At 42.3% G+C, this 70422-nt stretch overlaps 3 protein-coding genes across 9 annotated transcripts in view; 2 read left to right on the top strand and 1 right to left on the bottom strand.

Moving 5' to 3' along the window:
• DNAJC8 (DnaJ heat shock protein family (Hsp40) member C8) overlaps positions 1–11978 on the bottom strand; it is a 13022-nt gene extending 1044 nt beyond the window's left edge. Inside the window, exons 1-8 of the mRNA XM_074162046.1 lie at positions 11894–11978; positions 10663–10764; positions 9194–9250; positions 7362–7428; positions 6621–6715; positions 5688–5759; positions 4474–4565; positions 3422–3497 (exon numbers count right to left, since the gene is read on the bottom strand). Of these exons, the coding sequence (XP_074018147.1) occupies positions 3422–3497; positions 4474–4565; positions 5688–5759; positions 6621–6715; positions 7362–7428; positions 9194–9250; positions 10663–10764; positions 11894–11962 (630 nt within the window). The 5' untranslated portion in view covers positions 11963–11978. The remainder of the gene's footprint in view (positions 1–3421; positions 3498–4473; positions 4566–5687; positions 5760–6620; positions 6716–7361; positions 7429–9193; positions 9251–10662; positions 10765–11893) is intronic.
• Positions 11979–12298: 320 nt separating this feature from the next.
• On the top strand, positions 12299–14278 carry ATP5IF1 (ATP synthase inhibitory factor subunit 1). Its single transcript, XM_074162105.1, has 3 exons — positions 12299–12427; positions 12549–12661; positions 12863–14278. Exons 1-3 carry the CDS (start codon positions 12335–12337, stop codon positions 13002–13004), a joined length of 348 nt encoding a protein of 115 aa, XP_074018206.1. The 5' UTR covers positions 12299–12334; the 3' UTR covers positions 13005–14278.
• An 11932-nt stretch (positions 14279–26210) lies between these two features.
• Positions 26211–53062, top strand: HNRNPR (heterogeneous nuclear ribonucleoprotein R). Of its 7 annotated transcripts, none has more exons than XM_074162134.1 (11): positions 26253–26352; positions 32640–32808; positions 35104–35222; positions 35663–35770; positions 36475–36588; positions 41781–41957; positions 44593–44728; positions 45857–46062; positions 47023–47172; positions 49249–49370; positions 49563–53062. In XM_074162134.1, exons 1-11 carry the CDS (start codon positions 26278–26280, stop codon positions 50173–50175), a joined length of 1989 nt encoding a protein of 662 aa, XP_074018235.1. In that variant the 5' UTR covers positions 26253–26277; the 3' UTR covers positions 50176–53062. The 7 variants fall into 7 exon arrangements, with proteins under 7 accessions (XP_074018240.1, XP_074018235.1, XP_074018236.1 ...); XM_074162135.1 differs by having other exon boundaries at positions 26268–26352; positions 32643–32808; XM_074162133.1 differs by having other exon boundaries at positions 26278–26352; positions 32622–32808.
• Positions 53063–70422: the final 17360 nt, after the last annotated feature.

Below are 70422 nucleotides of genomic sequence, written 5' to 3'. Positions count from 1 at the left end.
TCTTAGTCTACTACTGAATCCCTGATGTGCAAAGGAAACAAGAAACCTCATCTCCAATGGATGTTCTTAATCTGTCAGCTCAGAATGTGCCATTTCCTTACTCCGTCTCACATCCTGGAGACAGCTCTCCTTGTGCTGCAGCCTGGAGGCAGGGAGAAGCAGAAGAGAAACATACGGTTGTCTTCTCTCATGCTTTTTGCCCCAAGCTTCATCACAGAGACAATGAGAAAAGACCTCTAAGTGCACTCTTGTCTCCTCTCCCTGGCCTATCTGGAGAGCAGCAGAAATCCCTCCTATGAGAAAAAGAAAACAAAAAACCCAACAACGAAAAAAAAAACCTCCCCACAAAGTCAGCCTATGATCTCTCCAGGCTGAAGGTTTCACACTAGGACAAAACAAGTCCAGGGATGATTCACTTTACAGTGTGGGATCCATCCGCTCCAGGCCCATCTGACCATCGCTGTGCCTGTACTCCTGGTGCTGCTCACAGGCTCCGGCTACAACTGCTGTCTGCTTTGCTCCCCTCCCTCCCCACGGCAGGCTGGGGGGAGGCCAGACACTAGCTGTGATCTGGATGATGGGGCAGAGCGCATCCTCAGCAAGTCTGCAGATGACACAAAACTGGGAGGAGAGGCTGATAGGCCAGAGGGTTGTGCTCAGCCAGAGGGACCTCGACAGGCTGGAGGAACAGGCTGACAAGAACCTCATGCAGTTCAACAAGGAGAAGGGCAAAGTCCTGCCCCTGGGAAGAAACAACCCCCGGCACCAGCACATGCTGGGGGCCACCCGGCTAGAAAGTAGCTTGGGAGAAAAGAACCTGGGGTCCTGGTGGACACCGGGTTGAACATGAGCCGGCAACATGCCCTTGCTGCAAAGAAGGCAAATGGTGTCCTGGGCTGCATTAGGCAAAGTATGGCCAGCAGGGCGAGGGTTGGAACATCCTTCCCCTCTGCTCAGCACTGGTGAGGCCACCCCCGGAGTGCTGTGTCCGGTGCTGGGCTCCCCAGTACAAGGGAGACATGGACAGACTGGAGAGAGTCCAACAAAGGGCCACAAGGGTGATGGAGCATCTCTCCTGTGAGGAAAGGCCGAGAGAGCTGGGACTGTTCAGCCTGGAGAAGACAAGGCTCAGGGGGAATCTCTTCAACGTATATAAATATCTGAAGGGAGGACGCAAAGCCAGGCTCTTCTCAGTGGTGCCCAGTGGCAGGACCAGAGGCAATGGGCACAAACTGGAACATGTGAAACTTCCTCTGAATGCAAGAAACATTTTTTTACTGTGATGGTGGTCAAGCACTAGGACAGGTTGCCCAGAGAGGCTGTGGAGTCTCCATTGATGAGGATATTCAAAAGCCATCTGTACATGGTCCTAGGCAGTCGGCTCTAGGTGGCCCTGCTTGATCAAGGGGGTTGGACCAGATGGACCTCAGACGTCCCTTCCAACCTCAACCATTCTGTGATCACACTTTTGCTAGGGATAAGGCTGTATGGCAACTCCTGTTCTAACCTTCTTGTTTCTTACAGTTTGTTGGCGGAAGCTATTCTTGAAATTATTAAGAAAGTTAATTTTGTGGGCAGGGTGGGAGAAAGTACATGTTCCAACCTGCCCCTTCTAAAATACATCAAGATATAACTGAGCTCTGAAAGCAGCCTATGAATAGCTTCTAGAAACAGCAGGCAACCCTTGGATGACACAGATACTCCTATGAGGATTCAGAAATACTGCAGAACATGCACAAGGGACAAAACCTACAGGTTTTAGGGTACAGAGACAGGATCAGAACTAGGATGCTGTATGCAGACAAGGATTGGAATCACCAGGAGTAGGAAAGCCCAGAAGAGCAACACAGAGGTACAATACAAGCATCTTTAAAAGTTGGGATTTTTGTGTTGGGTTTGTTTGAGGTTTTTTTTGAAACTGAGACAGAACCACAAGTGCAGAATATCAACTTAGGGGTTTTTTCCCTTATGTTTAAGTATCATTAGAAACAGCAACACACATGGTCCTTTTGGATATATTTTAAAGGCAGCCACTGAATTAGTACATACAGAAGCAGCCCAGAATTCATATGTTATTTTGTCCCCAGTCACCCTCTCTCAGTGGTGATCACTAGCCGAAATAAGCTTCTTGTGTAGTGCAGCGATCCATTTCAGACATTAACACCTAGCTTTGATACTGTCTTTTTACATGGATTAAATGGCCACCAGCAGGGCTGGAGAAGAAACCTGCAAGAGGGTTCAGCTGCCTAGGAATGGTTAAGTACATGCACGTACTCAGAGCTGCAATATCAACAGTTCTGCAGCTCCCCTGTTTGGTCCATCATTATTTGCTTGTAATACTTGCTCACATTTCCTCAGCTGCTATCCTTCACATCCTCAGCTGCTTCACTGCATCCCTACAGCAGTGACACCCAACTTCTGTGGCCATTCTGGAGGGAGAACATAGAACTTCTGCCAGCAGCAAGGCCAGTGACATACTCATTTATCTCTCTGGCATTACCTGACAAAACCCATACTGCACTCAACACAGCAGCATTACAAGTTTTCCAGAATGCGCAGCTTTTAATATCCATGTTATATAGCACATGAACACGAACTCTTCCCAGCTGAGTCTCCAGAAACAGCCTAGTTGTCCACTTTCCACAGGATACCAGTCCAGCTCATACACTTCTCTCCCAGAAATCCCCTTTTTTAAGGTCCTCTTGAACATAGACTGGGATCCAGCTTTAGATTAAATGAACAGTCTAGCTCATCTTTTCATGAGGTCCCGTACACCATTCCTGACTTCTTTCCCCCCCGCCCCCATATATCACAAGACTTCACCTCTGGTGTGTAATGAGGGAAGAGTTACAGGCTTGATCAAGTATTTTGGCAGGCTGTATGTTTGACCCCTAGAACAGCAGCACAACCACCACAAAACTACTTTTGATACACCTAAACCCAGAATACAGGGTGGATGGGTCGAAGGGAACTGACCGTCATTCAGGTGTCTAACATTCACAGGAGATATGGACTCCATATATGTTAGCAACCAGGCTGAAAAGTACCAATAGCAGTCCGCACTAGGGGTTGAACAGTGGCCAGATTAAGTTTTACTGGTCACCAGTGACCCGGGCTAAGCAGCAATTCAAATTTCTGACTAAGGACAAGAATGAACTGCTAACACAGCTGAAAAATACTACACCTTAATTTACTTAATTTACCAGACCTGTTTCTGGAAAGTGATACCAAAGCCCCATTGGTGGGCTCTTCTCCCCCCACAAGGACAAAACCCAGGCTTATGCAGGATCTTTTACAAAGTGTCTACTTAAATTATTTTATAGCAACTGCAGACAAGAAGTCTCTCTTCTCTCTACGGGCATTCCGCACAGCATGGCCAAGAACTGCTGAGGGCCTTCCTGTACGTTAAGCTGCTGATTACCTCAAAGTTCTTCTGCCATTCTCGCTCTCGTTTAGCTTTCTCTTGTGCCTCAATTTCCTCTTCCCTCTGTCGCTTCCTGGAAGGGAAGCCACAAAAAAATGATGAGCCCACAAGCATCTACTTTAAAGAAACACAGTAATACTTTCAAAACATCTCGTAAAGCTCTTCTGATTTCTTGGAATATTAAAGTGCTTGTCATAAGAGATACATATGCACACCTAAGATCGCACAGCAAACAGAACTTTATTTCAAATCTGGAAGAGCAGCGAGCAGAGAAGATGGTTTGGCACCACCGACAGCATGCACGTACTTAATTAGTGAGTTGGCTTCTCTTGCTCAGCAAAACAAGTTGGACTCCTTCATAACTCTAGTGGTAAGTCTCTAAAACTGTTAAGAGTATATATTTTGTGAAGTTAATGCACACTTGAGGATGCAAGGTAAGAATGAATTTTTTTTTCACCCTAGCTTTCATCTGTAATCAAAAGTAATGCCCTGCAAACATCTCCCAGACTGCCTTCACCAACCAGTACAGAAGCGCCGCTCTACGAAGTGCATCGTTAGTGAGCGCTCAGGCAACATGTCATCAAAACACCTAAAACAGTTCACAATCACACGTGCCACAGAGTACTTCTGGCACTTAATTAAATTTCAAAATAAATTCTTTGCATGCTAACAACATGCAGAAATGTGTTGCCATTTCACTGTTTTGGCTGGCCTCCATGTATACACATAAGAGTATATAAGCATACCAAATATATCAATGCCTTAAATCCAGGAGGGCAAGTTTCCCATTTACATTTCTCAATCACAGAGCTGTACAACCCATGGGCTGCCCAAAGAAGTGGTGGAATCTACATCACTGGAAGTCAGCTCGACAGGATGCTTATTAATATAATCCAAGACGCTGCTTTCAGCACGAGATTGGACCAGGTGATCTCCAAAGGTCCGTTCCAACTTAGACTCTTCTAAGATTCTATGATTCCTTATCTTCTCCAAGGCAGCGTAAGGGGGGAAGAAGAGCGTGAACTACACAAGCAGCATGCTGCTCATACCTTTCATGCATTTCTTTCGCTTCTCTTTCTTTCCTCTTAATTTCCAGTTCAGCAAAGAGCTTCATCGTCTGTTTGTATACAGCTTGTTTGAACTGTAAAACACAAGTCCAGTCTTAAAACAGTGCCCATGAATACAGTTTGAGAAGTTTATTTTAAGAAGCATAAAAAGAATGCAAACCATATGGCCCAAATAACTCTGTATCCTGCCTCAACAGTGGTCAGTAGCAGCAGCATAAGAAAGCAGCACTGCTGATTACATTCTGGACCTGACCAGGAAACAACTACTTATTAGCCTCATATTAGTTTCATTTTTATTTGTATTCACGAAGCTGCGCCTAAACAGAACTGTTCACTTATTCTTCTGTTAAGTCTTGCAATGTTATATTTGACAAAAAAGGCAAAATGGTCACTGTTTAGATAGTAATGTTCCAGCAGATCATCTTGATGTGTTTTAAAAGCCTAGCATTGGCTTTCCACTAGGAAATTATCGGTATACTTAAAACAAACTTCATTATTAAAGAACAGCAAGAGACTTCTGAAAATCAATGGAAAATAAGATAGTTATGGTGTTACTGCGGTGATATCAAGAGGAAAAAGTCACGTTGTAGGGGAAAAAAAAAAAGGTGACGACAGTAAGACTAATGATGTCAGTGTTTGATAATCATCTATCATTCTGTTAAAGACTCTAATATCACTTGACTTTTGCAGACTAGAAACCAGGTAAGAAGAACTAAGTTATGTCATGCCTTTTTTAATAGAAGTGGTTTGTTGCACAGCAGCATATCTGTCCTCAAGCGCTATATGGAAGAAACAGTTGAAACAGCTCTTACTACAAAACACCACTAAGAGCACATTTTAGATGTGCTGCAGTGGATTCTGTGCAAACCTCTGCTGGCACCAGGAATGCCACAGTTCCAGTATTCATGATACAAGAAATTCAGTTCAAAAAAGACTACACGATGCGCAAGCATGAAGACTTGCTCCAAGCAAAGAATTGGGTACTTTGATCTATATCATCTCATGATATATTCACAGGTATTACCCAACACATGGTACTGTACAGTGGCTTATCAGAATTTGTTCTTCTTTAAGTGCAAGGATTTACACCACTCTAACAAGTCTAATAAATACTTTCGTACTGGTTCTGACTCTTAATTCCTCAAAACACATTTTGTACTCCCCAGTTTCTCTGGACAGTACATGGTATGACTTACAACTTCAGGATCATCCTCTTCCACAGTGGGCGGTTTTCCATCCTTCTTCAACTGTTTCTTTTTTTCTTTTACCTAAAGATTAAGAACAAAAATAAGAGCCTAAAGAGTTCTATTTGGCTTACGTAATTGTATCCAAGCAGTTCTGCATTCCTACTCCGCTGTGTGGGAAGAACTTTGGATGACAGCAAGTTCTTGGTTTGGAATGATGTTTTATTTTAGACCAAAACCTCCTGGTCCTAGGTCCAGATAAACACATACAAGATCACTATTACATGACCTGTAGTAATTAAAAATACTATGTTAGACACTATTCATTCAACACAATCCCTTTGTTGGGCCTTTTGTGTTTGTTTTTAAGATATATTCATATCCAATACACACCATCCAAACAAGCAGGAAGTTTATTTTGTTTTGTAATATTCAAAAGACTAACAACAACAAGCAGAACATAAAGTGTTCCTTCATTTAGAGTATCTGAGTTCTCCCATATCATCTGCTTTCTCAAGCTTGTTGTGTTTTAGTCCACCCACATCACTCAACTAACTTCTTGGCCAATGCAATCCAATCTCCTTTACTTATCTTATAGGTCATTTTCCCCCAAACTTCCCAGTCTCCTGCTGTCACCACCTATTTTCTTCCACCTACACACATCTGAACTGCATCATTCATTCACAGACTTGAAAAAAAATATTTAGGTCAGATCATGTGGTCTGACCTAATTATTTCAAGTACTGAATTTCACTGAATTATCTTTCACCGAGCTCAGCAGCAGTCTTGGACAAAGCACATTTGTTCACCTGCACAGCTTCATTATGAGGTTTGCTCAGCTCACCTTTTAACAACCTAAACATGCAGCAGATGTACCAAAAAGCAAATTACAAACAACTGTTTACCACTCACCCACAGGCCTGGACGTTCCTATGGAATACTTACAGTGTGTTCCACATATTCTTTTCCTGCCTGTATCACATCCAAGGCCCTCTTCTTTTGCTCCTGATCTAGCAGCAACTTGTACGCTTTATCGACAGCTAACAAAAAGCATCAACATTAATAGCACCAGTAGTCACATTCACAAGGCATCACAAGATTGCTACTTGTTCACCATACAAATTTTGCTTTCTAGAATTTGGGGGGAGTCGGTTTGTTTGGGTTTTGGTTTTTTGTTGGTTTTAACACATGTAGGTAAGTGATATGATGATTAGTGAAATGAGATTTGGGCTACAGTGATGGCAGAGACTGTCAAACACCTTTTGGAGTTAGCAGGGTGAAAGTATCAGTCCTACCAAGTGATTCAGTTATAGGGCATGAGTTTAAGGTGCATAACGCCTCGCCGTAATGCAAAGCATACAACAGAAGCAATGTGATGGTTTTAGGTGTATGGTCTTTGAATAAAATCTAATGCGTAGATTAAGTAGTTTTTCTTGAACAATCTCGAAACACCATGGAAGTGTTTGTCACCCACTGCAAACTGACAATGCAATTACTGCCACCTAGCGAAATCCTCTGCTGAAATGCCACCCCACACATCTGCTTCTCCCTCATTTAAAGCATCTCTACAGCAATTCTTGTTTATCAGTGGGGCCTCCACCCCTAATAAGCATTTAAACAAGCTACAGAAAAATAGCAGCCCAACTACTACCGTACACCAGCCCAGAAAAAGGCTGAGAGCATTACCTTCAAACGCCTTCTGGGCTCTATCTGCGTCATCTTGATTTTTGTCTGGATGCACCAATATTGACAACTGCAAGAGAAAGGATCTTGCTATTAAGATCACTGTAAAACATGAAAAATATTTCAGAGATTTTTTTGAGGGGATGAAAATAGTCTCAGAAAGAAGGAATCACACGGGATCACATTCCTCTGTATAGTGACAAATCAGCTGACAATATGTAGAAGTATGCATCGGTAAAAGCTTTTAAATCAAATACAACCCCTGTAAGAAACAGGCTGACTGAAAAAAAGCTGCATCCTGGGATGTGCAGAACAACATAAACACCCTTCAGCTGCAGTGCCTGGGGCTCATACGAACCCAAGTTTTGTATCCTTGGTCTTAAGAAGAAACAAACGGACAAAGATGATCCTCCACCAAAGTTTACCTTTTACTCAACTATGTCTCCCAAGAAGTTCTCCAGTATCCCTAAGGCTGTTCAAATATCAAACTATTTAAAAGAGTGGCTAAGTTTTTCCTTAGGCTCCTTTACTTAAAGTTAAGAAAACTCCTTCCTGTACTCTCTATCCAGCAGAGACAGGATATTGATCACTAATGGGCTAATGGGCAACCTTAAGTGGGCTGAATGCACGTTCTCCACCTTTCTCTTCCAGAGAAAGTTCTTTCAAATTTTCCCCACATGGCATTTTTTTCAGGCCTCTTATTTTTGCTGTTGCTGTATGGGCTCTCTAGTTTATCTGCATCTTTCCTAGTATAACATTCAAAACTGGTCACAGTGCAGCAACTGAAATTGCATCAGTGCCGAAGAATGCAAAGTAATTACTTCCTGAATGCTGCTGATGGCACTTTCTAGTTCACAGGAAAAAGGTTTGCCCCTAGTCCTAAACTGCAGTATGCTGCCGATTCACTCCAGGATTTGCTAGAACCAATGTCTTTTTCCTTCTGTTGGCTGTTCCACATTCTGTATTTAGGTGTTTGATTTTTTCAACACACAATTCCATGCGCTTTTTTCGTTTCATCACATTGAATTCAAAACCCTTCCCCGTAGCATTCTACCAGCCTAAAGCTAAGACAGACCCAGTTTTGCAGAGCTGAGAAGTCAGCAACAGACTAAAAGGTTACCCTCCCACTTTCTACATACAGAAGCAGCCCATATCCCATCACGAACTTGGCCGGCATGTTCCTCTCTCAGCCAGCACAGCTTCCTTTCTAAAGACGGTTCTTGACATTTACACCACTAATTCTGGTGGGAGGCTATAGCCCTCCAAATATTGTGTTTCTTTGCTGCACACACTGATTAAAACTCAACCTTCTCCTGCAGATTTGTCAGCAGAGTAAGCCTGGGGTAATGCTTCCTGTGTTGCATGGGGCAATGCAGAGGGGTCAGTGAGCAGGGCTGCTGCTGTCCCCAGTAACCCAGTCACCAAAAATGACTGCTGAAATTCTTAAAGAAACATCACAGAAAATACATATATTTGAGAAAAATACCTTTTCTCAAAAGTTCCTAGTTCCTAAAATTTAGTTCCTAATTTCTGACAAATTTTGACCTTCTCTTTGAAGTAATGTTCAATAAGCTGATTATGCACCAGCATGAGTTTGCAATAGCCCCGTCAACACACTTTAGAGGCAAAGCAGCATTCCATGCATGGACCAGGGACACTTCTGCAGCTCTCTTCTTGTTGATACAAAGATTGGTCTATGCATTTCTTCCCAAAATGGCTACTCCTCTACCCAGATACAGCTTTGCCACCATTTTTCTTGTTCCCAAGCACAGTTCCACAATCTCTACAGAGCTTCTAGTTTCCTTCCAGAGGCTTTAAATGCAAAAGGCAAATACCTGCCGGAATCTTTTCTTTATCTCTTCATCTGTGGCTTCAGGATCCATCTGCAGTACCTACAAGAGACCATGACAGCAGAGCAAGTTTGATGACACTCCCCACATTTCAGGATCCTGGCAGCAAGCTCTCAACACATGGTTCATGGGCTTACAGACACAACACCAGAAAACTCCCCCCATTGGGGACCTGCTTCAGGACATGAATTTTCATCTAGTAAAACAGAAACATTTTCAGAGACACTGCGTTTGGGACATTCTACTTTTAGCAACGCTAGATTTCTCTGACTATGCCAGTGTCCTTTCCACACTCAATGCTCATGTAGACAGCTGCGACCCCTAACAGCCACAATTGGTGCCAAGCCACCTTCAGCCAGCCCTGTACCAATGCTTAGTTTGGTAGAAACGGAAGCATATGGTGGCTTTGGGACACTATCAGATCATTCATAACTAAGAACTTTGAGCAGGAAACATACTACTTTGTAAGAATTTATTCATTTTATCCTTTTGAAAGAAGACAGGAGAGTTTTACTGTTTGGTTTCCATGAACAAGTCCACTTGTCTACTGATCTTTAGGGATGTGGCAGAGTTCAGGAGCCCTCCTGTGAATTAATTTACTGAACAGAAGACCTAAGCAACAAGTGAGTCCACTCAATGCAGGTGCACACTGGTCTGACACTAAAAATTGTAAATAAAACTCTCACAGGAAAAATATAGTCTACTTCTAAATGGCTTGCTTAATTTACTCTCAAACTCAAGTACTGAGATCTACACAGAAATGAATGTTGTAAAGGTGAATCTACTGAATGATCTGGTTGACCAGCCCTAAACTGGGACTACAAAAAGCACCCAAGGCTTTAAAAAGGCAGATGAAGATGATATCACAAAGGAATACACAAGGGGAAAGCCAGCTCCAGATGAACACCAGATTGTTTTATTTACTGTCGTCCTCAGGCTTTCACACTTGTTAAGACATTATAACTGACTGCAACTGAAATCAAACTATGTAATGTACACGGGAACTACCTGTTTTCCAGTGACTCCTTAAAGATACTGTGAACAGTGAGAGTCCTTCTCTCATGCTACGCACTACCCAAGTTCAGTGGGATAAACATCCAAAATAAGACACAAGTAGAAATGCCGAGTCAAGTGCTCAGATCACAACCTGACAAGCATCCACCTGTAGTTGTTACACTCTCGTTCAGAATTGGCATTAATCAGCCAAACGTTCCAGTGCTGTTGCACGAGGGAAATGTGTCAAACAAATAGTTTTCACCTGCCATAAAACAGTGAAAAAGACAGCAAGCACACATACACCATCCTTCTGTATTCTGTAAACCTTCTGCACAGTAACCTGTATCTAGAGAATTTTTTTCTTTCTTTGTGTTCGGTCTTTTCACTGAAATAAATACCCAGTAAATCTAAAGGTTGGTATAACAATTCAGAAGGGAGAATAAAATGTTCAAACTAACCTCAAAAGGGTTCAAGTTGAAATAGGAAGATCCAGGTCTGGTCAGCCTGTCAATTTGGTTTTTTGATGTTAAAACAGAGTCTCGTTTTTCAATTTGCTTTACCTGAAGAACAAGAGAGACCTACATTAACTGACCATCACAACGTGCTTACCTGTTTTCCCGTGTAATTACTACACCGGTCATCATTGTTCTGTGCTACAATTCACAATGCCTCTTGCTCATCCCAGGCCTGTAGTTATTTTAATCAAGCACTAGCACAGCACATTTTTTAGCCTTTAGCACAGGATGACAGTATCTTTAATATTATGTTTTAACTGTAAAAAACCCTAGGAAGCACTTCCAGACATCTCTCCTACAGCTTGCTCAACACCTGTGGCTTTTCCCCTCACTTTGCTCCTGTACCAGCATCATGACTCCTCAGAAACCTTCTGCACTATTGCCTTTAACCCACAGTTGGCGGGATAGCCCATTGAACACATGAAGTCCCACTGGTGCAAGTATACAAGTTCATTTCATTCTGACCACAGGTTATTTAGTTCAGTTTACTTTTTGTTCTTTACAGTATCAAGCCAAGCCAAACCAAACCATACATTGCCATTCAACGTTCACCTTTATTTAAAGAAATAAGCATCCACGAAACCGGCACCACCCTTCTGCGGGCAGGCCCAGGTAAACATACCCGAGCCGCACACAGGATAAGGGGGACAGCACGGGCCGAGGGAAGGGGTCCCACGCGCCCCCCCGAGTGCCAGTTTGCGCACAAAAGGCCAAGCAGCGGAGCAGAGCGCAGAGCGACGTCCGGGGACCGTGGAGCGCATGGCTCCCGCCAGCGGGGGCTGAACGCCCGGCTCTTACTCCCAGAAACAACAGGGGCGGGAGACAGCGGCGCCGGCGGCAGCGAGCCCGGGGAACGCCTGCTCTCCCCGGCCCGAGCAGGAACCGCCGGCAACTGCCGCTCGCCCACCCCGGCCATTCGCTCGCCCCCTGCCCAGCACCGCCAGCGGTTTCGCCCGCCTCGTTCTCCCTCCCTCCCTCCCGCGGCCCAGGGCAGCCCCATCCCCTCCACAGCCGGGCTCGAGGCCCGGCGGGCTCCCCTCCGGGCGGCCGGGCCAGGCCCCGCGCGGCCCGCCAGGCCCCGGCACCGGGAAGGGCGGCCGCCGGCCGGCAGCGGCGGGCCGGCAGGGCCCGGGGGGCGGGGCAGGGCGGCCCGCCGCCGCGGCGGGGCCGGTACCTCGTTGTAGAAGGTGAGGAACGCCTCCTCGGCGGCGCCCCCCGCCCCAGGCTCCCCCGCTGCCGCCATCGCCAGCACCACGTGATGCCGTGCGCGCGCACGTGAGTAGGGCGCTGAGGCCGGCGGGGCGGGCGGCACCTTCGGCACGTGACCGCCGCGCGCGTCATAGCAACAGGTCCCGCCCCCCCCCCGCCGTCGTCGTCCTCGTCTTCCCCTTCCCCAGCCGCCGGGGCCCGGGCCCGGTCCTGAGGGAACAGGACGGGGAGGGACGGGCAGAACTGGGCAGGGACGGCTCGGCCCGGCCCGGCCCCGCCCCGGGAGCTCCCGCCGAGAGGGAAGCGCAGCTCTGGCGCGGGGGGCGGAAGCTGCGCATGCGCGGGCCGTGAGGCGAGGCGAGGCGGGGCGGGGGCGGGTCCCGTCCGCTCCAAGGGCAGGCGGGCGATGGCGGCGGTGGTGGCGGTGGCGCGGGGTGGCCTGCGCGGGGCCCTGCTGGTGCAGCAGCAGCGCTGGAGCTCGGGGTCGGGCGCCGACCAGGTGGGTGCGGGGACAGCCGGGGTGTGGGTGTGGGTGTGTGTGTGTGGGGGGGGGGGGGGTGGTGGTGGTGTCTGTCTGTCTGTCTGTCCTTTCCCCCCCTCACTGCTGTTTCTCCCTGCAGCTGGGCGAGCTGGGCAAAGGCGCCGGGAAGGGCGGTGGCGGCGGCGGTACCATCCGCGAGGCTGGGGGTGCCTTCGGGAAGAAGCAGGCGGCTGAGGAGGAGCGGTACTTCAGGTGAGCGCCCTGCGGCGGCCTCCGCCCGGGGGGCCCGCCCGGTTCGGCGGCCTAGTGCTGGGCCTCTGCCAGGCGCCCGGCCCAGGCCTAGGCCAGGCCCCTGCCCAGCCCTCCCCCCGACGCTGCCCCGGCTCCCGGGCCCCGCGCGGGAGGGCTGCGGCGACCCCCCGGTGCTGCACCTCGCGCCGTCCTTTCTTGCAGGGAGAAAGAGAGGGAGCAGCTCTCTGCCTTACGGAAACACCATGAGGAGGAGATCGATCACCACAAGAAAGAGATAGAGCGTCTGCAGAAAGAAATTGAGCGCCATAAGCATAAGATCAAGAAACTTAAAGATGATGACTAAGCTGGTGCTGTTGTTGAATGTGTACTGGCAGTATTGATTGTGGTGTAAAACAGCATTGAAGACTGTACACTTTGGCCAACATAATTCAAAAATCGTCCAATTATGCTGTGGTCTGCAACAATGACAAATAAACTACTCACTCTCTCTTTTTCTGCTCAGTAACTGTTTAATGAAAAAAAAAAATCCACTGTCTGTTTTTAAACATCATTGTTCTTCCCAAATAAGGATATACTGTTGAGGAGGCAGTCCTGTACAGAGCTTTACTATTTTCTTTAGATTCATTTGAAAGAAATCACCATTTGTACTTAGTGTGCTAACTTTAAGCTAAAGCTGCAAGAAAGGTTGGGTAAAAAATAGTGCCTATGTAGGGACCTACTCATACAGAAATAACCATCTCAAGAAAACTGTCACTGTGGTGTAGAGGAAAGATGGCTCTCCGCTGAACTAGCAGAGTATTTATAAAAACTAAGGTTCTTTTGTTGCACCAAGTGTTTAGTGCCATAAACGGAGAGAGAAAAATACTATTCTAAGTCATGGTGATTTCACTTGTGGCAGTGCGAGTTCCTGAAACAAGGAGGCTGAGATCCTGACTTCTACATGAACGTTCTTTTCTGCAAAGACTTTAATGAGGGCTGTGTCCAGTTTTGGGCCCCTCACTACCAGAAAGACATTGAGCTGCTGGAGCGGGTCCAGAGAAGGGCAACAGAGATGGTGAAGGGTCTGGAGCACAAGTCTTATGAGGAGAGGCTGAGGGAGCTGGGGGTGTTCAGCCTGGAGAAAAGGAGGCTGAGGGGAGACCTTCTCGCTCTCTACAACTCCCTGAAAGGAGGGTGTACCCAGGGGGGGTCAGTGTCCTCTCCCAAGAAACAGGCAACAGCATGAGAGGAAACAGCCTCAAGTTGCGCTAGGGGAGGTTTAAGATGGATATTGGGAAAAATTTCTTCACCAAAAGGGTTGTCAAGCCTTGGAATGGGCTGCCTAGGGCAGTAGTGGAGTCACCATCCCTGGAGGTGTTTAAAAGCCGGGCAGACGTGGTGCTGAGGGACATGAGTGAGTGGTAACTTGGCAGGGCTGGGTTAATGGTTGGAGTCTATGATCTTAAGGGTTTCTTCCAACCAAAATGATTCTATGGTTCTATAATTGTCCATTGGTGTTTTTTTTCTATCTGTAGTTATTGATGTTCCTTATTATGTCTCTTTCCAAAGAAGGATTAATTAAGATTATTTTTATGCAGGTTCAGTCACTTTTGCGATTTTAATAAAAGAAATTCATCCAAGAGCATATGGCAAGTGACCTATTGAAGTAGTGCAGCCTTACTAACCCTGACAAGAAGGGGATTTTATTTAATAAGAATGGGCAGGTAAGAAACCAGCCTTTCCTTCCATAGCCGCACTGCTGTGTCCCTAAATCTGCCTGAACAGACGTAGTTTCTACCACTGGTAAAAGCCCCCCTCCATTATGGTACCTTATGACACACTGCCAAGTGTTGCAAAGAAGTTGGTCTGGGGGGAGAAGTGGCTGGAACTGCCCTGTCTGAAGCAGGGGGAGGCAAAACGGAGCTTTTGAAGTAGAAAGTGCTTTGAGGGTGTGACTGGAGGTTTCTCCTGTGTTAACTGGTACATCCCCAGTCAGCTGTTCTCCCCTCGGGCCACTCTCTTTCACCTGAGGAATGTTGCAGGTGGTGGTACACCTTGTCTGCAGAGTAAACAGCAGCACTGTCACTCTGATGAACAGCCCATGCCCTTAAAAACACCGGGAACGTCGCCCGCACGGGCAGCCGTGGAGGGGAGCAGCTGTGCTGTGAGTGTGGCGGTGCCTGGCTTTGCTGTGTGCGGGAGATGGTGTTGCAGTGAGTTGTGCAGAGGTTATGTGTAGAGTTCTCTATGGGGTTTTTTCTTTCCAGTTGGGGCCAATTAACCTGAGACACCCCCCCCCCGGGAATATGAAACCCAGTGGGAAGAACTGCCTCATGAAAAGCAATACACTATTGACCTGTTCAGTTTTTTTACACATTTAAAATTCCACATTTTTGCTCATTTAAAAATCTTCTTGCTATTGTATCTGTCAGCTGGTTGGCTTCCCCCAAGAGCTGTGGAGTCACTCGTGAGATGTCCCCATTGAAGACCAATTTCTTGGCATTGCAGCTACCATGGACTATGCAATAGCTGAAATAAATATTAGAACAACTTTGTATTCTGAAGGGAACAGATTAGGGTTTAAACTCATGCTTTTGTGATTTACTTCATTTTTATGCGCCACTGAAACCTTAACTATGCCATGTAAGCTCAGCTGCAGAGCCTCTGCTGAGAGCCTGGAAGGGAGTGGGGATTTGCTGTGAGACTCTGGGAGAGAGTTGGATTTGAACCACCGTCAATGTGCCGCCAGGAGAGTGTTACAAACGCTGAAGGCCCCGGCGTTCAGGTGTGCGGTACAGTTTTGCCACACAGCAGAGAGCTTTCTTGCGCACCAGCGCTCTCTGAAATACCGTCTCTCCTCATGTTTCAACTTTGCACAAGTTTTGGGGGGGGCTTCTCCTCTGGTAGATGTGCCAGGTCCCTTACCACGTGTTCATAAACCCATCACATTTTCGGTAGAGGAACATCCAGTTAATTCACTACTATGCAATCACCCTAAACTTCTATCAGGTTATGGCAGTGGAAGCACATACAATGAGGTCAGGCAGTGGGCTGGGGAGGAGTCCCTTTCAGCAACGGTTTGACTGGCCGGCAATGATTACAAAGCCATGCCCACCGACTGGGGCTGCTGGGGAAGCTGGATTAACAATGCTGCCGTGTAAAGCAGATGGTCTCCTTCCTGCTTCCATCACTTCTCCCTTTCAACTGTCCCGGGTGTGTTGGGCTCGTGGGGGAGTCATTCAGCCTATCATCTCACCAGCCCGTGTTTTTGCTCTCAGCTCAATTAATCTTTCACTAGGTTAGCAAGTCAAGCGGAGTCCTAAAGTGCCAAAATCACAACCAACCAAATGCGAGAAGTACTGAGGAAGGACGGGTGTGTGTGGTGGGAGCAGTCTTCTCCCATCTCTTGAAATTACCCTTGCTAAATTAGAAAGGCCTCTATTTTTATCCAGCTGGCATGATAATTGATTTTGCAGCCCCCCTCCTACCAGGAATTCCATGTGGCTGTGAACCTTAATGCCTTGGGTAGCATCTGTTCAATTTGTCCTCGTGAGGAGGTTTCCCTGCTGCGTTCTACTCAATGACTTCTTCTTCCAGGGGGCCCCAATAACCTAGATCTCCCTGAAACCAGTTTGCTTTAGTTCAATGCCAGTGACATTCCTATTTAACAGGCAACCGTTTCATTTCCTTGGAGGTGCAAATATCTCTGCCTAGCACAAGATCCCTCTCCTGAACTTGCCTCTGGAAATCCCAAGCACCTCACCTACCCTACCTCCTGCACTCAGTCTTTACCGGGACAATTGTGTGAGCAGCTGAGCTCCTACAAGAGCTCCCAGCACCCCAGTCCTGGCCGCAGCACCCCACTTATGCTGGTTCTGGTGCTCATTAAAACGTTTTATACGCAGATTCAGTTGCAGAAATGCCTGTCCCTCTTCCCTGGGGTTAGCAAGAAGAATGAGTTTGTGTAGCGTCTGATCAGTAGCAAAGGTGGTTTGAGGTAAATGTTCAAGGGGGACCTCTGCCTTTTGGCAAGGGACATGTTAAATCATCTCATTTTGTGTAGTTTCATCATCAGTGCATCTCATCAGAAGTGGTTTTTAGTTCTATTGAAGTTTTAACCGTCAGTCTCTGCAATAAGCTACCAAATGACATTGATGGATGCTGCTTGTTACTGATTCTTATGATACAGCAATAACCCATCAAAGGTGAGTGTATGGCACCTGGGGTGCTTTAATAAGGTTTTCCTTCCAAGTGGAGTGCAATATGGCAAAAGCACCAGCTTGAAGGCTTGTAACATATTTTTTCTGCACTCTTTTCACAGCACTTGCAATGAAAAACATGAGAAAGGTAAATGTGAAAGATGTCCATGTCTGAGTTACAGACAGACTTCTTAACCAGTATTTCTGCTACAAGAAGGTGGAGATGATTTAAGATGATTGCATTTGGTCTGACGGATGTTTCACCAACAGGGTTTGGTACCCTGGAGTGCACTGTGCTACTGTAGGGCTTCTGACAAATTATGTGAGCATTTGTGTGACTAGGAGCAAGCAGTGTATCTGGGGTTCAATCATCCACCTCCAGGGCCAGTAGATGGAGAGATGCCAGCTACAGACTATGGCCACTCCAGTGCCTGCAGGTTGCTGTTGAACTCCAGTTCAGAGCAAGAGTGCTGAGGAGTAAAACAGGATTACACCTCACACCTGATGTGATAGCTCATACCTTCTTAACCCCCAGCGATCTAGAGACCTTCCCAGAGCTCCTCCTCAACCCAGTGTGACCTGGAGGACAGGGCTCAGTTGTCTTGGAAATCAGTAGCCACCAACTGCCAGCGGTTTTTGGTGCAGAGCAACCAAAACCCAAAGCTGATGTTTGAGGCTGGTAAGGCTGCAAGGGCTGGCGCTTACCTCGGAGAACAGGCCGGAGAGGGGCTTCTTGTTCTGGGTTTCCTCCATTGCTCTGGAATGGCTGACGGCATGAATAGACCTCCCGGTCCCGCAGGCACAGGGGTACACAAAGGCAGGAATTCTTCTCTCTTCCCTGCCAGCACTGGTGCATCCCGGTCCTTTGATTGTTCCTCAGGATTGGACTGACCCCATTGACAACAGCCTAACCCTCAGCAGCCACCTACAGCACAGATTCCTGAAGAGAAAGCTGAACTTCTTGGAGCAGCCTTTACATTTCAATAAGATGCATATCCTTCCTTACCCCCAGACCCTCTGTCGTATCTTGCCCCAGTAGATCATGGCCCAACACTGCTTGGCCACTGCAGAAGTGGGAAAAGCAAATCGAGCTGGTGGTTATTGCTGCAGCAAACAGAAGCTTTTCCCCAAGGCACTTAGTTTGTGCTACATCCTACATAAATATGATGGAAATTGCCAAGAATCCTTGGCTGAGGGGCGGGGACAGAAGTGACAAGAGAGGAAAGTGATATATCCAAGATCTTTAGCAAGCTGGTTTTAGTGCGAGATACCCAGGTTGCCCAGTCTGGTCTCTTTGGTCCTTTTTGTCATGCTAGTCCTCCTCACTCCAGAGCAGACAAGGGGAACAAGGTAGGACAAAGACAATGCATATATTTATGTGTTCCCAAAATCAAATAATCTGTCTCTGTGCAAGGCAAAATAAATGTATGTGCAAAAAATAACACAGTAATAACAGCAGCATGGCCTCTGTAGGCAGAAATTTTCCTGAGTATTTCCTTGCTTTAGGGGGTGGAACATACTCGAGGCTTTCAGAAAGTTCCTCACTGATAAATAAAGCCTGTAGGTTTGGTTTTTTTTTTTTTTTTCCTTCTTCTTCTTTTAAGACAAACCTCCTCCCACTGGAAGCCTGGGCCTCAGCAAACACATGAGAAGAGCTGCATGCAGAGCACCAAAGAATGAGATTGTCGCTGGAGGCAGGCACATCCACAACACATTATCTGTAATAGCTGCACCCATAATTGGTCAGAATAAAAAGTATAAAGCACCAGAAAATGTCACATACCATATATATATATATGCTAACAGCTCACACACAAGCTACAGCAGGATGAACTCTATCACAGAATCTACTTGGTTGGAAGGGACCTTTGAGATCATGGAGTCCAACCAACAAAAAAAAAAACCACCAAAAAAACCCCAACCACACCCACCTGTGGGAGAATGGCTAGCTGAGAAGGGTTACGTAGACATGATCCAGCTGGCCGAGCAAAAGCTTGAGAAACATCGGATTCAGCCCCCGTAACTACTGGGCTGGTAAAGACACCTTGTCCTTGACTATAATTGTTGTAAGATAACAGAGAGGTTGCAGCTGCTCAGGCATGGGAAAAGAGGATGAAAGTAACTGTAAAGAAGGAACCAAGGGTGGAGTTGATCTTTCTAAGAACTAACCAATCATGAGCTTAACTTTTGTAATATGTATGAGCTAATTATGTTAGAACATAAAAGGGCACTGTGTGAATCAATAAACGAAGCTTGCTGATCACTCATATTGAGTGGCCCTGTCTTCCCTCCGTCGCGACAAATGGCGCCCGAAACAGGGACCCTACAAAGGGCTGAACCTGCGAGCCACGGTCAACGGAGTCTCAGTGCTGGTCCTGTAAGCAGCGCAGGAGGCGAAAGGGATTAAAGGAAAAGGTCCCCGCGCCCAAGAGCGAAAGGGATTAAAGGAAAAGGTCCCCGCGCCCTGGAGCACCTATAGAGAGTGTCCTGCCGGCTACGCGCCGCCGAAGTCTGGAAGGCTGCAACAGCGCGCTGACGAAGGTATGAATAGACAAGCGGCGTATGATTTGCTCAAATGCTTTTTAGAAAAGCGGAGCATTTAGGGTATAGATAACGAAGGTATGAACAGACAAGCAGCGTACGATTTGCTCAAATGCTTTTTAGAAAAGCGGAGCGTTCAGGGTATAGATTGTATAAGGGAGTTGCTTGGGTTATCAGCATATGGAGTAGCGAGAGGTTGCTTTGATAATCCAGATACGGTTTTTGAACACGAGGAATGGCGTAAATATGAGGATAAATTGTTTGACGAAGTTATATGCGATAATAAATCAGCCAAAAAGTTGATAAAGCCGTGGCGGGCAGTCGCTAACACCCTGTTGCAAACCGAGCTGAGGAAAAAAAAAAAAAAAAAAAAGAGAATCCCTTCATATATGGGTATTAAGCAAGGAAGAGAGGAACCATTTGGCCTATTTATAGATCGAGTAGCAGACGCCATACAGGCGGCCGGGGTGCCCGATTATCTCAGAGGCACTATACTAAAGCAGTGTGCTATACAAAATAGTAATCCGGCCACACGCAACATCTTGGCTACATTGCCAGGGACATGGACTATCGAGGAAGGACTAGAAAGGATGGCTCAGGTACCGGTAGGGCCACAGGCAATGTTAGTTGAGGCAGTAAAGGAACTAGGGAATAGTTTAAAGGAACACGCGCAGGCTACGCAGAGTCAAGTTCTTGCAGCCCTTGCTCCTTTGCAAGCCTCCGTTCAACGATTAAATGCTACTGGATCATCTCGCCCACGATGCTACCGTTGCGGCGCTGCTGGACACATCAGACGGAACTGCAACGCCGGCTCAGTATGGTGCAGAAACTGCTGGTTGGACAACCACAATGAGACTGCATGTCGCGCTTCCAAACCGGGAAACGGACGATTCAGCGGGAAGAGCCGCCCCGCGCCGACACAAAAAGCGGCTGCATATCCGGCAGCACTCAATCCCTTCAGCTCAGACCAGCCACAAGCGGAAGCCTCGACTTGGACCTGGCAACAGCAGTAGATTGTACCCTGTTGGACTCAAAGCCTGTCCAGATTGCTACTAGCACTCAAGGACCAATCTGTATCAATGGACAAGCTGTCGGAGCACTACTTATAGGCCGTTCATCAGCCACCATGCTGGGACTTAATGTGTTGGTGGGACTGATTGATAAAGATTACCACGGTGAGATCCAGATCATGGCCCACACGTTATTTCCACCGCTCTTCATCGCTAAAGGCACCAAGGTGGCGCAATTAATTCCCCTACCACATCTTGTGGGAGCCCTTCCACCGCTGCAAGAGCAGCCACGAGGGCAAGGAGCCTTTGGATCTACAAGACAAATGGCCTTACTAACTGTCGGCTTGCGCCAAAGGCCACAACGCCCGGTTGCTGTGCAATACGCCAACCTAACTATATCACTTGTTGCTCTTCTAGACACTGGCGCTGACATTTCCATAATCAGCACGCATAAGTGGCCGGCTCAATGGCCGACCTACGCGAGCAGCGCCACGGTCGCGGGAGTAGGAGGATTGACCCTTGCTCGCAAATCACCCCTTCTACGATGGACCATAGGGGACAAGGTACCATCTGGGTTCCCAGCCGTTGGGTAAGGCCTGCCATCGACCACCCTGAAGTCGCCGCTGAAGGTGACCCGACTAATCACCGTAAACCAACGGACTGAGACCGCTGCGCCTGAGTGTGAACCACGAGGTCGCAAAGACAGAAATTAATTGTACAATCTGTGGGGTCTGTAACCCCTAGGTATTATGTGCATGCTATTTGCTTAGAAGTTGAAACAGAGAAAATGGTTAATTTAGGTATAGAAAGCTTTATAGTAGTTGCCTTAGTTGTAAGCATAAGAGCCATCCCATATAGCGAGATGTTTGACCCACGAGAAAATGTGTGGATAACTTTAGCTCGGTCACTCAACACGACCAGCTTTTGTGCAAGCCTAGCAACACCCCGCTCCCCATTTACTACGTGCCTTATAGGGGTGCTCTTGGAGACTGGTTGGGTCTGTCCGGATGGCTGAGAAACCTTTTACAGACAGGATTGCTAGTCTTAATCATTGTACTAATAGCATTGCTTTGTGTGAGTTGTATGTTGTCTTGTATGAAAACCCTTGTGTTACGAATGTTTAACCAAGCCTGTGTCATTCAAAATAAAAACGGGGGAATTGTGGGAGAATGGCTAGCTGAGAAGGGTTACGTAGACATGATCCAGCTGGCCGAGCAAAAGCTTGAGAAACATCGGATTCAGCCCCCGTAACTACTGGGCTGGTAAAGACACCTTGTCCTTGACTATAATTGTTGTAAGATAACAGAGAGGTTGCAGCTGCTCAGGCATGGGAAAAGAGGATGAAAGTAACTGTAAAGAAGGAACCAAGGGTGGAGTTGATCTTTCTAAGAACTAACCAATCATGAGCTTAACTTTTGTAATATGTATGAGCTAATTATGTTAGAACATAAAAGGGCACTGTGTGAATCAATAAACGAAGCTTGCTGATCACTCATATTGAGTGGCCCTGTCTTCCCTCCGTCGCGACACCCACCCACCCACAAACAGATGCAACCAACAATCTCAGGCACTAGAGCATGCCCTGAAGTGGCACGTCTACACGTTCCTTAACGTTCCTTAACTCCACCACCTCCCTGGGCAGGCTGTTCCAGTGCCTGACCACTCTCTCAGGAAAGTAATTCTTCCTAATATCTAATCTAAACCTCCCCTGCCCCAACTTCAGACCATTTCCTCTGGTCCTGCCATTATTCCCCTGGGAGAAGAGGCCAACACCTACCTCTCCACAACCTCCTTTCAGGCAGTTGTAGAGGGCAATGAGGTCTCCCCTCAGCCTCCTCTTCTCCAAACTAAACATGCCCAGTTCCTCAGCCTCTCCTCCTATGACTTGTTCTCCAGACCCCTCACCAGCTTGGTGGCTCTCCTCTGGACACGCTCCAGCAGCTCAATGTCCTTCCTGTAGTGAGGGGCCCAGAACTGAACACAGCACTCGAGGTGAGGCCTCACCAGTGCCCAGTCCAGAGGCACCATCACTGCCCTACTCCTGCTGGCCAAGCTGTTCCTGATACAGGCCAGGATGCCGTTGGCCTTCTTGGCCACCTGGGCACACTGCTGGCTCATGTTCAGCCGGCTGTCCACCAACACCCCCAGGTCCTTTTCTGCTGGACAGCTTTCCAGCCACTCTTCCCCAAGCCTGTAGTGTTGCCTGGGGTTGTTGTGACCAAAATGGAGGACCCGGCACTTGGCCTTATTAAACCTCATCCCTGTCATCTTGCCACTGATGTGGAAACAAAGCAATTTCAGTGCAAGCTTGGAAGAGGAGCAGCAAACTGTTGGGAACAGGCCGAGCCCCAGCAAAATTCAACCTCTGGCCATTAAGACAATAGGAAAATGTGAACAGGTCGCAGGGAGAATACATACAGCTGCTGAAAAGCCTGATCCCTTCACCTTGCTTGCTCTATCTGCTAATAGATACACTCACCTTTCTCCCCCCACAGCACCCAGGGACTCCTGGCTGCTGAAGGAATCAGAAAAGCAAAGGCAGCCTCACTGCCAGGAGCCATGGTCTCACGTCTCCGCTTCATTATCAGCTGATGACTGCAGGGATACCATAACCTTCTGCACACTCACGAGGCAGAGACTTTTTGCCTGCCCTCCCAGATTGATGCAAGCCAGGTCTCTGCAGCAGAGATTAACCTTGTCCTTGGTTCCAAGATTCTTATCCTTGGTTTTGCCTTGCCTTGGCCCAGGACTAAATCAGGTCTTGTGGGCATCTGTTTAGGACCAGGACTCCCAGGTCTTTTTCCGCAGAGCTGCTCCCCAGCAGGTCAGCCCCAACCTGTACTGGTGCAGGGGGTTATTCCTCCCCAGGTGCAGCACCCTACACTTGCCCTTGTTGAACTACATCAGGTTTCTCTCCGCCCAAGTCTCTCTGGGTGGCAGCACAGCCTTCTGGTGTGTCAGCCACCCCTTCCAGCTTTGTATCATCAGGAAACTTGCTGAGGGTCCACTCTGTCCCCTCATCCAGGTCACTGATGAATATATTGAAGAGGACTGGACCCAGTACTGACCCCTAGGGAGTACCACTTGTTACGAACCTCCAACTGGACTCTGTGCTACTGATCACAACCCTCTGAGCTCTATCTGTCAGCCAGTTTTCAATCCACCTCACTCTCCATTCATCTAACCCACACTTCCTAAGCTTGCCTATGAGGATGTTATGGGAGACAGTGTGGAAAGCCTTGCTGAAGTCAGGGTAGACAACATCCACCACCCTCCCCTCATCTATCCATCCAGTCATGCCATCATAGATATAACAGAACCTGGTCTGTAAACCAAAGGGCTGAGGTCTACAGCCAGCCTGGAGCTCTGGCACCTTTATACTACACGGCAATACAACAGAAGATACCTTCTTCTGATGTTCTACTGCTGTTAACAGTCAAGCGCCTAGAGAATAACAGCAGGGCAGAGCTTGCTTATAGAAAGGATGGTAAACCCCAAAACAGGGCAAGGGCATTCAAAAGTAAAAGTGGAAGGAAAGGACCACCTTCAAGTGGGGACAACGAGCAGCATGATTCACTCAAAACTAACAACCTGTGCCCAGGTGGCATAGGCAGACAATGGCAAATATGCTGAAGAATTCAGATGTGCCTTCATGTCAGAATTCAGTCGGGTCCATTACAGACAACGCATGTGCAGTCTGTGGCACACAACAGAGGATTTTCAAATTATTTTTCTCAGTATAACAAGAGCCTATTGTCATGTGACCCAAAGCTTATAGGCCTCACCACAGCAAAAAATATCAAGTAGATTGTTCAATGGAGCCAATGTAACAAGGGAAATAATTTCAGTATAATATTGCAGTAAAAAACTAATAGGGCTAGATCCTCTCAAAGAACGTGGGGTGGAAGACTGGCAGCTTAGAGTCAATCCATGTTTAATTACAAATTCTATTTTATGAACGCCAATTTATGAATTGCTTAGATTATTAATTTCTTAGCATTAAAATAGCATGCTCAGTCCATGGCAAAAACATGTCAGGCTTAACACAAAATCAATATTGATTTTGGGTAGGAAATGAGAACTACTGAAAAAAAAAAAAAGTCCTACCCCCAAAACCCACAGCCTGCTAATGCTCACAACTACCTACATATAATTAATTACCCACAAGGGGCTTGGGAAATACCAGTGCAGAACAGATAAGAAAGTGACAGCAATGCCATCAAGGCTTTTATTTTGGCAATTAGTACATTAGGTACCACTGTAATATCTACCAGTGACTGAAATTATTACACTGCCAGAAGTGAACATACCTCAATATTCATTTTGCTATAGTCTCATCGCGTTCAGTTGTCAGCTGACAGGGGATATCTCAGTATACTCCATGTTTCAATCCTGGATACTATATTATAAAATACTAAAGAGCTTTGCATGACGTTTTCTAAGCATCACTAAAGGGATGGATGCTCAGATCCCTCAATTCCTCTCAATCTTTGTGTGGCAAGAACTCCTTAAACATATCACTCAACTTCTGGTAAAATAAACTGCTGCAGTGAACTCAAACAGATAAAGCAATGAACAATTATATCTCCTTCCATGTTTATGCCACAGTAGAGCCTACATTCAGCAAAGGAGAGCTGTCACTACTGCCAGCTGTGGAGTCACGGAAGCAGTGCAAATTTCACAAGAGAAGCAGCATCTGCCACCAGACAGGTTCAGCAAGGCAGACTGCACACCTCCCATAGCTGTACGCATTTCCCCCCAACTTCTGGATCAGAAAGCTTCTTTTATTTACGTCAGGTAACATAAAATTTTAACCCATGCTCCACATTAACAATGATGGAAATATACATACTTAATACATCACACAGATGCATGCAAGTCTAGAGAAGATTCATTTTGTGGTTGAACTCCTGGAAGGACCTTCTCTGAGAGTATGGGAGTTACTGCCTTTTCAGTCTGGTAAAGAAAGAAGAGGGACAATTCACATAACCATAGATAACACACACACAGACTCTCTGGGTTCACTGTGGCCCATGTTCCAGGGCTCAGACGGATCACACCCACCTTCGCTGCCATGTCACACGGGGCGGGAAACAGCGCAACACCATCGCTGCCAATGACCTGATTTCTCCGACTTATGTGTTTACTGCATCAAGTCTGCACTCATCAAGAACGTGATCAAGAAAACCAGGTAAGCAGGCAAGTTACATTTAATCCCAGGTTAACAACAGAACAGAGGCCCAGACACCGGACTCCCCCTGAGAAGGCCCTTGCTGCCCCTTCCCCTCCTCACCTCGGGCCAGCCCTGACCAGCCCCGGTCTCGGCTGCCTCACAGCAGGACACGGCTCCAGCAGAGCCCGCCGGCCCCGAGCGGCTCTGTTCGGGAGGCGCCGCGGGCGGAGAGCGCCGAGCCAAGGCCCGTCCGGGGCCGGGAGCATTTGCGCGGGAGGCAGCACCCAGGCTGGCCGGACCGGGCCGGGCCGGGCCCCCACAGCGGCTGCTCCGACCGCCCCCGGGCCGGGGTGAACCCTGTCGAGCACCGCCCCCGCCCTGCCGGTGCCAGGCCCGCTCCCCTCAGGCGGCGGCTGCGCGAGGTAGGTACGGACCAGCCCCTCGCACTCCCTTTGTTCGGAGGCCACGGGCGGCGCTGCCCCTTTAAATCCCCCCAGAGCCGGGCTACCGGCGCGCCGGGCTGAAGGTACTGCGCCATTGGTTACAGCGCCTCCCTCTCATTGGTCTCCGCGAGGATCGGCGCCTCCCGCCTCCCGCCTCTCATAGGCGCTGCCGGCCGCTCGTCCAGAGCGTGAGGCCCTGAGTGGGTGAAGCAGTGGTCCCTGGAAACAGTTCCGGGAAACCCCGCGTGTTGCCGGGGTCGCGCCGCCGTCCATGAGGAGAAGGAGGAGCGCGCGCCATTTGCCGTCGCTGCTTGGGCCCGAGCTGCGCCGCGCAGGCCCTGCTCTGGTGAGTCCGCGAGGGGCACGGGGGTCGCTGGGGGCCGCCTTGCTCGGAGGGGGGAAGCTCTGCGGCCGGGGGCAAGGGCTCCCATGTAGGCCCCGTGGCGGGGCGGGCGCCCGCGGGCTCCGGGTAGGCCCGGTGCTGGCGGAGGCGGGCTCGGGGCCCTCGCGTCGCGCACCAGAGTGGGTCGGGGGTGTCGCTGGGCGCCGGCCGCGGTGGGGCAGGCGGACTGGTCGCGGCGGGAGCTGGCGCCGGGGAGGGGCCCGGGGGCGGGCCTTGCGGCCTGGCGGGGGAGGGCGGCCCGGCGCGGGCTGTGCGTGGGGCGGACGGGAGGGGGGGCGGGCTGAGGCGGCCCCGCTCCGCCCCGCCGTGCGGGTGCGGTGTGCATGTGGTGGGGAGCCGGGACGCGCTCTGCGCTGCGAGAGGAGTCGGTCCCTCCTCGATCCCCGCCCGGCATCCCGGGGCAGCGGACGCTCTCAGTTACGCGCTGCCATGTGTCTTCGGGGAGCGGGGGAAGCCTTCGGCAGAAAACGCATCGCTGTCGCAGCGCTGTGTCGGATCTCGCGTAGCGTGTGTTGCGACAGAGCCGGCTGCAGGGAGGGAAAACTGCGCTACACCTCCTCGCAGCTCTCGGGTGCGCGCCCGAGGCTTCGGTTGAGAGAGTAACACTTGTCAAGTGTCAGAAGGATAAATTCTCCGGAACTTTGTTGCTAAGACACTGTTTTTCTTAAATGATCTTTTCCCATAAGCTTTTAACAAATCTTCAAAAGTTTTGCTTAAGTACATCATTATTACTATTATTTTTAGAAAGAGGCTCTGGTCACTGGGTCTTAGCGCCCTTCTTACCTGTCAGTTTTTGAACGTGACTAATTATGTACTTAAGCTATGCTGGATTGCTCTTTTTGAAAAAGTTGCTTGGATTCCACTTTTCCCGTTTAGTGCAATAAAGTATCTCGCCAGAGCGATGCGTTTGTGCTGCAAAGGATGTTAATGCTCATGAAGCTTTTTTTTTTTGTGTTGAGGTTACACTTTGTATAACACTGACTCTTTTATGTCCCTTCTAAAAGTAAAGGAAATCCAGCCAGAATTCTGCATCTTGCAGTGTAATTTTTTCTTTATTTATGCAAACAGTTTGCAAACTAGCAGAGTTTGCTTGATAATTTTGTATCCTAGAAACTGTATTTCCCATGAATTCTTAATCTTCTTACCTCTCAGTTTTTCTGTCTAGACGTGAACACTGTTGGAATAATTTGAGCATCGGTTTATTACTCAGTTTACTAGTTTTGTCAAAAAGTAATACTCACTGCTTTCTTAGGCAAAGATGAGGATAAATTCGTCAGAAAAAAGCTCATTTTTGTTGAAGTGTTGCTTTGACCTGGAGTGTCATGAAAGTTGGTCTGTGCAACCCAGACAACCAGCTGAGCTATGAACGACCAACTCCATTTTGGAACAGGCGTGTACAGGCATTAGAGTTCAGGTTAGCAAAATGCAGTAGCTGCTGATGCAGGCAGTGCTGTGTTTTAATGGCACTGATGTGCGCCTTGCCAACCTGCTGTGGTAAAGTCATCTCCCAATGATACTTGTGTAGATACTGAAGCATAGTTTCTGTACTGGTTGTGCTGGTCTCTTGCTTAGCATCTTGATGGAGGCTCTTAGATTTTTTTTTTCATTCCACGGGGTTATGGTGTGGGAAGGCCTGAGAACTCTGCTGGAGGGGTGAGGGTGCTAACTAGGTCATAGTCTGCTACTGAAATGCTGGTATGGAAACCTGGCTAATGTATCAAGCTCTTCAGGGTGCGATAACTTTGAAACAAGTCTTCTTGTAATTCATGCTAATAAACACTTAGTATATCATAATTAAGCTATTAAAAATGTACTTGTTATTGAATAAGCTATGGTATATATGGCTATAATGCCTTCATGTAAAAAATAAAGGAATGTGCCAGTAATGTTAGTGAACAAGTGAGGCTTTAACAAACCTCAAGTTCAGTCTTTTAATGTGAGTTCTTATCTTCCCCTCACTCGTGTTTCTTACCTTCCTGTTTTGACAAGAACCTTCTTGATGTGTAAGGCATAACTTTATAGGGATTCCGCTTGTTTTCTTGTAGTTCATTAAAAAAAAAATAAATGAAAAAATACCCAACAAAAACCCCAAACCCAACAACCAGCCAACCAAAAAGAAAACCACCCAAAATTTCCCCTCAGTGCTGTTTTTAATGTGGTATAACTTAAATGTTTTGGTACAGGCAATATATTGGATAGAAGGAATAGTAACATAAACAAGTTGAATGACTGGTGCAGAGTTTTTATGTATGATTTAGTTACACTTCCTGTGCACCTGAGCTAAACAAATACAGTTTAGTTCTTCCATGAAATCAGAAGTTACATAGCAGAAGGCTGAAAACAGTACTGGTGGATAATCACTGTGAAGTTGATTATGGTAGTTTGAGATATTTTCCCTTTGCCAGAAATTGCCATTCCTGCTCATTTAAGTTTAACTAAGCATGTTTCAGTTAACTAGACTGTGAATTTATAATTAATTGGATGGAATTATACTTAGATAGTCTGTGGGTGGCGGCCTCTGCTAGAGGCATGGTATAAAATGCAGGGAATAATAAAGTTATGGCTGTTTAATCACTGATTGCTGGATTGAGGCTGAGATCAAGTTTCTGTTTTCAAGATGCTGTATGCTATGAGGCTCAGGTGTGTGTTAATTTTTTTCTTTCATTTTCTAGGAAAATTACTATTTGAGTTATTAAACATGAAAAAGAATTGTTTCTGGGTAACCTAGAAGCACCTGTAGTTTTAACCTCCTACTTGTTGAGTGATTAGAGCTTAAAAAAGGGAGTAGTCACTTGGCAAATACTCTTTTGAGATGCAGGAATTCTAGGTGAAAGATAGTGGATGGCTAAAAACATGTTTTACATCATTCGTGGTATGCAACAACAGTGTGAAGTTTGAACAAGGCAGTCCTCCCCTCCCCTGCACACTCAGTTCCACAGGTCTGAGGGTGAAGCTAGGTAACCTCTCGGGCACCAGTGGAAATTCTCCTTGCCTAAGTAGAGTTGCCCCCAATGTGTATTTATTACTGCTGCTCATTTGGTAAGCACGTTTTTGTGTACGCTCTTTTACATTCATCCATTTCTGCATGTTTTAAAGACAAATACATATTCCACACATACTAACATACATAATCCTTTACTTACAATCCACATTTAAAATCTATTATTTTCAACTAGTCTCCCTCTTTTCTGGATGTTTGAGTTAAAGATGAAAAACTCTTGTGTGTGTGGGGGTGCTCTTCTGTGTGGCCTGGCCTGCTACAGGCAGAGTCACATGGATGTGCATGCAAATATAGATATCACTCCTCTTTTTCTTCAATATGCTTTTAATATTTTTTTTTTTAGAGGAGAACAAAAATGTTAATAAATTCATTGTGTGTTTTCCTTACTGATAAAATTCAGTTAAAAGTATTTTCCTTGATAGCTACATCTGGCTGATGTTACCTAGAGGGAGAGCTAAGCAGTCTTTTTCAGCTATGGCTTTCACCCATGTGTATCTGCTGAACTCTGAGTGCAGATTCAGTATTGTAAAAAATGTAATTTTGCTTGTTGGTGATCATTCAGGAAGGAAAGTCAGTCTAATCTCAGATTTCAGGCCAAGCTTGCAAAGCCAGCAGGGAATCTATTGCTATAAGTGAGAAAAGAAATAAATCTCTTCTGGATGCTGTCGCGACCTGAATATTTTGACAGCTATGTCACTTCAAATTTTTCCAGGGTAAACTTATTTAAGAGTCTTCTAAATTAGGTTTGTATGACAGGAAATAGCTAAAATTTGAACACCCAAATGGAACTTTGCTGACTGGTGAACATGCACTGCATTTGACTTAAGTTCTTTGTGAGGGTACTAGTTCTTAAATTCTTAAAAATAAACCATGCAGCTAGTGAATTAAAATGCTGAGACTTAATTTACATTGTCTAAAAGCCTACTTAAAAAAGCATTTGATCAGCTGTGGTGCTGTTTAGTAGTCTGATGCGTAGGGGTTAGGTACTATTCCGCACACTGGTATATATTTGTCTTGTATCTTTTCCTGCCGTTAGGCTGCAAATACTGCCTGTCAGAAGTTGGAGTTATTGAACTGCGGATGAGGTGTTTCTCCCTGGACACAGGTCAACCTTTTGTTCAGTTAGAGGCAACACTGAGAACAGTGCTAAACTTTGGAGTATGTGACACTTGAAAGCTAATCTGCGTTCACAAAAAAATAGTGTCTGGGACCATCACCATAAACCACTGAAGTTTAGAATGTACTTGTAATTGTTTCAAATAACATTTATGCATTGGCTTAGCCTCGCAGTTCTTGGTGTGGTTTGAGTTATTTTTTTTGCGTACAGAGAAGACAATATATGTGTAAGTAACTGATTTTATAAGGCAGTAAAAAGGTGAAAACAAGAAAATAAAACCCCTCCGTATATCTTTTTTGTGTATATCATCCTATGCATTTTTGAGAAGAGGGATTTAGAATGGTACTGTACCAAAAGCATTTTTAGTTTAAGTAAAACCCCTCTGCCCTGTTTCAAATTTGAGATCTCGCAGAGGCTATCTAGCAAGCAGACGTGTAGCTGATTTCTGTTTTTCATGATTCTTGTAACCTATAGAAGCTTCGTGTTCAGTTAGTGTTTTGAGAATTCAGCTAATGCTTGTAATGATAGGTAAGCATTATTGTAGTCTTCAAGTAGCATTTTGTTATTTACTCTGTAATTAGGCTATAGTTACAGTTGCTCTAAGTAAACTGAATTGGTTGGAAAGCAATTTCTCTTTGTCAAGCAGCAGAATGTGTGTATATATGTGCTATGTAGCTACCAAAAGTTTCCTTTCTTTTCCTCACTAATTGCATAAAAAATGGCATCTGACAGAAACAGCGTGAAGCTGTATTACATCTCTCTAAAATTGCCCTTCAAGTCAAGACAGCTTAAGTAAAATCATTACTTTGTCTGTAGAAAAATTATTTTTTTTTCTCCTTGCTCAAGCTTGCAAATTTTCATAGGATATTTTCCCAAAAGTTCATGTGCTGTAGTGTAGAAGGGCTGGGTATACAAGTGCCTGTTAGAGGCGTGATTATATTTGGAGACTCGTTTTGCAGCTTAGTAAATAGCTTGAGGCTTCAGCATTTTTTAAAAAAACTGTTCTTGACTCATCTTGATACCTGTATTCCAGTGCTTCATTGCATTGCTCTGACCATGCTGTGTATGTCTATCTGGTTATCATTTCACTGCTGACCATCAACTTCTTCCCTATCTTTTAAAGCCCAAGGCTCGTTTCATTTCTGAACTGAATAGCTGATCATCCTAATGTTCTCTGCTGGGTAGTTGAATTGTCTCTTGTCAGCCTTTTTATTTGAGAGTACTAAATGTCAGCTGGCTGGCTAATTGAGAAATTGAAACTTTTTAATTAATTGGGCAAAGCCCACTGGAATTGTCAGAGAAGATAGTTGTGCATTTTTAAGTGCACATACTTGGAATCAGTTTGTTAATTCTGAAAGCAAGTCTTTTTATTAATATAAGAACTGAAGATGCTGCAGTCATGGCTTCCTTTTAAACCAGTAAGTTATATATTATTAAAAGAAAAAGTAGCTGTGATTTGTAGAGCTTCTATTTGAGTAAAACTGAAAGCATGGAAACAGTACAGTCGCAGCTTCAAATTATAATGTGCATTAGAGTGCAGTGTTTCTATTCTTACTGAGTTCTGACAGTGTGGTAAGAGTGTTTGGCTAGTCTTGTGCAGCATGTTGGGTTTGAAGGAAGACATGGCAACAAGCCAAGAAAGTGAAAATTAGCAAACAAGTATTGACATTTTTATACGTTAAGCTACCCTGCAGGGTTATGTGTTCACTAAATTTTAAAGGATTGTTTTAAAAGTAGAGGAATGGGAAATGAAAATAGCACTAGCTCTTCTGATTCTTTGTTGAAGGATGTTATTATCATATCCCAGTACATTCTAGCTGCTATGGTAACCAGTTAACTTACTGACAATCAGCAGATAAAGTTTAGACATCGTTATGTACATGAAGTACATTTCTAAAAAATTATGTAAATTCTTCCATGTACATTTTCCAGAGTATTAAGGGTTGTACTTTCTTTTGAAACTTAGATCAGCTGCATCCAAAAGGTATTAAATAAAACTTTTGATATAGGTCATTTGCAGCATGTATACAAATTAGTTTAGATAAATCATGCATTGTCCTACAAACTAGTTATTTCTGGCTTATTGTAATATAGCTCCTGAATTTTTTCCAGCAGCATAATAAAATGGCTAATCAGGTGAATGGTAATGCGGTACAGTTAAAAGAAGAGGAAGAACCAATGGATACTTCCAGTGTAACTCACACAGAACACTACAAGACACTGATAGAGGCAGGCCTCCCACAGAAGGTGGCAGAGAGACTTGATGAAATATTTCAGACAGGTATAATATGCATTTCTTGTTTCTGACTGGTTATGAAAGTGAGGGCATACCATTTTCAAATTTTTATAGATTAAGGTTTAAAAATTCATTGTTTTTGATCTGTGTAGCTCTGAATGTTTTGCTACTTTGACTTCCCTAAAGGCAATCTGGGTTTGACATTGACTAATTACTTGACACATCCTTAGTGTTGTATGTGATATTTTAGTTGCTTTAGGGCACAGAGCAATAGTTTCTTAGATGTTGTCAAATAAAGATATATGTTTGAGCATACTAAACTGTACATTTTTTTTTTTTCCCTCAATCCAAATCATCATTTTGCTTTTACTTTTCTACTGTCAACTCCTCACAGTGGTTCTTAAACACGCAAAGGCTGGATAGGTGACGTAGTGAGGGAAGCAACTAGTTTGTCTTGCCTGGGACTACATTTGAATTGAGTCTGCCTGTGGATTTTTTGTTCTCTCTAGTTCTGAGTGGACAGTTTAATCCATTTTAGTTATTACACCGAAATGTTCAGTTTGACACTAACTGCTTTTCAACAAAGTTGAGGACTAAGCTATCTAGCAAATTGAGTTAATACCTTGCTGGTAGCAAGTGGTCTCTGCACCTTCTAGAGAGGTTTCTTAATATACAAAGGTTTTTCTATTTTGTTTTGGTAACCCCCTTATTTTGTTCTATAGGCAGAGGCTTCCTTTTCCTCTTTAGGGTGTGTTATGTGAACAGATTTACAAGAAGCAGTAGAAATGCTCTCTATGTGCTGATCTTGAATGCCTTGGTGGCAAGATGACAGTTTTTGTTGAAAAGAGTCAAAATTCCACTGATCAAGTGAAGGCAGTTTAAAAACAATACCTTACCAATCTTCAGTATGATACTCTTTTGAGTATTATTGATGTCTTTTGGAAGTCATTCACAGTGAGCTTTCATCGAGCTTTTACCAGCTTTTATTGGCTTTAGACATACACTTTCTAACTGTGGGTCACGATGACGTGCACTTGATGGTTTGAGAGAAAGTATAAATGCCTGGGCAGAGGAACTTGTGGGGCTCTAGCACGTGTTGCAGTTAGGTTGTGTTGTGAGGAGTTCTCAAGGGATTTAAAAGCTTTTCAGCCCAGAACTTGACTACCTAGTACAATTCCACTGCATGAGTAACATGAAAACATTTATTCACAGTTCCTTAATACCACTGAAGATGTTTGCATTGTGCAGGGTTTTGTCAGTGAAGCAAAGTACTTTTGAAACCCGAGCTAAATTTGGGGTTGAACTTTGTAATTTTTAATCTGCTGAGCTCTTGTATGAAAGATACAGGTGCCTTCCAATATGCAGGATCACTTCTGAAATGTAGTCCTTGGGCTTGGCACTACTGTGCATTTTTGAAATCACTAGCAGTTAAATCTGTATTTTGGACATCAAGCTGTTGCAAAGTGTGTGGAGTCCATGGGATCTGTCCTAAATTTTGCTGTGTAGTTTCAAATTTTAGTCTGTACTTCTCGTGCTCCACAGTTTATGCAGGTGCATTACAGAAGGAAAGAAATAACCTGTAAAGATCCTTAAACAGAAGAAGTGCTTCAGAACTGGTCCAGTGTTTCTTGGGGGAGTCTGTACCTGTAAAATTAACATTGTCCTTTTCAGGTACATAGCAGGACTCGAAATAATACCTTTTTGAATTCTAGCTCTTGAACTGCATAGAGCAACAAAATGAGCAAAAAAGAAAAAAATATTTCAGACATATAGGAAGTCCACTGATTTTTACTTTTTGAAGTTGGAGGAAAGAGTGAACAAATCATTCTACTTCCCAATATTTTGTGGGGTAAAGCTTCATAAGTATTTGATCGCCAGTTAGGTAGCTCCTTTTTCACGTATGATAGGATACCTGTAACGTTCACACGTCAGCTTACTCTAGAACAGCTCCATTCAAGAGAAGGAAGTATGAAACTTAAAATGAAAGACAAGCAGACAAAATCCAAATTATTAGAAGTGAGCCAGAGTTCACTGTTTCAAACCCTGGTGTGTAATACTGCTTTTATGCGGCAGATTGGATTCCTGAGTGTTAGAAAACTGTTACACATGGGGTATAATCTTGCACATCAGTTAGTGCTTAGATATATACATTTTAATTTAACTTTTTTCATTGTTGTACTCATGTTCTTTCATATACTTGTATAGGAGTATGTAATTAAATTAAATGTATAATTCTGTTGCTATGGAATGTAACTTTCTGACTTTAAAAGCAAACTGCATTGTTCTTAGTTTTTATGAAACTCAATAGAAATCTGTAACTTCTTTATCTTTAACTTTTAGGGTTGGTAGCTTATGTCGATCTTGATGAAAGAGCAATTGATGCTCTTAGGGAATTTAATGAAGAAGGAGCCCTCTCTGTATTACAGCAGTTTAAAGAAAGTGACCTGTCGCATGTACAGGTAAGGTGAGAGCTCCAGGAGTGTGAGCACATAAGTATAAATAGTATTCTGGCACTATTGGCAGGAGAGTTGTAACTTAGAAATTCATTGATGTTGCTGTATTCTAACATTTCAAACCCAAGCCTTTTAAAAATTGCCTTAAATGTGTAGGTATTTGAATGCAAAGCAAAAGCTCCCAGATAATAAAAATGAGTGTGCTATTGAGAAAATAAGGTAAAAAATACTACCTTGAATCTGAATTTTTTTTTCAGTATGACAAGTTTATTCAATTAATTGTTATATTTTTCTAAAGGATGTTTTCTAAAAATTTTTTTTTTTGACATTCTGTTTGTTGCATTGGCTTGATATAGTGACCTCAAGGTATGGAGTGTGTAAGACTTGGTGAATTCACAGGGCTTTTCATATGCACAATTGAATTATTTTGTAAATTGTATCTACAGAACAAAAGTGCATTTTTATGTGGAGTTATGAAGACCTACAGGCAAAGAGAGAAACAAGGCAGCAAAGTACAGGAATCGACGAAAGGACCAGATGAAGCAAAGATTAAGGTAACATTTAGAAAATACTGATTATTCTGTACTACCTGGTATATTACCTGTATGCAAACTGAAGTAATTTTGGATGTATTTAAAAAGTATCAATACTGGCTGGATAAGTATATTCACACTTGGCTTTAAAGAAATGCATGCATGATAGAGATTCGGAAGAGAGAATGCTTGTTTGGAATGTAGATCTTCCTGATTACACACTTGCCAAAATGCACGAACTTAATGTTATGTAAGGTCTATGAAAATATTGATACATATTTAAGAATTGTCTTAGTTGTCCTTTTATATTAAAGCTTTTATGCACCCATAAAATTACTTTGAGATTGATTGGACATTTCAACACAGGGATTAGTATATTAAGAAAGTCTTCTGTTGTGCAAAAGCTTAAGTACAGAGTGGGTGAAAAGAATTGCCTGGTGTTCTGGAGTTCTTGGGTTATTACATCTAAAATGGAAAATAAGGGAAAAGGAAAACGTTCTTTCCAGTGATCTTGTAGTATAAAACAAGTGTTGCTGATTGGTGTTTTTTTTTAAAACCCCAAAATAGCAGGGTTTTTTGTTAGTTCTGTCTGTCCGTGTATACCTTGTTACCAAATGTGGCAAGGAGCAGATCAGGAAATGCTCATGTTAGGACACTTTTAAAATTCTTTATATTTTAATCCACTATGCCCCCGCTCATAACTAATGTGACTTTTTTTTTTTCAGGCTTTGCTAGAGAGGACTGGTTACACTTTGGATGTAACTACAGGACAGAGGAAATATGGGGGCCCTCCTCCCGATACTGTATATTCTGGTGTGCAGCCTGGTATTGGAACAGAGGTTAGTATATACAGATTAATCTGTTATTTTGTGTGTCTGTGCAAACTGATAAAGAAGAAATACTTGAAAATAAATTATATTACAAATGAGAGTTTAAATTATTGTAGAGGAAAGCATTCTTATATGTTTGTGTGTCTCGGTCAGTCTTTCTTACTCTTACTTACTTGACATTATGAAACATTTCTTTACAGGGAGGGGTAGTCACATGGTGGAACAGGTTTCCTAGAGAGGTGGTTGGTGCCCCAAGCCTGTCAGGGTTTAAGAAACATTTGGACAATGACTTTAATACGCTTTAACTTTTGGTAGCGGTCAGGCAGTTGGATTAGCTAATCATTGTAGGGCCCTTCCAACTGAACTAGTCTGTTAATGACTGACAATGCTCAACAGATCTGAAGTATTTTGTCCTGTTGGTGGTGGTCATCCTCTTTAGGAAGTCACAGGAAAGCCATAAAGTTGGTTGTGCTTTAATACTATTATAGGTATGGTTTTATATGTTTAAGTTTCCTGAAGCTTGCTAGAATGGATAACGTGGAAATTCCCTTAAGATAAGAACATAAATGCTTCTCCCATGACTCAGCATTAGAGGCTGTAGCAAAACCCAGCCAACTAGGTATAGAAACCATACCTCTACCAAAATAACTTACTGCTGAAGACTGAATATTGCTGGTGGGTTTTTTGTTTTGTTTTGCCTAAGATTTTGAAAACCACTTCTCTTCTGTCCTCAGTAGTTCTGTTTATATAGGAGTGTAAATCCCTCTTTTCTAAATCCCTCTTTTCTATATTTTGGGTAAAAATATGAAAGAACAAGATGTATCACTTTGGATTGTGGCAGTGAATGTTTTGTGTTTGAAACTTACTTAAATAATACTAATGCTCTCATAGCTTGTGCTAGCTCACATATGTTGATGCTGGATCTGTCGCTGATAGCAGTAGTAGCAAATGTCTGGTTTTTAAGGATACCCAAGTTCTGTTACTGATTCCAACAAGATACATACTAGGTAGACTTTTTTTCTCCCCAAGATGTATCAGATCTTTCTACTGTAAATATTTGTACACCAAGTAATTTGTCTTTTTAAAACATAAAGTGGAATTCATTACATGTTCACTATAGTTTTAAATCTCTTTCAATATGTACTTGAACATTGTGCAGTAAAACTCTTGATAAATAATCTTATGGATGTTCAGCATGTTGGACATTCACAAATTGTCACAGTGAATGCTTTGCTGAAAGGATTATGTGGGTGAAGCTGTCCAATGTATTTTTTCAAGTGAATCAACTTTAAGAGCAGCTGGACCTTTTTGGAATGTGATTCTGTAATAAAGACAAAGTAGTTACAGCTGTGCGGAAGGTTGGAGGAGAAAGTAATTGCAATATGATTTGATATTAAACTTGAGTTTAATAAGGATTTTATTTAAGGACTTGCCGCTCCAATGTAAACCGTTTTGTTTATAGTGAGGTAAAATGATGTCGATATTTGGAGACGTTTATGGGAGTGTTTATTGGATGAGAATGGAAGTAATTTTTCGGGTGTTTCCTTTTCTCCTTACACTGGCTTTGTCATTTGCACCTGCAGACACTTCTAACTGTGTATCATCAGGGGACTTGTACAGTGCTCCTTTGTTTTGCTTAAAATTTCTAAGATCTTTTTTCTCTGCTTTTTCTTACCTCCTGTTACATCAGCTGTTCTCCTTAAAGGTGGTCAGAAGGGTTTTAAAGATTATTTATTTATTTCCCCCCTTCCAAAGGACTGTTGTGGTTTGGGCTGGGTTGGCCAATAACGAGATGCCTCCCGCTCCTCTCTGAGGAGGAGAGTGATAAAAAGTTTGACAAGTTTAGAAGGAACTAAACTACTTTAATGAAATATTAATAATAAATTAAAAAGGGAATAATGAAATAGATACAATATATACAAAACCGTGTCAGGCTCCCAGGGTGATGTCAACAACAGGCTCTGGGGAGCTTCTTTGGTAACTGTAAAACACCAGCCCTTTACCCAGCTATAACAGGGGTAGGAGGAAGGCACTTTTCAAAACTAGCACAATGCAGCTAGCATGAAGAGAGTAATTGACTTAAGTCTGTACTAATTGTTGGATTGGCTTCTGTTTTATTGAGGGGTCTCCAGATAAAGTTAAATCCTACACCTAAAGTTTTGAGAGACTTCTATTTCGGTGGTTTTCAGTGATGTGAAATAAAACCTTGAAAATTCTGTAAATAGTTTATTTGTCCATAATGTGCTAAGATGATGTGCAAGGTTAGATGTCTATATGTTTAGACTGTATAAAATGGAGGAACTACTACCTGTGCTTTTCAGAGCTCAAATTTACTGGATAAGTAGGATAACATAATCTTTGAATGTCGTTATCAAAAATGCAACATTACTTTTAGCTCGGTGAATGGTAAGTTGGTATTGCATCTGCTCCTCTGTAGGTGCACGGTCAGAATTTTTAACAAAGTCAGGGAAGGGTTGTGAGGCTGACTTGCAATCTGAAGAGTGATAGGTTACTGGAGGTGTTGGGGCCATTTAACCTGCTTTTGTCCATAATAAATTGAATGGGAAGGATCAGGTAGTGTAATAACTATAACTTAAGAAGCAGTGGTATAATAAATTCAGCAGGCATTGAACTACACAAAGCTTGTGCTGATTTTAGTACACAAATGAAATGTCTACTGGAAGAACTATGGAGGTTCAAAGGTTTTTCCACTGTGCCAGAGTTTTTTTTTTTCCACTTCCTTTTTTTTTTAAGTGAAGATTGTAGATTTGGATGAGATGAAGCAGTTGTGTGGCCCACATGAATAAACACTTAAATCTGGCATCTAGGAAAAATCGACTGCAAAGCTCATGAAGAGCACTATTAAAAGGAGAGAGGTATTGAAAAAGCAACGCTTCTTGCAACGCTGCAGTACACACTGAAGGACACATCATCTAGTGGATTGCACCCCTCAATTAATGCTCAGTAAAGTTGTTCAGGAAACTGAAAATGAATTTTTTTCCGAGTTAAGGCTTTTCATAATTAATCTTCTAAACAGTAATAAGGAAGAAGTGGAGTACTTGAGTGCTTTGTACAGGTTCTTTAGGAAGCAAAACTGGAAAAAGAAGTCTGATGGTCAGGGATTCCAGCAGAGGCCCAGAAGTGATGCAGTTGCATTCTACTTAGACAAGGTCTCTTACATTGTTTCACTGATAATGCCAGTTTCCGAAGTTTTTCCGCAGTACTTCTGTTGTGGAACTAAAAGATGAAACAAGATACCTGACACTTATGTTCTTTGGTATTTCAGCAACTTTATTTAAGTTTATCAACATATCTAAAAAAAAATTATTGCAGATGTTTCTTCTGACCCTTGCAAGATGTTCACTTGCTGTTTGTCATGTCTAGCATTGATCTTGTAGCTCGTTAACATACTAAGTTTACATACTCGAAGCAAATTCACTTAGATGTGAATTACTCCCCCGGAGTTATTTAGTCCTTCTGTTCTAAATGGAATTTACTCTAGAATATAGGTCAGACATGAATGTATTCAAATTAAATCCTTAATTCTGTTTCTCGTACTAGCTCCTAGAGTATATTACCTGAACTGAACTGTAGTAGCAGTCTTGTGGAGTTGTCGATGTCTAAAGTTTGTAGAGAGTGAGCCGAAGAGACTGGAAAGAAAGGAAGAAACAGAAGCTTTCAGGATGGTAAATCTTTGCTAAATAGCTGGAAAAGCTGACTTTGTATTTGGATTAGGGTTTTTTTTTTCTTTTTCTCGAGTCTGTTCTGGCATGTCACCTTCAGTTTCTGCTGGAAACGGTGGCATCTGAAACAAAGAATTTAATGCGGACTTTTTGCATTTAATGACTTAACTCTCCACAAACTATGTAAGTGTTTTCAAGTGATAGTTTCACTGTCCTGGTAGCAAGTGGAGTTCCTGTCTCTTGTGCACTTCCATGATGGTATCAGGTTTTTGTCTTTAAAAACTGTGCGTGAGTTTTGGAATGAAATCTAGGTAGCGGCAGTGGGCTTTTCGGGAAGATGAGGCGAAAGCCTATTGGCTCTGCCATTAAATTTTCATTCAGTATGATAAAACTGTTCCTTTTTTTTCCCCCAGTAGCAAATAAACCATGGTCAATTGGCATGCACAATGAACTGAGAAGAGCTAAGCTAAGAGAAAGAAATGTTGTGGAAACTGAATTTCAGGAATATCTGTGCAACATAAACATCTAAAGGTTCTAGCTTTCCTTTGGAGGAAAATCATTTGTGTTCCACACTTTTTTTAAAAAAATCACAGTCACCATGGTCTCCTCATGGGTTTGTTCATATCAATGCTTACATGGGCATTCTGGGTGTCTTTAGTTTGGGAATTATCTGCTCAGTCTTCAGGCCTTGCCAAGATGGAAAAGGTTGTCTCCTCATAGCTTTTTTTTTACTACAAAAAGTATTTGAAGTTAAAATAAACGGAATTTGATCTTAGTGGGTGTTTGGAATGTTTTGCTTGTATTAGCAATTCAGATATTTTGACAATTCAGAGAAGAGCTGTAGTGATGAAATAATTTGAGGGGGGGAAGCTTTCTGGGGAGGCCTCAGCTGAAGAAATTAAACTCTTTAACAAAACTTCACCAAAGTTTGTCAGCCTATGTAAGGAACACAAATGTGAGGACTCCAGATTTTCTCAGAGAAATATAAAAATATTGAGTTGGTGGAAGCTAAAACAACTGCAGACTGGAAATAAGATTTCAGTATATATTAAAAGTGGAAAATGGGTATTTTAAGGATTTTTGTAGACTTTTTTCCATCTCTGTAGCTTTCTAATGAAGATTTGGGCTACAGAGTGATTTGAAAATACTGCAAGAGCAAGGAAGTGTTTGGCCTGCTTTAGTATAGGATACCCAACTACGTAGTCTGTAAGGTCTTGGGTTTCAATTGATAAAATTATAACCAGGTAAGAGCCATTTACCTCTTTGGTGGTGGGAATTTACAACCTATTCAATATAAATAACAAATGCAGGTTTTCCATATGTAAAACCTAGTACTAACAGCGGGAGGTGTAAAAGACTTACCAGGACATACAGTAATGTTGGCTGCAGTGATGGCTGCCCTTTTTCTGCTGTCATGGTTTATGCTGCAATGTACTTCCTTTCCCAGGAACTTTCAAGTGTTAAAAGTATGTTTGGATTTCTGAAAAAGCTTTGTTTAAGTGTCCTCTCCCTTTCTAGGTTTTTGTTGGTAAGATTCCCCGAGACTTGTATGAAGATGAATTGGTACCACTCTTTGAGAAAGCTGGTCCAATTTGGGATCTGCGCCTCATGATGGATCCTCTTTCTGGTCAAAACAGAGGTTATGCTTTCATTACCTTTTGTAGTAAAGATGCAGCGCAGGAAGCAGTCAAATTGGTGAGTAACTGATTTTCAGACTGGACAAGATAATGTAGACAGCAGACATGTTGGTAATCTCTTAGATAATGAAGTCTTTGAATTGTTTGATTAAAGCATCCATTGAGAGACTCAAAATTTTACTTTCTTCAAAATTGCCTCCTGATTTGTTTTCGTATATACAAATAATGTTCTGCTTCTAGGACTGTAGTCTGCTATACCTTGCTGCAGTCTGCTGGAAGTACTTGGGTGATTATAGTGAGAACTTACTTGATTACAAATGGAAAGTATATTCTTTAAGCTTCACTGTGTTAAAGTTTTATCACCGTTCCTGCTACAAAGAGCTAAATAGAGATGTTTTGTTCTGCTGCTGTTGGAGGAGGTCTCTGATTTGGTGTTCTCTATGGTGCGCAGTGGTCTTCAGCTCTTTCCAGTGGCAGTCCTGCAGTCAGCTCATGGCATGGCACCCTGGCTCAGCCAAGGGCACAGACCAGTCCCTGGAGAGTTAACATGGGAGACAGCAGCCTGACTGGGGCCCTGGCTCCTTCAGCTTTGCTTCTGCCTGAGAGGAGGAAGTAGAATTAGGCACATCGATGCCTGTCCCAAGGTTTTGGATATGGCTGTGAAATACTGCTTGTACTCTGAACCAAAACAGGGGAAATGCTTTATCTCATTTACCTGAGCAGAATTCAGCTGATCCTGCATGAAGAGGGGAGGGGAAAACCTAAACGTTTAGTTGTGATGGGTGGAAAAAAAACCCAACCAACCCCGAAACCTAGAGGAACTTGAGAAGTGATTCTGTTGCATTGTAAGAGCTTGAGAAAAAGTCATTGCCTCTAAGTGTTTTGGTGCTTGTTCTCTCAAATATTTTCCTGTATTTAGAAATAGTTGCAGTTGTTAGGTTAGGCTCTTCCAGGGTTAGGAATTGCATGTCCCTGCCTGGGCTGTTTTTCCTTTCTAGAACCTACTTGGATGTTTCCTGAAGGAGATGCACAAAATACGTTTTTGCAATTGGTTGGTTCTGGGTTTCAGTGTTTGAAGATGGTGGATGTGAGTTACTGTCACTTATGAAGGAAAAATTGTATTGAAACTTGTTTCTTTTTTTGACCAAGTTGAAAGTGCTCAGAGGTGTTTCTCCAAATTTTTACTAATTGAGGAAGATGAAAGGGAAGATGCTGAAGTGACAGGAGATGTAGCAAGCTATGTACCACTGGTGGAAGACTGGCCTCCATACCCTGGATATTTCACCAAATAAGTGAATTTGTGTGCATATAGTCCTGAAGTCCTTCTCCCTACTTCCTTCACTCTATCATTACCCATTAATTGGGCGAGGCTTGTATGTAGGTGAAATATTTTCCACAGAAAGGAAAATGGGGCAGACACATGCTAAATTTTGGGGCTAATTAAACCTTGATAGCAAAGTGAGGTTCTCTCAGAAAATGAACTTGAAATTTTGAAGTCTTGGTTTCTCTGCACTAGGTGGGCCTTCTGCTTGTGTTTGCAGGTACTAGTGGGAACAGGATTGGTTGTAGGTAAAATGGCTTTGTAAGATAAAATGTAATTTGAAAAGTGGATTCAGATTAAGTTCATGGCACTGGAACACAACATTTTATTATGTTCTGAATCACTGTTCTGTGTGAAGCAACATTCTGAGAGGGTTTTGTCTTCCTTAAAGTGATTTTGTTTGAATAGCCTGTGGTACCTGAGCGTTGTTCTAGGTGTTCTTGGATATGAAGAAGGTTACTGAAGGTATTGCTCTGTCATCTGTATGGCTTTGTCGCAGCTAGGGTAAAAATGGCTGAAAACTTGCTTTTAAAGAATTAGATGAGATTTTTTCAGAAGCTGGCTGATGACCAAACATCCATTCTCTTAGCTTGTGTTTGAAAATCCTTCCTAAACCAAAGATGGTGTCTATCTTGAATTCTTTCTTTTTCTTTTTTTTTTTTTTAAAGATTGAACTCTTGTACCTTTGAAGACCTATTGGGAGTGTTGTAATCCAACTGTGGGTACAAGCATGAAGCAGGGGGCTAAATTTTTTTTTTTGATGGGAAGGTTTAAAACTTAACAGTAAAATTTATAGAGTCCTAGCATTTACAAGGTCAAAGAAAGTCCCTGTAGCGGGGACAAAGTTGCACACTGATTTGGACTTTTGAGTATCTCACAGTGAATACACTCAGTGTTTAAAAGCTGTCAAAGTAAAGTGGAAGAACCCATAATATAATGCTATGTAATAATAATCATTATAGTAATCTATAATGCTTATTAATTACAGCAGCAATGACTGCCATTTAGTCCTAGCACAGGAAGCACTCAATTGTCTAGAGAGATCTTTCAAGTCTGAGATACACTCACCTACTGTTTATTCGCCTTGTGCACTTTGTATCTGTTACATGTTGTTCCTTGTACATCAGTTTTTGTAGCTTCCCATTCAGCAGAACTTCCAAAGTTTCGATGGAAAACCTAAGCTTGGCAATGTTCTTTCAAGTGAACGCTGATCCAAATACTGCAATTCTACTAATTCACTTGCAATATGAATTCAATATGCTATGTATAAAAATAGTAGATCATGAAGAAAATAGCAGATTTTATTATTTTGGGAATCTTTTTATCCACATTATTGTGGATAAAGCAAATTGATGCCTTTTTATTTTCTCAGTGTGACAACTATGAAATCCGTCCTGGGAAGCACCTTGGAGTATGCATCTCCGTGGCAAACAACAGGTTATTTGTTGGGTCAATTCCAAAGAACAAGACTAAGGAAAACATACTGGAAGAGTTCAGTAAAGTCACAGGTAAGACCTTAACGAGTTTGTCACACTGATCCCAAAACTTGGTTCAGTCTCTCTGTTTTGTAGGTCTAGTTGTTTGACAGATGTGTTCAGCTATCACTTAAACTATTTCCAAGTTGGATTCCAAGTTTATTCCGGGTAGAAATTTTATGTATCGGATACAATTTATAGTAAAGGGACTAGTGTCTGTTTTGCTGATCATTAAATAAATGATGTTGCAGGTTTACAATCTGAGATAGAAACAGCACAAATGAACTCCAAAAAAAGGTGAAGGTCTAGTTCTGTAATCTTTTCTAGCTTCCTGTTGAAGGCTCTGTATTTGTAACTGGATCTACAGCAGATTCTGCTTTCACAACTGAGAAGTTCTTGGGGAGCCTCAAACAAATGCATAGTTCAGGAATGATGGGGAGGAGGGAATACTAAATCAGTTTAGAGGGAATGTTATTGTAGAAATAATGACAGGTTAATTCCTGTCCCGGTTCTTCAGTGTTGTTCCCCAGTATATGCAGCAAGTAGGAAGAAAAGTCAGCTCATCACTGGAAGGATGCTCCTGCTTTAAATATGAGACTGAAGTCTTGATCGCTGCTCTTGTTCCCGTAGGAGAGCTTTAACCTATTGCTGCTTTTTTTGGATTGCTATTTATAAGTACTTCAGGGAAAAGGTGAAAACAAAGAGAATTTGTTTAGTTATCTCTCCTCTTTTTGGAGAGGTGTGGAAGAAATTCTCTCCAGCTTCCCCTGGAGGTGAGGAAATGCAGTGTATTAATGCTGACTGCTTTTCAAAAATGTCAAAATAGTAAAAAAAAAAAAATAAATAATACTTACACTGTGTGAACTGTTCAGCTTGATGTTTTACAGCGCCTGATTGTGAGGTGAGTTTGTTCTGGAGAACATCACCTCCTAGGTGACCTGTTTCTGGGTAAATTGGATGGATATCTTCTAGTTCTTTTGGGTTTTTTTGTGCTCCCTCTCCCTTTCAGGTGTTAAACTCAAGGCTGTGTATTACAAAAAACAAGTGAAGGTGACTCTAGATCACCAACAAACAAGTAAACAAGCGAAGGTGATCTCTTAGAATAGACTCTAGAATTTTTTTCTTCCTTTTGAAGCTTGATACTAAAGACTTGTTTTTCAGAGGGTTTGGTGGATGTAATCTTGTATCATCAACCTGATGATAAAAAGAAGAATCGAGGATTCTGCTTCTTGGAATATGAGGATCACAAGTCAGCAGCACAAGCTCGCCGCCGCCTAATGAGTGGGAAAGTAAAAGTCTGGGGAAATGTTGTGACAGTGGAATGGGCTGATCCAGTAGAGGAACCTGATCCAGAAGTCATGGCTAAGGTAAGTAAAAACTTAACTGGATGCTTTTGTGCTTTGGGAGGAATTTCTTTATGCCACAGTGACGAAGAATTGTTGCAGCTCAGCAATGCTAGTTTTGAGCATGAAAAGCAATTGGAGGGCATTTTCATAGTAAGCCATGCAAACTGGCATGGTCTGAGCACTGCAGATTAGTTGCCTGTGTAACACGTTAGGAACATACTATTGTAATGGGCTGTTACAGACAATGGGCAACAGGCACAAACTGGAACACAGGAAATTCCATCTCAATGTGAGGAAAAACTTCTTTCCTGTGAGGGTGGCAGAGCCCTGGAACAGGCTGCCCAGAGAGGGTGTGGAGTCTCCTTCTCTGGAGACATTCAAACCCCACCTGGACACCGTCCTGTGTGACCTGCTCTGGCAGGGAGTTGGACTGGATGATCTCCAGAGGTCCCTGCCAACCCCTGCCAGTCTGGGATTCTGTTCACATGTAAACTAGTAGCATACAGGGTTATCCTGCTGGATTGGCACATCGGTCTGTTCATTGTCTGCTTCTGCTGATAATGAATACTAGTGGGTATTTTGTAAAACACTTTTCCAGAGCGAGATGAAGGTGAAGTTCAGTGTAGGTGATGAAAATCTCTTTATCCCTGTGTTTTGGGACAACTCTTTGCTGCTCTTTGAGTTCTGTTACTAAAATGTTGCTGGGATTTGTAGCATCCCAGAAGCAGAAAATCAAAGTTGGATGTTCTTCTGGTTGTGGAAGGGAACTGTGGAAGGAGAGAAGTTGTAGGAACTTCATACAGGTAACTACAAGGCTATCTATCTATCCTTTTCTTTTTTTTTAACAGGTACAGAATTTAGAAGGTTACTCAAAATTTCTTAATGCAGAGGAGGAGAGAATAACACCTTACTGGTTTATGTTAGTTTCCTTTCACGTTTGACTTTTAAAGATTACAGATATCTTTCTCATTTTTTCACCAGGTGAAAGTTTTATTTGTAAGAAACTTGGCCACTACTGTGACAGAAGAAATTCTTGAGAAATCCTTTTCTGAATTTGGGAAGCTGGAAAGAGTAAAGAAGTTGAAGGATTATGCTTTTGTTCATTTTGAGGACAGAGGTGCGGCAGTGAAGGTAGGTTGATTGTTCTTTCCTAGCTGATGTGAGGGGTGGTATTAAGAAATTTCAGTAAATATCGAGACAAGACAATTTGTAGAGCCCATTTAATAAGGTTCCCATTGTGAGAATGTTAATAATTTTGTTGCTGTGATTTCACTAACTAGGAGGATGTGAAACTTGCAAAGGGCAAAACTGTAGCAAGTTAAGAAGTAGACTGGAAATGAGGTATAGACCAATGCAGGAGAGTCCAGAGAAGGGAAGGGTGGGGGAAAGACCAGCCTATACAATTTTTTCTGAGGAAACACTGACAGAAGGTATCGGTTGTCTCAAAGACCCCTATTTAAAGGCTGTGTGTAGTTTTGGAGTGACAAAAGTATTGAATAGAAATTGCAAGGTAATAAAAAAATGCTTTCAAAAGGGGAGGAGAATGGCACTGGCAACTCCTTTAATGCATTACCTATTTTTAACTGCACGTACTCCCTAGAAGGTTTCTCCTAAATGACTTCTTAGATGTTGGAGGTCATTACTTTAAGCTTCAAAGATGTCTTCCTCTTTATCTAAGAGCAGTTGAGAAGGTCATTACTCTCTGCTGTTTGTACTTTGGTAGATTGAATTCTATAGAAATTACTCCATGTGTGTTTTAAATCTGTAGTTTGTGGGGGGAAGGAGGAGGGGAAGAAGTGTTTTGCACGTGGGAATCTTGAGCCAAGTATATTGTATGTGGCTACAAAGACAGTTCAAAGGCTCTTTACTGAACCTTATTAAGAATTTTATAACCATTTAATAGCTTATAATTTTCCTGCCTACCAAAACAGGGTTTAGAATACTCTTTTGAGTTTGCCTTTAGGAGGAATGTCGCTTGTATTCAATGAAGTTGAAGTCAGTTTGGATGGGTTTAGACCATGTCCAAGAGGGTGTAAGAGATTGTTGACATAGAAGGGGTGAGTCAGCAACACTTCCTGACATGTTTTATTGTAGTATGTCTTTAAACGTTCTCCAATCCCTCCCCAGTAGGCCTTGCTTTTAAATGCTCTGTTGCATTTGAGCAACTGGAACTTGTAGCAGATGAGCAAACGTAGCTCAAATGCATTACAGCAGAGAATCTCTAATGCTGCTTTTCTCTGAAACAAGCTGCAGTACTGCCACATCTGCCCTAAGTGACTCATTTTTGGCCACTAAATCAGTTTACAAATTCTATGAGATATTTTTGTTGATGGATGTGTTGGTTTTTTTTCTTGAAAGCATTATTATGATATTAATACATGGAATTGGCTTATTGATTCCAGTCTCTACTTATTTTCATACCTTCCTTGAAATAAATTGCCATGATATCCAGTGTTTTTGAGGCCTTTTGCTGAACAGACCTGTGAAGCATTTGTTAACGCAAGTATTAATGCCCAGAAATGTTAAATGCAAAGCAGATAACTTCAGGTAAAGACTTGGGGTGATACTTTGTGTGTGTGTATATTAAGTTCTCTTTGTGCATACATTTGATAATAACAAATTAGCATTACTTTTTTGGAGGATTTTTGCCCCACTTGATGACATCACCAGGTTTCAGTATTTTTTTTTTTCCCTTAAGTTTGTGTCCTCAAGAGTAGTTGATTTCCTAGGAGGCACTCACAGAGCACGTTTAACTAGCTAGGAAGACCAAATATAAAAAAAAAACTTGTGTGCATGTGCTCTTCCTGACAAAACTCACAAGTACAGTGAGTGTTCGTGTCAGTGTGAGATAGTGAGACCTTCTGTCAATGTATTTCTGAAATGTTTCTAGAGGATATAGGGGCATAAAAAGTGATAGTGTTATGTCCTTTTTTTTTTTTTTTTTAATAATGCTCAATAAGTTTTAATCCTGTTCTTTTACCTCATTATATGAAGAGAGTATTTTTTTTAAATGCTGCTTCACTGTAACTGGTGAATAAGTGGGACTTGAAAGAATAACATGTAACATTCTATTTAAGTAGCACAGAAACGAAGCACATGGCATAGTTCGGCCTGGAGCAGCCCAACCATCTGGTTTCTATCAGTAAGTTTTAGTTTTATTTTGAAGGAATCAAATTTATAGTTTTTTCTCTTCTAATTTTTGTACAGGCTATGAATGAAATGAATGGGAAAGAGATAGAAGGGGAAGAAATTGAAATAGTGTTAGCAAAGCCACCGGATAAGAAAAGGAAAGAACGTCAGGCTGCCAGACAGGCCTCCAGAAGTACTGCGTGAGTGCTCCTTCTTGTACTACTGTAATATTGCAGAATGAAATTCTGCTGTAAAATATGAGTTAGTTTAGAAGAACTTGAATGACTTTTTTATTCTCCATGTTTTGTATTGTTAATCAACAAGGGAAAATTTATACTTCAGTTTGGGAAACTTTTGAAGATAAATAATTGCATGTTTCTTTTTCTTAATAGGTATGAAGACTATTATTACTACCCTCCACCTCGCATGCCACCTCCTATTAGAGGCAGAGGCCGTGGAGGGAGAGGTGGATATGGCTATCCCCCAGATTACTATGGCTATGAAGATTATTATGATGATTATTATGGTTATGACTATCATGACTACCGTGGTGGCTATGAAGATCCCTATTACGGCTATGATGATGGCTATGCTATAAGAGGAAGAGGAGGAGGAGGAAGGGGTGGGAGAGGTGCCCCTCCACCACCTAGGGGGCGGGGAGCACCACCACCAAGAGGTAGAGCTGGCTATTCACAGAGGGGGGCACCCATGGGACCGCCGAGAGGAGCCAGGGGTGGGAGAGGGGGTCCTGCACAGCAGCAGAGAGGACGCGGTGCTCGTGGAGCCAGGGGCAACCGTGGGGGCAACGTAGGAGGCAAGAGAAAGGCAGATGGGTACAACCAACCTGATTCCAAGCGCCGTCAGACCAACAACCAGCAGAACTGGGGCTCCCAACCCATCGCTCAACAGCCGCTCCAGCAAGGTGGTGACTATGCCGGTAACTATGGTTACAATAATGACAACCAGGAATTTTATCAGGATACTTATGGGCAACAGTGGAAGTAGACAAGTGAGGAGGGATTGAGAATATTGGAAACATAGAATTGGCTGTAGCTCTACATCCTTCAAAACAAAATTGGCTTAATGTTTCATCCTTCAGTAGCGATTGGCTGCCATTTGTATTGGGCTGAAGAATCACTCTATTGTGTATATACTCGAGTCTCTTAGTTTCCTTTTTTCATAAACGCACTTGGACATTACTGGGCTTGCAGAATTCCTGAACTCCATATGGGGTTTCAATGCTTTTATAATTTTAGGCTTCATTTTAGCAGTTTAAAAGCAGGAATGGCACACTGTTCAATCATGATTTTGCAGAACCTCTGGTTTTGGACAGTTCCTTTTTTTTTTTTTTTTTTTTGGATTTGGGATAGACTACATAGGAGTATGCTGTACATAAAAGTAAAAGCTAGTGCTTTGTCTTAGTAGTTTTAAGAAATTACAACAAATTAAGTTTTCTTGTATTGAAAATAACATGATTGTATGTTTTGCATTCCTAGAAGTAGGTTAACTGTGTTTTTAAATTGTTATAACTTCACACCTTTTTGAAAATCTGCCCTACAAAATTTGTTTGGCTTAAAACGTCAAAGCCGTGGCAATTTGTTCCTTGATGTGATTGTATTTCCAATTTCTTGTTCATGTAAGATTTCAATAAAACTCAAAAATCTATTCAAAACATTACCTATTTCAAATTCAATTGTGTCCTAAAACATTATTTCATTGGTAATTCTTGCGAAAAACATTGTTTTCAAAGTATAACTGCCTATGTGAGTGATCAAATTCATGCAAAATTTCTTGTGCTTTCCAACATGTAGCACTGTGGACATCAGACTGAAAACTAGGAGAATTTACAGATAGCCCAAAGGGCACTCTTTGTTTAATTGCTGTTCAATAACTTACCAGCATCTAATTTTGAAACTTTTTTTTTTCTTTTTAAAAGTGTTGAAATGTATCCAAACATTCATGGAGATCTAATTTAAATACAGTCTTCTAATGTGGAGAAGGAAGCAGAGCCTACAATGGTGTTAATTTTGTTCCTTTTTATTATCTACTGTGGAGTCCCTCTAGAGGCTATCCTGTTAGGATCCAGCCATATTGTATTATTCAGTGTACAGACACATAGGGAAGTGGTTTTGATCTCAAGCATCTTAGTCTAATTTAAGATAGTATTTGACCAGGGATGAAAATTATAAATTAAGTGCTGCGGCACAGTAAACTAACTTCTTGCTACAGATAACATAAACATACTCTCCATATTCTGCTTATTTCTGTCTTGACATTTTAATTTGATGTTCTGCCATGATGAACAATTTGCCTTAGAATTCTCATGCCTTGTAATAAGGCTGTTTTAAAAAAAAAAATCCATAATATCTTTTGGGGACATTACTAGCTACGTTATTGGGGTATTACGTGTTGCTTTGACTCTTGTCTTGGACATTCCCAGATGTCAATTTTAACTGGCAAGTCATGACATTACTCTTCTGTTGCATCTGAGCCATTCTGTACCCCAATGAAGAACATTTGCTTCTCAAGAAAAGAGAGAAACAAACGGATTTAAACTTTCTCTAAAGAAAACTATTGCCGGACCTCTAAATAGCCAAATCAAACATACTGCTCATGCTTGATTTACAGCATTCTAAACACAGACTATTGAGGAAGTTAAACTTCAGTGGTCATACTCCTCCCTTTGTCTTCTATTCCTGTCTGGTGTCTCTCAAGTGTATTTTGTCAGAATGTGAACAGAAAGATGAACCTTCCCACGCTTTACTTTTGTGGGTCTGGTATATAATTGCATGGTGTGAGTTTTGACCTGAATTGAAGTGAGGATGTCTGTCTGGTTCCCCAGACTGGGTTTGCCCGTGTGTCAGGTTCTTCCTTGCAAATTAATAGAATTGGTCATAAATGATTTAAAGTGCTTTCCAAAATTAGTACTTAGTGTATTAAAGCCCTTTTTGCTTGGTTTAGTTTTTTTAACTTCAGAAAGTTAATCCTGCCCTCTCTGTTCCTTACTTGAGCAGTGAAGTCAGAGAGGCATTGCCTGAGCATATGTTTCAGGCTTTTGCTTGTGGTAAGGATCTGGCTTGTAATTTTGTTCTAATACAAGGGTGTGCTGTCCTGTCAGTGTGACTTTATAGCAATTATATAACTTTTGTGGTGTTGAGCAGAACCCTGTAGTCCCAATACCTATTTGCTTTTCAGTAATCATTGTAAAGGGGATCTCATACAAGGGAGCTTAATTGGAATCAAATCTAAAGTACTCTGCATCCTGGAAGAAAGACAGTGTTCATGTACTGCATGTTTCAGGTGTTAGCCCAGGACAGGTGAAGTGCCAGTGCATGCTTACGGGGGGGGTGTGGGGAGGAAGCGAAACACTTCAATTATAATGCTTAGGAACAAAAATGTTAGAATTGTCTTCCTCAAGAATTGTAAAGCTGCATCTTGTATTTATTTCTGCTCAATTCACCATTTATCCTAATATTTTTACTGAATATGAGAAGTGAGCTATACGTTTTTAGAATTGAAAATTAAAATCAGTCAAAGTTTATAATATGTACCAAGTACTTTGATTTACACGATTTATGGATACTCAAATTCACTGTTTAAATTTGCAGCAGTGCTGAATTCTTAATGCCTTCTACAACTTACTTGAGTAGTGGTGTATACTGAACTTGAAGAACTTAAAAAATTATTGGAAAAAAAAATATTACTGAACAAAGATACTGTAGCACAGTGGAAGAATATACCATGCCTGATGACATACTCAAGGGAAGAATTTTGCACTAGCTTCTCAGCACAATTTTCATATATAGTCAAAACAAAAAATAAATTTAAATTTACTCTTGTGCATCTGTTCTGATTGTTTCTTCAGTATAACTTAGTAAAAATCCTCTTATAGAATATGTTGAAAATGGATTTTGACTTGCAAACCAATATTAAGCTTTTATGAGTGTCCTGCTGGCGTTGGAGGAGGAGCCATGAAATGGGATCTTAATAATCATTTGATCACTCATTTATAGCAGTTGCTTAAATGTCTGTATTGATAAGGTGTTTGACTTAAAAATAAGAAGTAGGTTGCCAGATTCCTAGAAATTCCAAAACTTTAACGAAAGATTTTTACAGCTATTGTGTTATTAGAGACATATTCACATTATTAACAAAATCAGTTTACTAAACTCAGCTTTTAATTTTTCTAATTCATTAAACAGCCTGCATTTTTTCAGAGCATTAAAGATTTAATTTTTTGTAGTAATTGTTTATTTTCAGGACTCAGCTTCTGTAGTCTAATTATTAGAAAGAATGACAACTACATTGCTTAAACCTTTTCAAAATAAACTCTAAGTAGGAGATCACCGCATGATTTTGGTGACTGTATAAAAACCTGACCACTTTTTATCCCCTCTGCATTTGGACATGAAGCCCATTTGTGTATTTTGAACTACACAGAAAAAAAATACAGAAGGCACTCTTATTATAAGGCTAGCAAAAAAATAAATGTGAAGTATTGAGAAAAAAAAAATCTTAAGCCTCTTAGTAAAACATGTTTGGCACCTTGATCTGTTGGCCCAAATGCAGATGCGTTTTCAGCAAGTTAATTGTTATCCAGAGATGATGGTGGTAGGACAGCAAGGACCTTCCCCTACAAATCTTTGATCGTGCATGACTTCAGTTGGAGTATTTGTGTGATTAAGGATTCCTTGTACAATGAACGTTTGCCAGATTGAATTCTGTCATTCATGTGAACTACTTCAATAGATCAGAGCCTTATAGAAAGAGTGTACCAAGTTATGTTCCCTGGTTTTTCTAAAGAAAAAAAAAAAGTTAGAGCTTCTGTTAACTTAGAATTTGAATGAAGGTGTTATAATCTATTGGCTTAAAATGTCTTTTGAAACCCAGAGTGGCTAAGTTGAGCATACATTAGTTGATAAAATATGTAGAGTAGGGGGAAAAAAATTCATTCATGTTAAAGGGAAATCTTAAACTTTTTTTTCATTCAAACAAAACGGTCAAGGTGGATCTGCAGTATTTGGTTATTGATCAGAAACTTTTGAAATTTTAGAAAGGAGAATCCCTCTGAAGAAATGTTTTAACAAGTTGGAGGTTACCAGAAGCTCTGAAAGACAGTTCAGAATATATTGCATCACATTTTCTGATGTCCAGAAATCTGCAAGTGTCAATTTTGTATTTTAACTCCTTCCTTTTACCTGACTATCAGGGAAGCGTGGTTGAGGCTGACCTGACATGTCATGATGTCGACTTGCTAGGTGGGGTTCGCAAGGGACATTAACCTTGGAGTTATCGGTAAGACAACTTTCTTTCTAATTTCCTTCAGTAAGATTAAATGGCTTGGGTGGGAGGAGGGAGGAGATGAGCTCCACAGACCTGATCACTGGAATATTGTTGAAAATCTGCCATTACCATGGAGAGACTCCAGGCGCTGAAGGTAAAAGTTAAATTTCAATTTGTCCATGTCCAAGAGGAGCATGGCATAGGTTGTTATAACTGAAATCAATTCCAAAATAAAGATCACTTGCACTTCTAAAGAAAACCAGATGCAATTTTAGGGATGCTGGAAGCAGAAAAGATTTTGAACACTTAAATTTTTCCTGTGTAATTAAATCCAGGTATGGGGGGGTTCCCCACCATGAAAAAGTAAAGAACTTGCAGCACACTTCTTCAAAGTCTAAGAATGTTGTTTAGGAATGTGTCCAAGTAGATCTCTGTAAAATAATAAAATTTTATCTTGAAAATAACAAAAGCGGCATATCATGAGTTTGGATCATTTACCTATTGGACATCATAATGCTTAGAAGGCATTAATTGAGAGAGAATTGCCATTAAACCAAGGGACAGTTGTAGTTGCTCGCATTATAAAACCAGTGGATTTTAGTAATCATTTTTGTGGAGGGCGTGATATGTTGCTTCTAGACAAATAGCAAAAGCTGAAGAACAGATTTGGAAATCAAACTTGAATTGCTTGGACATGTTGAATCCTTCATGGCACCTGCTCATCTTGCACGTTTCCTCCGCCAGAAGTGTCCAGACCTTTCTTTTCCTGACCGTACGTTATGCTGTGCTTTGAAAGGAGCAGAGAAGTCGGAAAGAGCTTACTAGGCTGTAGGAGCATTCCAGGTTCAGTCATTCTTTATCATGGAACTGAATAGCATGCCAGTTCTGACACCAACTGCAGAAGAAATGTAACTGGTGAGTAGAGGTATTTTGTAAGGCTTTTTCAGATATGAAGTCTTTGCTTAATTCCAGATAGCTTTATTTGCCATACGTCAATTTGAAAACAGTTTTGATCACACAAAGTCATCAATGCTGTTTCACTTGCAAAATCTTAAATGGAATGAAGAGGGTCTCTTACCTCGGGATTATCCAGGCTGTGTGGTCAGGTGGAGTTACTGACAATAAGAAATGCAGTAGGACTTGCTGAGTATGCTCAGGTGGGCTGTCTCTGGGGAATGAAGCAGATAACAAGGTTGTTACAGGAAAAAAACACCTGAGTGAATTGGCTTTTACACGTGTGGAATTTGGAGATAATTGTAAGGATACACAATGGGCTGTACTCCTCTCATAAAACAGAAACATCAGTTTCTTGTCAGTGAGGTTTATGAATTTAAAACACAATTTCAAAGTGTATTTCTGTGATTATAATCTACCAAATTGCATAAAAAAGGAAGAACTAAGAGCAGACTGAGCTTTAGTTCTGTCCTCCTTGCTTCAAGTACAGCTTCACTTTTTTCCTTCCTTAGCACCAGTGAGAATGCAGTCTTGCTCATTAATTTTACTGTTGAGCTTCCTGCAGAGCTTGTGTAAGTGTAGGATACACAATTGTTTCTCTCTTTTTGAAAATCTTCACAGCAGTGAGATGGTTGTATTGGCATTTTAACTTCGAGGAATGGGTATCCATTGCATCAGAACCTGGTTACGTGACGTTATTCTGAAATACCTTTACACATTGAAAGTTCAATGTGCAGAAAATGCATACCCAACTTGAATTTAAGAGGAGATGCGGTGTAAGAATTAATTTTGTGATAGGAAAGAAAATCTAATTCTGGAGAGCATTCAGCTGTCTTAGCCATGGATGTTCTTTTTTAAATTCCCTGCTGTGCTGCTTAACTTCTACAGTAAAAGAGAAAGTGAAACACTGCACAGGCTGAAAGTCCTGTGATTAAAAATAGTTCAAGTGCATAATTGAAGATAGTATCATAATGCATGTACTCAGGAGAACTGAATACATGCTGCACAGGCAGTAATTTGATGTTTCTTATGTTCGCTTTTTAACCAGTTCTTGGATCCCGACTTCCTTCTGAAAATTCTTTGAAGCATGTTCTTAGGTGCCAAATCAAACCCTGCTTTAAATAATCAGGTTTTAAAATCCAATATATTGAACCAGTGAGTTTGAGAATTAGCGTAACTTTTTGCTGGTAGTACCTATAGAACAAACGCCAAAAAGGATAAGACCACATTGTTTTAAGTTTCATGTCTGTTTTATGAAGACCAGAGACCTCGAACTCCTCCGTGTGTATTTTCAATCAAAATCAGTTGCAATTACAGATTTTTCTCCCCATTGTTCTGGGTGAGCTCTTTCCTCCTTTTTATTCTACTTGGTGCTGAGAGTAGCAGCACTGAGATCACAGGAGAGGAATTCTTCCTGCTCTCAGTATTGTGCATCCATGAGGTTGTAGCAGCTTGGAAGAACCATTGTAGTGAGCTTTATTTTCCGGCAAATCTTTGCTGAGTAACTTCTGCTCTGTAACATGCAAAGACTGGAGCCCGTGTGCAACTTATCTGCAAGGATTTAATAAGCAGTTATGTTGAAATGCTGCTGATCTCAACATCCGAACTATCTTGGTTAATATGATTTTCCCAGAGATTGTGGCCGAGGTCAGGTATTCAGCATGGAGCATTCTGTTTGAGCAGCGGGAACAGGTTCCAAGCAGCTGAAGGCAACTTCATAAGCTGTTGATGAGCAGCTCGCCAAAATATATTGGAGTTGCTGATAATTCTGTTACCAGTCACTGGCACCTCCACTTACCCCATAAAACCTAGAATGAAACATAAATGAGTTTTCCTGTAAGGCAGCAGGTCAAGCCTGTTAGTTAATATTTTATTTGTCACTTTATTTCCCCCTTGAACACCCAGTAGTAGTGGCTGTTCTTAGGATATGAGATATGCATTCCAGTCTTCCCCGTGTGTCCTGTTCTCTTCTTTTCTGCTGGTTTGCTGGCTGTTACTGTGCACTCAAGTATTTAGGTTGTTTCCAGTTGGAGGAGTAGGAACAAATGTGATCTGCTTATTTTTTCTCTTGAAGGCACCGGAAAGAGGAGCGATAGAAAAACCATACAGCTGAGGAAGTCTAAGCCTGCAGCCCATTATCAGCAGCTGTGAAGGGTCCTGCTTTTAGTTGCAGACAAGATGAAACTTTTCTTCTGATAAAGTTCATATTGAAGAACTGGACCTGATCTGGTATTTCTCAACAGATGTCTATTGCAGAGCTCTTCTGTGAGCTTGCTCTAAGTGGGAAGTGTCCTGGACACTCTGCTGCTCTGAAGGCTGGGCTATGCTTAAAGCAGATTCTTTTTCAGTGTGAAGGAAGAAATTACTGTGTTAAATAAGTAATATTACATTGTGAAATGCAGAGCAAACTCATCCTGTGGATGTCTTTAGGCATCAAATAAGATGCAAATCAAATCATAAGGTTATGCATCAAATAAGAGCAATCTTTTGAGGTGTCTGTGAACCAGCTGCTCAGCCTTCCAGGCAATTGCACACACCTTTCCTCCCAAAGCCTGACCGAATTGTCTGATCCAAGTGCTCCATGTTAGTGGATCATTTGTACAGGAGAGGCTTTAACATCTTTGTAATACATTAATCCATAGATAAATATATGGATTAACTTTTGCATGTGATGCCCCTACAAGATTAGTGTTTCCTTTGGAAATGTAAGGAGTCTAGTGGGTTTTTTTTGACAAAATAGAGAGGTTTTGGCTACAGTCAGGTGTTGGTGCATAGGCACTTCAGTTTCTTTTAGGGGGTATAGGTGTTCTGACTAATATCACATCTGTGGTGAATTGCATTAAACTGCACTAGTCCTAATTTTTAGTCTTGAAACCAGTTTTTATCCTGCTATACTCGCTTGCAGCTTACCTTTCTGCTTTGTTGTGAATGCCGTGTTGAGGAGCTCAAAGCTTTTCCACACAGACAGGTTATCCTGTTCTCTGGCTGCTGGTTACATTCTACGCGTGTTACGGAGAAGATAGGATTATTTCTCATCTATTAACTTCTGAAAAGCTTCTGAGCTTCCTTCCATCAGGAATACTTTCAAAAGTGTTGGAGCAAAAAAGAGCAGTGGCTTGGTGTGCTGAGGTATGCAGACATTTTTGATACCAAAAAGCCTACCTACAAAAGCTAGGTTAAACTAACTCAGAGAGTCTCTAGATAGGCAAGATGAAAATTATTTAGTTGTAGTTTTCAAACCACTTAAGTAATTTCTATTCTTGCTGATAGAAATTATTTCCTTAAAGCACTGGGTAAACAGTTGCTAAAGTTCGTTGGCAAAGCTGTAACAATAGTGTCTTTAATTTGTTATAAAAATTTTATATGGGTAGGACAAAAGGCTTTTTCTCCTCCAAATAAGCTTTATTTTAAATACTTGCATTAAAAAAGTGAAGGAATAATAACCCAGTTTAGTTGATCTGTGCAGTTTCTATGCACAAATCTGTTTTTCCAATCATATAATCAGTACCCAAAACTGGCTACTGGAAATTTTAGTGCCTTCAGAAAGAGAGCAAACTGAAATTCTTGCAACCTTGCAACCTATAAAAAGGGGTCTTGGAGGACTTAGTTGGGGTGAGGGAGAGAAGAGAGTGGGCTATTGGGAAGAATCAGGCCCTCAATTTTGCCAGTGCTGGATAGTATATAAAAGGCTGCTTCTTTTTCAGGTCTTTTTCAGCTTCAAAATGTAGCAGCTTACAAAAAGTTAGAACTACTTTGTCTCAGTTGAAACAGTTGACATTGGGTCAGATTTCTTAAATGATACTTGATGGCCTCAGACCTGGATTATTTTCCCACTTAGTTAAATTAACATTTAGTGCTTGCAGGTCTTTAAAAAAACAAAACCAAACAACCAAAAAAACCCCACAAAAAAACAAAAAGCCAAACAAGGAGAGCCAACATGACCACGCCCCCGGCACACTTCATCTTGGGCATCTTTACCTTCTGTATCTGTGGACAGCAGAGTGCTTTGCCATGGTCATCCTGCAGGCGGGGGGGTAGCCACCTGGGTTTGTGGACTCTGCTGGTGCAGCAGTTCAAGAACATACGGACAGCTGATCATTTTTCAGTTATTAATTATTGGCAAGGGTGGCTCTAGTCAGACAGCAAACTTGTGGACTCTTGAATGCAAAGCATGCTGTATGCCTCTCCAGGAAAAGAACTATGAATTCTTTTTGCCTTCTGTTTTCGCAAGCATGCCCAGTTTTCATGTAGTTGGTAACCTGTTTGTGTTGCAGTGGGGGTTCTGTTGCCACATCTGAAGTGCACTTCGGGCTGTTTCAGGAAGATCAAAGTTGGAAGGTCTTTGGTAAGGTGTTTGTGGAACTCTAATGCCAAGAATCCAAAGATTTCATATAGTGCTAAAAATGAAGCCAGGCAGATGGTAGCTAACTGACATACCTTAGCATTCTAAGTCGTGTTCAAGAGGGTCAAAAACTGCAGTAGTATACATCATAAACGGGTCCTTAGATAATGTAGGCACTATCATACTTACACCAGATAGTGGAGCAGTAAGCTCATAAGTAAGCACTGTCATGCTTACTCCATCATGCTTACTCCAGAAAGTTGAGCAGCAACCTTTATTTGCCTTCTGTTTTCCAACAGTTGTGGATTCAATGTAAAATTTCTGGTGGACACAACCTTAAAAATTACTCTTAATCATAAGCATTTCAGTCAAATACTTGTTTTTCTGCCCTGCCCATATTCTTTCAGATATTATTTAGGGGTTTACTACAAAAATCATACTAACTAATAGCTAGTCGGTCTTTTTGCCGTACATTTTGTGTCAGATTTCTGTAGCTTTGATTTTTTGAATTGCTGTACCTTGACAGGATGATAATGCATTACATCTAAGAAAGCAGTCTGTAGGCTTTTTGGCAAGTGTTACAGAGCTGAATACGTAGGTCAAAGGAAAAAATGAAGAGGGAGACCTTTGTGTTTCACAGTGACCTTGCTTGCTGGCAAAATTTCTCAGCTACTTCTCAGTCAGGTTAAAGCAGTATTTGACCATCAGTGCCCTTGTTGAAATGAAGTGTACTCGCTGCTTGCAATTCTTGCTACTCTGCCACTGTACAAACTGATTGATACTAGTGGAGACATTGAATTTAAGGTTCCTGAGAAATGAGGACACTTAAAGCCTTAATTTTAGTATTTGTAACTTCTCTTCTACTCTTTCTTTTCCAATATCTGAAGGGAACCTACAGGAGAGCCGGAGAGGGACTCTTTGTCAGGAAGTGTAGTGACAGGACAAGGGGTGATGGTTTTAAATTGGAAGAGGGGAGATTTAGATTAGATATTAGGAGGAAATTCTTTACTGTGAGGGTGGTGAAGCACTGGAACAGGTTGCCCAGGGAATTTGTGGCTGCCCCATCCCTGGAAGTGTTTAAGGCCAGGCTGGATGGGGCTTTGAGCAACCTGGTCTGGTGGGAGGTGTCCCTGCCCATGGCAGGGGGGTTGGAACTCGATGATCTTTAAGGTCCCTTCTAACTCTAACCATTCTATGATTCTATTATTCTGTACTGTCCATTCTTGGATTGGATGTACACCTCTGCTTGTCTGTCTCTGCAGAGAGAAAGGAGAACGGTGTTACCTGCAGTATCTGGGATCTGCGTAGCCAGCAAGCTGCAGGGGTAAAGTCTAGTTGCAAAGTCTGAGGTTTTTTTGAGTGCCCCTTGCTATTTTTCAAATGAGTTTTTAATATGGTATGTAAAGGTCAAAATACTGCAGGATTCTTTTCTTTGGATTTCTTTGATATTATTACCTTATCTACATGAAGTATGAGATCTTGAGTTACTAATCTTATCAGCATTTCCAGATGACACATTTCACAGGAATGTAGACACACACTTATTAGCTAATTTTGCATTTAATTTGCTCATTTTATGCAAATAAACATTCATTACTCCTTATGTCTGCAAAGCACTAAAACATACATTTTCTTTAATGTTCCTTGTAAAGATTAAATATTTCACAACTTGTTTCTTCCTGTGTCATTTCTCTAATGGTGGTCCATAGAAAATAAATGTGCTTTTTTTCTTCCCTTTTATTTGTTGCTTGACTGACTCTTGGTTGTACAATTCTTAGCCTTTTCTCTCATGTCAAATAGATGTTTTCAACTGTGTGCCTTATGAGTGTGTTCAAAAAGGTGTGCAGCGTAGCATGGGAAATCTAAAGGTCATAAATTAAATCTATTTCACTGGGACACAGTGGGATACGTGCAGGGAAGACTGCATCTTCCACATTGCAAGAGGCTATTCTGGTGTGAGAGGCAGTTCCATGGATGTAGGTCTTTTCATTGGGAATAGCTTCAAAAATCCTTTTAGCAACTGAGCTGAGGTTTAAAACAGAAGCAACTAAAGAACGTCAAATATCTTGCTCTATTAGTAGAAGTTGATGAAGTGAGAGATAAACATGCAAGTACTCGAGTAGCTCAAAGTGATTTTTTTTTTTCTAGTATAAGATCGGTGTAGCGTGTGTATACACAAGGAAGAAAAACAGTGTGGTTGTCCAGCTCTGAGTGGCTTTGATTAGCTTCACTGCTTCCTCAACCAAGAAATAGTAATAAAGGATTTTTAAATTAAATTTGAATTTAAGAAATAAACTAAAAATCAGTGCTCTTCTTTTATAGCACAAACTTTAGTGTCTGGCATGGAGGGTTTAGAGTCCAATTCCGTGGTGGGAATCGCCATCCTTCTTCTCAGAGGCAATACTTACCCCTTTTAACTTTACTAATTTTCACTTACTTGAACTTTTAAAAGTAATTCAGTGTTTTCTGTTCTCTAATTATATAAAGCCGTAAATTTGAGTGCTTTGGGATTGAGGTAAGATAACCTAGCTTTCCATGAAGACTTTTCCTGCAGGGTAGAGATTTTTTGACCAAAAAATCCTTATTTTTTGGTAGGCTTGTCTTGTTTGAACTGGCAAGTGTAACTAAAAGCATGTGTCTGCAAATGTGATCTTTTGAAGCATCAGGATTATCTATTGAGTTAGGCTTCTTTCAGTGCTGTTTGTATGAGAGAAAGGAGTTGAGGTGCATTAGCTAGGAAAGTTTTCTACTCAGTACTTCTTCAGAAAGACTAACCTTTAGAAAGATAGGGGGAAATGAAGGTTGTACGTTAGACCAGTATAATCAGTCATCTCCACTAACGGAGTTTATTCTCTCTTCTGAAGGTCTCCTTGCAGTGAAGGATGTAGTTTGTCTCAGAGGTATGTAACTTGTTTGAGCTGGCTGGAACAAATATTGTGTGTTCGAGTGCACACAAGTCCTTCTCGTGAACAAAACTGAGTTCACCCATTTCTCACCAGCAGTAGGAGACTTCCCATTAATTAGCAAGTGGCAGTAATCCTTAAATACACAAAATAATGAGAATAGTGTCCAGCCCTTCTGGCTTATTGTCTGTAGAGTCCAGCTCCATAGTGTGGGGAGCTGCAGGGTGCATATACAGTATGGTCCAGATCGCCATGGGTGGGGAGCTGCAGGAGACCTCCTGGAGGAGGACAGTGACAGTTACCTTGCGGGTCCTACCACTCTTGTGATGCTTTCTTCCTCCTGCTGCGCTTCTGTCTGGCATGAATGGGACTTTTGAGTTCTCAAGAACCTTTCGGATTCTGAATAAACACTTCTCTAATCAGCCACGGTAGGCATATGGTTAGTTCAAGCATATGCCATGTCTGCTTCCATTGCATTTTGATGTTGTCACTGGAAGGGGCCATTATGAAAGCAGTGTGCATTGAACCATGCAACATATAGAGTCTTTAGGGATCCCTGTCTATTAAAAAACAGACACAACAGTAGTTTCAAAAGTGAGTAAAACTGTACTTCGTATGAGTATTTCTGTAACACCACATTGTTTGTCTCTTTAACCACCTATTTCCTTTAAAAGAGATTGCCATGAGCAGCATTGTTTAATGACCCTATACATCCAGCTGTTATCTTACATGAATAGACTTGTTTCTCCCTCCTTCTGTGCCCTTGCATTTCAGATTTTAAGGTGCACTTCGTAGATGCATACGTTCACTACGGGAATAAAACCTCTGCAGTTGATGTAGGTCCTGCCCTTCCTAACACCATACATATGTGTTGATTAACCAGTATTAAGTGATACATCTCAGAGAACTGCCCATTTGGTGTGTCCAGTGTACCAGGAAAAGAAACTGAAGATAGTGTACCTAAAAAGGTGTAAAGTACAAGAACAGGTTTGCTAAAGATGTTAACCATATCCTCCTAACATCCTTTGTTTAGTATAATATATCAATTCTGGATGATTCTGTGTAGTTGTACAAGTCCTTAGTTCCTGCTGGTCAGATTGGGGAGGTTCACCCAGACTTGATGTAGTTGGAGACATGTTTATCTGAAGAAATTCCAACAGTCAAGTACTGGAGTTTTCACTAAGTTTAGGAAATGGTCTTGTTTTTCACTTTTTCCTATGTTCTCTCAGCCAGAACTCCTCATTTGACCAGCAGCCGGAGTGAGAAGGAATTTCTTCCAAACAGTGATTCCTATCATCTCATATAGATCAGTATCTAATGATGTGGTTTTACAAACGTTAAAGTTTCAGTGCACTGTCAATGCAAGCAGCAGTTCTTTCTAAAGCAGGTATTTCTTCTGCTAGTGCTGCAGCATCGGGGAACTCATCTTAGATAGCACTAACACTTCTGTTTTCTGGTTTGGCTGCAGTGCGGGTTTTGTGTAGGGTTGAGAATGGCATCTGTGGAAGGGCCATAATACTGCTTTTGGGTACATCCCTGGAACTGTGATCCCAAGTAGATGCTGTAGGAGAATGGCTTGTACAACCTGTTTCTTCTCACGAACTATAAAGAATTAAGCGTGGTGAATCCCATCAATTACCATGTGAGTTTCTGAATGGGAAATACTTCCGTTAATCTGATTTTACAAACTGGGAGCAGGTTGGTTACATCTCCGTGATGCTGCATGTGGCTCATCCCTGGAAATGTTCCAGGTCAGGTTGGACGGAGGTTGCTCTGACCTCCGTCCAACCTGACCTAGTGGAAGATGTCCCTGCTCATTGCAGGGGGGTTGGGACTAGATGGCCTTTAACGGCCCCTTCCAACCCAAACCATCCTGTGATTCTATGTTTTTATGTTAGGTAGGCATTCCATACCAGAATGAGTAGTGAAGTGAAGGGTGCCATAAAGAAGTTGCCAGGAATTGAGCAGGAAGGCCAAGACAGCGAAATAGGTGAAATGATTTCAGGTGTCCAGCTTAAAGTGCAGGAAGGTAATGACAGGCAGTTCCCCAACTGAGGACATCAGCTGGCATGTTCTTTCTTTGCATGTTTTCTTTTGAGTTAAAAAATAAAATAATCTGTCGGTAATGCCCATGCACAAGGCTAAAAAAATGACTGCTAGAGTGAGGTACACATCCAGCAGAGAGCAGCTGTGTTTCTGCCAGCTGAAGATGGGGAGTAAAGCAAGTGATACAGAATGTGTGAGTCGGGGAGTTCCACCCAAACACTGGAAAGATGTCAAGATGTGTCATCTCTTGTGCATTACAGGATCTTTCTGAAGGACTGTGTCCTAAGTCTGCTATGAAATCAGCTTGTAGTCAACACACTGGAGGACCTTGCTGTTTGACTTGAATCTCCCTCCAGTGAATCTGAAGAACGTTTGGACTGTGTCCTCCTGGAATGAGTCATCTTGCCTTCCCAACAGTGTCTCCATCACAAAAACAGTAGACCTTATTAGAGTGCTTCCACTTTTGAGATGTGTAAGTCAGGCAAGTAAAGTCATCTCAGATTTTTGAAGCAAAAATTTATATGAAGTTTCTGAAAATCCTGGATTGCAGTTAAAAGTTCCCAAAAGAATTTTGTGGGGGCAAGTGAAGGATCACACGCAGTAACATCAAAGTTGCATTGAAAGAAATCCGATGTAGTCAGATGATAAAGTCTTAATCTTCTTAGGTCTTAGATTTTTCTAAATGTGGTAACTGGGGACAAAGGAGCAGCAGTATTTGGGTAGGGAGAAGAAAACCTGACGAAGTTGATTCTTGTTTTTTAAGAAAGTAACTTTTTTTTGTTGTTTTTTGTAAGAGGATGCATGTAGTGGACAGTCTTTCCATTTTAATCTCCTCCTCTGCAGTTCAGTTAGTCCCACTAGGAGGAGGACTGCCTTTCTGAGTAAGGATACAGGGTAAACTACTGTACAAGTGTATAGCAAAAATGACGACAGCGATGGAACAGATTTTTGCCTGATGTGAAATCTGAGCTTTCAAAAGTAATAGGTTGCTTGTAGGCTTGGTAACCGGCAAAGGAGTAGCAAGTAATAACACTAAATTATATCTGTGCTGTCTTCTGTAGCCATACGTGTTTCAGGTTGAGGTCCTACAAGCTTGAACTGCAAAGAAGTTGTGTGTTTCACATCTCTTTAACCATCATGTATTTCTTACAAAGCTTCCACTAATGAGTAAAGTAACGCAGGACAGACCACAAGGATGTTTCTTGTAAATTTTTTTCTGTATAAAAATGTGTATCTTTCAGATACTGAGCTAGATCCGGTAACAGAGACTGTGAGCTTTGCTCTTGATGTAACAGAAATATGGGGGTCACAATGATTCTCTATTGGCAGTTACTGTGTTGGTAGGTGAAAATTAGATGACAATGCCTGAATTTATGAATTCCCTGTGCAGCAAGGGATGGCAGTATATAAATATGTAAGAGGATCTCCAGGAGGAAGCGTGGGAATGGCAAAGCCACACAAGCAAAGAAAGACTTCTTTTTGATGCACAGAGCCTTTGCTTGTGTTAGCAGTAAACTCTTCTCTGTTACGAATTGAGACCACAAAATCTTTAGTGGCGAAAAAAAACCCCGCAATCAGACTTTAATACCAAAGATTGGGAATGATTGTGGCTACTCACAGAGATAAGATTGCTTGATGAAAATTGAGATGTGTGATTAAACTTATATTTCCTTGTTATACTCATGGTTCAGTACTATCATTATAACAATTCAGCCAGTGCAGATGTGTTACCACTGTCTGGAAGATGATGTCTGATGGCAGAATGGAAGGAGAAGCAAAAGCCTATGGCTCTGTAAAATGATTTTTTTTCTTTTGTCAATTGGTTGTCTAAATAAAATAAGATATTTTAGAAATTATGGTTGACTGAACAGCAATCAGAACTTAGACTCCAAAAAAATTAAAACTCGTATTTTTAGTTGGTATCTTCAGTATGCAAGTGCCTGGTCCTTTTTATCTACTAATAATGTTTTAGCTTCCATTCTCATCTCTCATAATCCCTGAGGAATATTCATGATGCCATGTGAATTGAGCGGGCTGGTAAGTTACCTGTCTTTATACCTTTGGAGAAGTTTGATTGCAAGCTTTTCTGAAAATGTTTCATTCCTAGCATTCGTTTATGCACAGTCTGGTGCTACAGCCTCTGTGGACATACCAGTATATTAAAATGGTGTCACAGTATCAAGTGAATTGGATCTGGGATATGCTTTTAAATTTGTAAAAAAAGCTTGTAAAATAAACGTTTACCTGTGGGTGAATCGCAGCCTGCGATGCTGCTGTGGGTCGTGGCCTGCAGGGAAGAGCTGTTCTTCCCCTTCTGCCTGATGCATCAGTCAACTGGTGTTTTGCAGAACAGTAAATGGGGGGAAAGAGGTCACTAGAACACAAATACCAATCACATCGTGGCTTCTTGTGCTGGCTACTGGGTTCTTAAACTGGTTAGAATAATGCCTGGTATAATCTAGCTATACCTCACTACTTAAATCAAGCTTAATTTTAGCCCAGTGCTTTTTCAATTGAAATGGCTCAGGCAAACCTTTGTTTTGAAATATTTATAATTGCTTCTTACAGTTGTGCACACAAATTTCAGTTGTATCCTGATTTAAGAAATTCTGGCAATCCAGTAGATGGCTCTTCAATGTCCCTTTTGGAACCCACATTGCAAAAAAAGAAAAAAGCAACTGACAAAGAGAAATGGGACAGAAGATTGTAGGACTCTCTAGTTTCTTTTCGATATTTATTGCTGGTTTTTTTCAATATTTTTCCTTTTCTAGGTGTTTTCTAGGTTTCCTGGACTTAGGCTCTGTCCCTCTCAACCTCTTATGATTCATCATGCTCTCCAGTCAGCACTCTGTCAGAAGTCTTGACTCATATTTACCTTACAGTTCAGATCAAATTCTCCCTGTAAACATTAAAAAAAAAAACCAACAAAAAAAACCCAAAACCAACCAAACAAATAAAACAACAAACAACAAAAACAAACTGAATGGTATTTCATTTTTATTTAATTTTTTCCTGGGTTTTTATACTTTTAAATTGAAGTGTTTAGGAACCTGGATCTTAGCTTTTACTGGAGGTGAAAAAGAGAAGTAGTTGTGTAACTGCCCATTATATTTACCTGAAAACACCTTTTTGGGTGTCAGTTATATCATCTCATTGCCTTCTGAGATACCTGCTGCTTTGCAAGGCTCATATGGAATATTTGTGAGCTTTAGTAGTACGACGTGACAAGCAGAGCAGGATGAAAATCAATTGTATTCTCAGAAATGGAGTTCGGTGCCTGCTTTTTTAGTATGTGATTTGAGTTGAGAGGAGGAGGATTGAAAAGAATAGTTCTGGTATTTTGTTCATTGCTCGTCATGTGAAGAACTGCACCGCGCTGCATCTTCTGGGCAGAGAAGGGCAGGCCTTTGGGAGCTGAAGACTGGTAAGACACTGGTGCCAAGTGCTCTTTGCTGGCCTTAGCGCCCCTTGCAATGTTAAAAGTTTTGCTTTTCTAGGTTGTTTTTCCTTCTGAGGGTTTTGCCAGTATTACAGATGGGAGGTATTACCGTGTTCTTAACAACAACAACCAACGCCATCACCCCCCACCCCAATACCTGGAAGTTCTTGAGAGATGGAATTTCTTCAGTAAAGCTGTTACTGTGGATGTCACAGGGAGCTGGGACACGGATCCCTGCAGGGGCCTGCACAGAGCCATTGAGGTCCTCCTGAATTGAGGTGGCTGTGCTGGATTATCACATTTCAGATCTGATAGAGCAGTATTGTGTCAGGATGTTCACCAAAGTGTCCAAGCTGTTCACAGAGTGGATGTAACTTTGAAAGCAGCATGATCATATTCATCTTGTGCTTGATTGCAGAATTCTCCTGCTTTGTTCAAAAATGTGTCAGGCCCTGTACACATGTCCTTTTCAGTTTCTCTCAAGAGCCTGGTGAGAGGGAAGTTCCTACCTTGCCAAAACCCAAACAAAAAAAAAAAATAATGTAGCTTTGCTTTGCAGCTTTTCAGCTTTTGATGCGTTTTGCCACAAAGGTCTGTGCTTGTTTCTTTGGGCTTCCTCTTGGTGTGTGACCCTTTCCCCTTTGGGCTAGGATCTTTTGCCCTTCTCAGAACTTCTCAGAACTTGGTCTTCCAGCCTCCTACCCATGTTATGTTTACAATAAGTAAAATCTTTTCAGTCCTCGTGTTCCCTTTGGTGGGTTTTTGTCCATGGATACTGGCAGAACCTCCTGACATCATTAGAGCCTTGGTTAATGCCCGAGGTGTGGCAGCAGTAGGTAATGTTTGAGATGTTGCTGCTTCATTGACTCTAAATACCTTCCTGTTCTGTTGAGGTCTTCCCAGCCCTGCAGTGCTGTTACCCGAATGTTGCTGAGTGTCAACTTGGAGGAATTTCCATCTTCCAGAACAGTACAAGCCTTTATTGGCTCTGGGGTTTTCTCTGTTGTCTGAGTCTTGGGTATGGTAGGACTTTTTGATGCAAGTTACACTTCTTATGACCAAAGAGTTTAGTTAGGTCAGAGCTCAGCTTGGTTTGAGTGAGCTTTAGAGTTTCATACCTTCACAGTGGTGGCAGAAACCCATGGACCTTTGTTATTTCTTGGAACAGTTAATTTGCTGGTCAGATCCATTTGAGGTGAGTATTTTTTCTTGTAGATCACTTTGACCTCTGGTCTCTGGCCTGTGCTGGATCATGGGCCTGGCTTTACACATTTCTTTTGATCTCTTTAGGGTTCAAGAAATGAAGATTTTCTTGGTTTCATTCCTTTTTTTAGGGAAATAGCATGTTGTGGTCACAGCTGTCAGGTAGCTCTTGAATCTTAAAATTGTTAGTTTCTCTAAAACCTGTGATCATTCTCTATTCGCTGCTTTTGGCCATTAGGCATGGAAGGTGCTCTCGGGGGAGTGTGGCAGTGCCTCCTGCAATTGCTTCAACTTGCGTAGGCATCAAGAAATCTTGCAGCCTGGTTGTTTGTCATTCTTCTGAGTACCTCAGACTCATGGGACTCTTTAGCCTGGAGAAGAGAAGGCTGAGGGGAGACCTTATTAATGCTTACAAGTACCTAAAGGGTGAGTTGAAGGAGGATGGAGCTGGACTCTTTTCAGTGGTTCCCAGAGACAGGGCGAGGGGCAATGGGCACAAGCTGGAACATTGGAAGTTCCATTCAAATAGGAAAAACTTCTTTCCGGTGAGGACGTCAGAGCCCTGGAACAGGCTGCCCAGGGAGGTCATGGAGTCCCCTTCTCTGGAGATCTTCAAGACCCACCTGGATGCAGCCCTGAGTGATGTGCTCTGGGCAACCCTGCTTTAGCAGGGGAGTTGGATGAGATGGTCTCTAGAGGTCCCTTCCAACTCTGACAATTCCGTGATTCCGTGATTAAGGATTTTAAATCCTTGCCTGTTCCTAGTGGATTTGTCCTAAAAAAAAAAAAAGCGTAAGTAAATGCTAGTTAATATTACCACTGCACAACTTTGTGAAGTGCCTGTGTAAACATTGGTGAAGCGTCTGTTGCATTTCATTTCATCTGCAGGATATTCAGGTTGATCCATCTTTGACTGAACAGTTTCTCTCTTCTTAATGGGCAGTCTGGGAAGACAAAAAATCTATTCCAGAGTAGCTGGGATTTCTTTTTTATTCTGCATGCTTAAAAGAAGCTTCCAACATATGGTAGGAGAAACAGAGTAAAAACAAACAAACAAACAAAAATAAACCAAAAAGAAGGCC

The sequence above is a fragment of the Numenius arquata genome, chromosome 21, assembly GCF_964106895.1.
Source record: "Numenius arquata chromosome 21, bNumArq3.hap1.1, whole genome shotgun sequence".
Lineage (NCBI taxonomy): Eukaryota > Metazoa > Chordata > Aves > Charadriiformes > Scolopacidae > Numenius > Numenius arquata.
This window is presented reverse-complemented; position numbering and strand designations above follow the sequence as displayed.

Excerpts from the sequence above, each read along its gene's own strand:
- ATP5IF1 (XM_074162105.1), top strand. The coding sequence starts at position 12,335 with ATGGCGGCGGTGGTGGCGGTGGCGCGGGGTGGCCTGCGCGGGGCCCTG. Across the intron at positions 12,428-12,548 it reads CGGGGTCGGGCGCCGACCAG|CTGGGCGAGCTGGGCAAAGG; the intron begins GTGGGTGCGGGG and ends TTCTCCCTGCAG. Across the intron at positions 12,662-12,862 it reads GAGGAGGAGCGGTACTTCAG|GGAGAAAGAGAGGGAGCAGC; the intron begins GTGAGCGCCCTG and ends CCTTTCTTGCAG.
- HNRNPR (XM_074162133.1), top strand. The coding sequence starts at position 26,278 with ATGAGGAGAAGGAGGAGCGCGCGCCATTTGCCGTCGCTGCTTGGGCCC. Across the intron at positions 35,223-35,662 it reads GTGACCTGTCGCATGTACAG|AACAAAAGTGCATTTTTATG; the intron begins GTAAGGTGAGAG and ends TTGTATCTACAG. Across the intron at positions 44,729-45,856 it reads AGAGTTCAGTAAAGTCACAG|AGGGTTTGGTGGATGTAATC; the intron begins GTAAGACCTTAA and ends CTTGTTTTTCAG.